At 37.4% G+C, this 72,089-nt stretch overlaps 4 protein-coding genes across 4 annotated transcripts; 3 read left to right on the forward strand and 1 right to left on the reverse strand.

Moving 5' to 3' along the window:
* The first annotated feature begins 15,203 nt into the window (after nt 1-15,203).
* Nucleotides 15,204-17,645, forward strand: LOC143559032 (strigolactones hydrolase CXE15-like). Its single transcript, XM_077047737.1, has 2 exons — nt 15,204-15,884; nt 17,151-17,645. The coding sequence occupies exons 1-2, from the start codon at nt 15,217-15,219 to the stop codon at nt 17,455-17,457; spliced, it is 975 nt and encodes a 324-aa protein (XP_076903852.1). The 5' UTR covers nt 15,204-15,216; the 3' UTR covers nt 17,458-17,645.
* Nucleotides 17,646-23,089: 5,444 nt separating this feature from the next.
* LOC143559005 (myosin-binding protein 7-like) lies at nt 23,090-26,779 on the forward strand. The gene is made up of 4 exons (XM_077047719.1): nt 23,090-23,212; nt 23,326-24,237; nt 25,008-25,579; nt 26,407-26,779. Exons 2-4 carry the CDS (start codon nt 23,461-23,463, stop codon nt 26,537-26,539), a joined length of 1,482 nt encoding a protein of 493 aa, XP_076903834.1. The 5' UTR covers nt 23,090-23,212; nt 23,326-23,460; the 3' UTR covers nt 26,540-26,779.
* A 570-nt stretch (nt 26,780-27,349) lies between these two features.
* Nucleotides 27,350-30,703, reverse strand: LOC143559006 (uncharacterized). Its single transcript, XM_077047720.1, has 13 exons — nt 30,467-30,703; nt 29,808-29,881; nt 29,585-29,723; nt 29,323-29,517; nt 29,065-29,231; nt 28,826-28,971; nt 28,654-28,752; nt 28,447-28,568; nt 28,256-28,357; nt 28,075-28,181; nt 27,895-27,982; nt 27,639-27,823; nt 27,350-27,561 (listed from the first exon to the last, which is right to left on the reverse strand). The coding sequence occupies exons 1-13, from the start codon at nt 30,614-30,616 to the stop codon at nt 27,366-27,368; spliced, it is 1,770 nt and encodes a 589-aa protein (XP_076903835.1). The 5' UTR covers nt 30,617-30,703; the 3' UTR covers nt 27,350-27,365.
* A 27,793-nt stretch (nt 30,704-58,496) lies between these two features.
* On the forward strand, nt 58,497-58,898 carry LOC143559016 (uncharacterized). The gene has a single exon (XM_077047727.1). It carries the CDS (start codon nt 58,497-58,499, stop codon nt 58,896-58,898), a length of 402 nt encoding a protein of 133 aa, XP_076903842.1.
* Nucleotides 58,899-72,089: the final 13,191 nt, after the last annotated feature.

The raw sequence follows: 72,089 nt of genomic DNA on the forward strand, positions 1-72,089 counted from the left end.
TAAAATTAGTTTGTATTAAATTAAACCTGGCATGAAACAAAATTGCATATCCCTAATAAAAATATATCTTTTTTTCACTTGTCACTTTTACATTAATCATATAAATTGTTTGACTATTAATATATATTTAATTAATTTATTTTTAAAACGACGACTTTCTTGTATCTAAGCTATAATAATTCATTAGTAGTATTTATTTGTCAGTTTTTAAATATTTTATACTTTTTGATTCCCTTCTTCTAATAGTCTTTAATAATTGTAAATTACTCAATTCATTATGGGAATATCTTATAGAATAGCAACCAACTTTCAAAAGTGTTTCAATTAGGTCACCCATGCATATTTTTCTCAAATCGGGTCAATAAATCTTCAAATCGAGTCTCTCCGATTTTAAGAAAGAAATGGAGGATAAGATGTGGGGGTCGGAATTTGCAATACATGTAGTTATATTTTAAAAAATTAAAAAACGTTAATTATATTAAAACTCAAAAATAAAAATTAAAATTCACGTCGCCACTTAACACAACATAAAAAAAAAGATAAAAAGATTTTCTATGTGAAACAAAAAAGAAAAACGCTAAAAAACATGTTAAAACTTTAATTTAATAAAATATGAAAGTTGAGTGACTTAATTAAAACATTTTTTAAAGTTAAGTGACCTAATTAAAACACTCTTGAAACCTGATTACTATCATATGAAATTGCCCCAATTCATTATTTCATAAACTAACTAAATTATGTTATTCCATAAACTAACTAATTTATGTTATTATTTATATTAGACGGTAAATTATTTAAAACCATGCATTTAATTTTGCTAAATTTAACATCGCACAACCACTTATTTTTCATTATATTGACTTCTATGATGGTTTTGTATTATCATTGTATTATAAATATACTAGTTTGATCCTCCTGTGTTACGGGAGTTTATTTAAAGTTTTTTTAATCGTTTTGGTATTTTATAATGATATATTTTATTTTTGTAACATAATTTTGTTTTAATTTAATACATATATATATATTAGTTTGTGATTATATATTTTAACGTTTGGGTTTTATCAGTTGAGATGTTTAGGTTTTTTAGATTTTTAACGAACAAACATAAACGAACACGCGCATGTTGATTTTTTTAAGTGTATAAACATGAACACAAATATTTGTCTAATGAAAAAAGAGGCGTTGATGTAGTTGCCGATGGTGGGTAGTATCGGAAGTTAACCGACGATGGAGATGACAGACCAGCAATTAAGAACATGTAAAACAAATAAATTAAATTAGGGTTTGATAATGAAAGTGTTTATCAATAAATGAGATCTTATAACCCATTTGAGAGCTATTAGAGTTTAGTAAAACAAATAACCCGTGAAAATTATTACAGTGATAATTAAGAGGTTAAATCACAAATAAATGAGATGTTATAACCCGTTTAAGGGTTATCCGGGTTTGGTGAGACCCATGACCCGTGAAAATTATTGTTTGCTTATGAAATAGTTTTACAAATATGAGATGTTATAACCCATTTAAAGACTATCCGGGTTTGGTGAGACCCATCCCCATGAATTTGGGTCAAATGCATGAGAAGCCTCCATTTATAAATCAAGCAATCTGGTGGCTCTAGAAAATGGGGGGAACAACCTAAGAGCGACACATTGGATTTTATGGTAGACAATTATATAGATAGTTAGATTGTTAAATTGTAACTAAATTATTTATTAAATATTTTATTTTAACTAGTTACTCGTGTAGTACGCTGTCTCAAGCTATTATATATATATATATATATATATATATATATATATATATATATATATATATATATAGGGTAGGGTTAATGTAAAAATCTATAGTTTTGTGAGAAACATAAGAATAGATGTACACCATTGGATCTAGGATCTAGTGGTTGAGATTGGTAGTTTTTAAAAGTTGTATAGTTTTCTATTTACATGTTATAGTGTTTTATTTAGGTGGTTACCTTTATTTTAAACCCTTCTCACACTTCTCGCAAAACAATTGTTTTTTATTTGAACCTTTTCTATATATATATATATATATATATAAATAATAAATGCGTCATCATTTTTATTCAAATACCTAACATATAATATGAATCAGGATCAAATACATTTTATTCTTAACATGAAAACGGTGAGAACCAATTTGTTGTTATGATTAGGTTTATTTTTATAGGTGTTTGCTGCTATTTTTTGTTCGTATTTGCTAATTTTTTATTATGAGACGTTATAAGTATTTGCTAATTTATATTTTGTTATTATTATTAGATGTTTTCTTTTGCCGTTATAAGTATTTACTGGTATATGCTGTTATTATTTTGTTATTGATTTTGATTCTTTTGTTGTAATTTTTAGGTTCTTTTCTTTGTTATTATAACTCATTGTTAATGTAGATTGGTATTGTAGTTAGTATTGTTTCTTACGTTCTCATTTTTAACTAAATTGGCATTATTTCCTACATTCTCATTGTTGCTACAACAAAGATAAGACCAATGATAGTGAATGGACTAGTTAGGCTAACAAGCTTCAAGGGTTCAGGTTAACCTAACGCAGGTCGTGGTGTCCCTCTACATTTGCAAAACGTAGAAGGAGGTTCACTAGTTAGTTGTTTGCTGTTATAGTTCATCGAAGATCAAGAACCGTAATGTTTGGAATCGATTTTAGGATGATGTTCTTGGTGAAGCTATATAGTTATTGAAGTAAGAAAGAAATAAGCTAAGAGCATATTTCTCAAGGAAGAAGAGAAGATTAGGGAGATGGTGTTATCTGCACAGATCTGTTGTGTTCTTGTTTGTGACTAAGCATCTCTTATATAAGTGAAGAGATGTAAGCCTTTTAGTCCAGTTAACTAAACTAGTTAGCCTCTAGTTTGCATAGAGAGTTGACCTTTATGGGCGGGAAGGTTTGGACCGCTGGTCCATAACTAAAATAATAATACTTTATCTGAGCATGTCCTTTGGTCAGAGGGGACAAGGATGTGAACAGTGATTTGACATCATACTGTAGCACGTGGGTACTTGTTTACATAAGTTTAGGCGAGAAACGAAGCTTTTAACCTTTTAACCATTTTAGCGTTAATGTGTTTCAGTCATTTTATTATTTCCTTGGGCTACCCCCGTCATCAGCCCCCCAAGTCAGAGGTGTTTGAGGAGTATGCTCAAGGGCTTCTGACTTTTGCACACATTTTGTTTATTGCTTAAAGGCTTCAAGGCTTGTAGGCTTCGAAGCTTTGTTCAGTTTAGGTTGTTTTTTGAATTATTGATGTGACAGTTTATGTCATTGTAACTGTCAGATTACGGTTTCCAATAACTGCTTTTCATTAATAGTTATCAGTGGGATAACTATTCACTTTCTTCCAAATTTGTTTAACAATTTCCACCATAATCACTTTCAAGTTTCATTCAATCCACTACCAGAGTTTCGATCCTTCCTTCTTCTTCAAAATTATGGTTGCCAAAAAGGATATTTCGATCAGTTTTTCCCGATTAACCCAGGAAGAGGTTGAATCGTTTTGTATTGAGTGGGGAATAGGGTTAAAGTATAAACCGATTGCTCCATCGGTCGATTCTTCCATCGATCGTTGTCCGGCGGGTTTTATCGCTCTATATTGCCGTCATTTCGAATTTTCTAACCTCCGACACCCTTTTTCGGTTTTTGTTCTTAATGTTTTGGAGTATTATCGTATATCATTCGGCCAAATCCATCCGTTAGGGCTTGCTAGGGTTTTGCATTTTGAAGTTTTGTGTAGAGCCCTAGGTTATGATCCTTCGCTATTGAATTTTCTCCGTTTCTTTCGCATAGCGAAAAATGGTGATTGGTACACGTTCGAACATACCAAGGTTGATATATGTTTGGTTTTGTCGGGGGTTACAACCCTCGGTTCTTGGAAGGACCGGTTTTTATTTGTTTCTTATTCTATCCTTTCGTTTAAACCTGTTTGGAGACAACCCGAAGCCGTTCTAAATGAACCAGAATCGGGCGAATCTGAGTTAAACGAAGCCTTTTTGAAATCAATTAGAACATAACCTTCGCGTCTTCGCCCTCTCCCCGAACATCTTCTTGTTTTGTTAGGAATTAGCAAACTTTGGGATAAGCCTAATCGAGATCCCGTGCTTATGAGGGATAATAAGGGTATGCATTTGTTTTTTCTGCTTTCGCTTTATTTTGTTGATATGTTTGCTAATGGGTTCCTTTTTCTGTTTGCAGTCATGTCAGCTTTGGACTTTTTAAAGAGCGATGATACTTCTGACGTTGGTTTTACTGATGCTGCTGCCGTTGTTGGGGAGGATTCGGTTATTCGAGGGAAAGAGGGTCGATTTGAGGATGCTGAGTATGCTGGGGTTGCAAATGTTAAAGGGTTCACCAAGACCACTGTTCCAAAATCTTCCACTCGTCGTTCCACACGTCGTTTGTTAAAGTCTGTTGCCGCCTCATCCTCTCATGAGCCAGTTGAGGTTAGTGATGATATTCAGGTTTCTGAAGACCAAGGCCCAACTATGGAGGTTGAGAAGGAGTAGGGGTTGGTGGTTTATAAGAAGAAGAAGTCGACTGGCAAGAAGGTTGAGATGCCAGTCGTTCAAGGGTTGGACGGGAATGCAGTTTATGTGCCAAGATGGAGTGTCAAGGTTGGGGACAGTTTCAAGGATCCCGAGGTTTGTGCCGATGCATTGGCTCATTTTGCTCCTCTGGGGGTTCGTGATACTATCTCCAAGATGGAAGGTGAATCCCTGTTGTCTAGGTTGATTTTGAACTCTTGTAACTTTTCTGCCCTTTTGGTAGAAGGTGTTACTCGGTTTCGCACGGGGATGGAGGAGTATGAGGAGTTCATGAATTCGAAGGAGAAGATGAAGGCGTCTATGGCGGTTATGAAGAAAGAAGTTGAAGGTTATTCAGAGAAGGAGAAAGTGCATGTGAAAAAGATTGAAGAGTTGGATCGTGGCAATGAGATTGAGATGGCAGGGTTGAAGAAAGCTATGGAAGCTGACAGGGCTAGGTTGGATGCTGATCGTGAAGCCTTTGAGGTGCAGAGGAGAGCCTTCGAGATGGAGAAGGAAGGCTTGAAGGCTTCGGTTACCCAGACTTCTGATGACAACAAGTGGTTGATTGAGCATGGTTTTCAGCAGGCTGTTTCTTACTTGCTTCATTCTAAAGAGTTTAACTCGGTGCTGGGCGATGTTTACACGAAGCTGTTAGGCCATGGGAAGCATTTGGGTTTCATTGCAGGCTTCCATCATCACGAAACCGGTCAGCCTATGGAGCAGTCCCTCTTGTTCAACCCTGAAGCTTACAAGCTTTTTACCGGTTCAGTTCATACGATGGAAAGGCTCATTTACCCTTATGTGGGTGAAGTGTCATCATGCTATGGTAAGCCTCTTTCAGTTTTGCAGGGCTTGAAGCCAGCCGGCCTTGATGAGAAGGTTGCTAAAGAAGTGCTTGAGTCCTGGTCGAAAAAACGTTCCCGTTCCGGTGATAGTGAGGAGACTTTATCTGGGGGAAGCGACGGATCTCATGTGGCAAGCCTCGAAGGCTCGGTTGTTGCTGATGTTGTCCCACAAGTCAAGAAGTCCAAGAAGGCTAAGGGTGGTAAGGCTAGTACCTCGAAGCATGTTCCTGATGTTTAAACACTTTATTCGTAGCTCTCTTAGCACTTTAAAACAATGTTATGTAATGTTTAAACAATGTATGTTTGGCATGGAACTATTAAAGTTCCTGCCTTATGGTTGTGTTTGGCCTTTATGGCCATTTGAACATTTTCTTGGGAATCCTTGTGATTTCCTTGTTTAGCCTTAATTGGCTTATTATGTATGAATGCTATTTAGCTATGGCCTTGTAATGGCCTTGTTTATGAACTGTGATGTTCTATGTATTTGTGTTTTGATTGCTTGTCTTGTTAGTTTGATGTGATTTTAGCTAACTTTCCATAAGAAGTTTTGGTGCTGCAGTCACTTTAGCTTCAAGGCTTCATTAGGTAAAAAGCACATGTTGGCTATCCTTTATATCACTACTTAGTGTATGTTTTTTGTTTTCGTAAACTTTTGTAAGCTTAAGGAACGAATTGGTGTAGGCTGTTCAGACCTGTCTATGAGACAAGTTTTAGTTGAAAAAATTTTCTAAGTCTCATGGAGTAGGATTGACATAGGAACTCACCCCTTATATAGGTCCATTCAACCCTTGAACCTATTGAGCGACGTGGCCTGGGAACTCATCCCCTTACATGGCTCTTTCTATGGAGTTTCTTGCTAGGTTCTCAACCTGATTATAGGATAGTAAAGACAAGTTATGACAAAAAGTTTATTATTCATTCAAGAGGTTGTTGTTTCACAAAAAGGAGAATTGTACATCTCTTGAAATACATTTTTACATTTTGACTAGGCGTGGAACCTTTTAAGGGTTTTGCCGTTCCAGTGTCTTGGAAGCTTTTTTGTCTTCTGCGTCGGCCAGCTTGTAGGATCCACCCTTGTGGGCTTCGAGGATTGTGTATGGTCCTTCCCACTTTGGACCAAGCTTTCCTTGATTTTCTTTCTTGCTGGCTTCGTTGTTTCGGAGTACAAAGTCTCCAGGCTTGAAGCGTTCATGCTTCACTCTTGCATTGTAATAAGCTTCCATTTTTTGCTTGTATTTAGCTTCTTGAATTGCGGCTTGATCACGAATTTCTTCAAGGAGTTGCAAATTCAACATGGTCTCTTTGTTGTTTGATTCGAGGTCCATGTTGAGTGTTCTTTGAGTCACAACTTCGACTTCGGCTGGGATTACAGCTTCCGATCCGAACACTAGGTTGTAAGGCGTTCGTTTGTGGCTTGTATTCTTGGTTGTTCTTATTGCCCATAGAACGTTTGGGAGTTCTTCAAGCCAATTTTTGTTGTGCCTTCCCAACCTTGTTTTGATTCCTTCAACAATGGTTCTGTTTGTTCTTTAAACTTGGCCGTTGGATTGTGGGTATGCGACTGAGCTGAACACTTGAGTGATCCTGAATTCTTTGCACCATGTGCTAAAAGGCTTCTCAGCAAATTGTTTCCCATTATCCGTGACCAACACTCCTGGCAGCCCATAACGGCAAATGATGGTTTCCCATACGAAGTCGATGACTTGTTTGCCCGTTATTTTTGCAAGTGGTTTGACTTCAGGCCACTTGGTAAAGTAGTCAACAGCTACTAGCAAGAATTTTACCCCACCCTTGGCTGGTGGGAATGGACCAATAATATCCATCCCCCACTTGTGGAAGGGCCAAGCCGAGGAGATGGGGACTAGATCGTGTTTAGGGCTTTTGGGAACCGATGCATGAATTTGACAAGCTTCACACTTTTTGAGTTGTTCCGTTGCATCTCGGTGCATGGTAGGCCAGAAGTATCCGAGGTTCATCAATTTTGCAACCACCGTTCTCGGCCCAAAATGAGCTCCACATATCCCCTCGTGAACCTCTTTGATCAGGTATTGACTTTGTTCAGGGCCTATACATCTCAGTAGTGGTGCAAGGTAGGCCTTTTTATAAAGGATTTCTCCCTGCAACACATACTGTCTGGATTTGATTCGAACCCTTTCAGCCTCTGTCTGATCCAAAGGCAACTCACCACTTTTGAGGAACTTTTCTATGGGAGTCATCCAATTGGGACCTTCTTCAGTGATTACATCTTGAACCTCCAATTATTGAATTGAAGGAGTTTTCAGCACTTCCACCAGTACTTTCTTTGTGAGGTGTGCAAAGGTGAGGGATGCTAGTTTGCTTAGGGCATCGGCTCTCTTGTTTTGTGATCTTGGGACTTGTTTGATGGTGCATTCTTGAAACGTGGTAATCAACCCTTTTGCCTTTTCACGATACTTCTTCATGTTGGGCTCTTTGGCTACATAGCTGTCGTTGACTTGACTTGAAACAAGCAACGAGTCTGTGAAGACTTTTTGGATCTTCATTTCTTTGGAAATCTTCAGACCAGCGATCAATGCTTCATATTCAGCTTCGTTGTTTGTGGTCTGAAATTCAAGTCGAAGAGCATATGTGAATTCTAACCCTTCAGGGTTGATTAAAACGAGCCCAGCTCCTGACCCTTCGATGTTGGAAACTCCATCGGTAAAAAGCTTCCAGGCTTCAGGGTCAGAAGGTTCAGTGGCAGTTGTGTGTATTTCAGGAATGACTTGTTTCGGGATTTCTACAATGAAGTCCGCCAAGACTTGGGCTTTGATAGCTTTTCTTGGGACATAGGTGATGTTATGTTCACCTAGTTCCACAGCCCATTTGGCCAATCGGCCTGAATTTTCTAGTTTTCAAGCACACTCTTGATGGGTTGGTCAGTGACCACTTGTATAGGGTGTGCTTGAAAGTACATTCGAAGCCTTCTGGACGTTTGAATTAAGGCCAGGGCAAGTTTTTCCAAAGGAGGATATTTGACCTCTGCCAGTTTTAGTGTTTTGTTAAAGAAATAAACGAGTACCTGAACTTTGTCTCGTTCGATGGTTAGAACCGCGCTTAATGCTTCTTCAGCAACTGAGAGATAGACAGAGATCAATTCTCCCGTTTCAGGGGCTGCAATGGCTGGAAGTGAAGCCAAGTGTTGCTTCATTTGGTTGAAGGCTTCTTCCGCTTCTTCCGTCCATCTGAAATCTTTCTTGTTGGTTCAACCCTTTAGTGTTTTGAAAAAGGGTAGGGACTTCTCAGCAAGCTTGGAGGTAAAACGCTTCAAGGCTGCAAGCCTTCCATTCAGGCTCTCCACTTCTTTTTTGCTTTGTGGGGATATGGTTTCAAGAACAGCCCTGACTTTGTTGGGATAAGCTTTTATGCTTTGTTTTCCCACAATGTGTCCCAGAAACCTGCCTTCTTCGAACCCGAATGAGCATTTTCCCGGGTTAAGCTTCATGTTGATCTTTCTCAAGTTTTGGAAGGTTTCTTGTATGTCTTCAAGCATTTGATGCTCGGTTTTGCCCTTGATTACTAGATCATCGACATAAGCTTCCAAGTTTCTGCTAATTTGGCTAGTAAATGCTTTGTCGATCAAACGTTGGTAGGTTGCACCGGCGTTTCGTAGGCCAAAGGGCATCTTTTGGTAACAGAAAATACCCTTGTCCGTGTGGAAAGCGGTTTTTTCTTCATCTTCCACTTTCATGAGAATCTGATGGTAACCCTTGTAAGCGTCGAGAAAAAACTTAAAGGGATGGCCGGTTAAAGAGTCAACCTTGAGGTCCATCTCGGGTAAGGGATAGCAATCCTTTGGACATGCTTTGTTCAAGTCTTTGAAGTCGATGCACATCCTCCAAGATTTGTCAAGTTTTCAAACCATGATTGGATTAGCCACCCAAGATTGATACTTGACCTCACGTAGGATCCCGGCTTGTACAAGCTTTTCAACCTCTTAGCATGCCGCCAAACTTCTTTCAGGAGCCAGGCTTTGTTTCTTTTGGACAACAGGCTTAACATCGGGGGGTATTTTTAGCTCATGTTCTGCAATGCTTCGAGGGATGCCTATCATGTATTCCGGGCACCAAGCAAAAACATCGCTGTAGTTCATTAACATCTTTTCAAGGTGTGAAAGTGTTTCTTTGGAGAGGCTTGTGTTTACCCGTACCTTTTGTTCAGGGTACTTGGGGTTTATGAGTAAGCCTTGTTCTTCGTCTTTGCTTTTTGAGTTTTCCCCTTCAACCGTGTAAACCTCTTGAGTAGGTTGAAGGGTTGCAATTCCCATGTCGGTGGGAAACTTCACAGCACCTTGACTAACCGAGACAGCCATGTTGAACACACATTGCCCTGGCCTTCCTATGATCACATCATAGTTGGAAGGTGTGTTGATAACCACAAAAGTGAGTGGTTTGATTTTCTTCATTCTGCCTTCACTAAAACAGACATCAAGGGTTAGTTGGCCTAAAGGCTTCAAGGGTACATCGGCGATACCTTTTATAGATGACTCGGAGGGTTGAAGCCTTGAATGTTCTTCCTTGCTCAGCTGATTGAAAAATCTTTCATACATGATCTCTGTTGCTGCCCCTGTGTCAATGTAGGCTTTGTTTGTTTGGAGTGTTCCCACGTTCGCTTCCACCGTTAGGGGGTTTGAGAGTAAGTTACCTTGAGGCGGTGGGAAGCAGATGCATTGAATCTCCCAAGCCTCCAAGCGTTGTCGTTTGTGGGGAACACCTTGGTCTATATTCACCATTTCACTTCTTTGCTTTTTCTTTCAGCCATTTTGTCTTTGACCCCTTTCACCAAATGAGCCAATTCTCCAGACTTGACGGCTTCCTCAATTCTTCTCTTGAGTTGAAAGCAATCGTTTGTGTGGTGTCCTTTTTCTTCGTGGAACTCACAGAACTGGGTGGAACTTTCGTTTTACTTGCTCTTGGGCAAGGGTCGAGGAGGTCGGAAGTTGCGCTTCACTTCTTCTGTGGCAAGGATTTCCTGAGGGGTTTTGGTTAAGGCTGTGAAGTTTACAGTCTTCTCCCTGCTTGGAGGGTTCCGGCCTTCAGGCCTTCGTTGATCTGAACTCCAGGGATACTTGTCATAAGGATTGTAGTTCCCTCTCTTTCGGTTGGGGCTGTTTCCTCGCCAACTGGGAGCTCTTTTTCGTTGCTCTTTGAAATCAACGGCCTCCTCGCCTCGAATATGTGCCTCAGCTCGTTCAAGAGCTTCTTCAAGGGTTTTAGGCAGGCACTTGTTAAAGTCCCTTGTGAGGTGCTTGGAGGTGATGGCGTTCATGAAGCCTGCCACCCTTATTTTTTCGTCAGCCCCCACATATTGTAACCCTTCTTTCTTGTACCTTTCGATGAAGTCTCGAAGGCTCTCATCATCTTTTTGTTTTATCTGAAAAATGACAGTGGCGTCCTTGACATACCTTCTTTGTTGTGAGAAGTGGGCCAAGAAGCCTTTGCTCAAATCATCGAAGCTTCGAACGCTTTGAGCAGGAAGGTCGTTGAACCATATTCTTGCCGATCCGACTAACGTTTGCATGAACATCAAGCAACATTCAGCATGGGACCATTTTTCAATTCTGGCTTCCCCAGTGAAGACTTGGAGGTGGTCTTCGGGATCTTCAGTCCCATCATACGTTCTTATATGGGGTGGCATCTTGATTTTTGTTTGAAAGTCATAATCAGCGATTTGTTGAGAGAAACATGATAAGTTACCGGGCTTGTAAGGCTTTGCCAGATCTTCATCTAGCCTCACAGCAGGATTATGACTTGTTGTTCCTTGGTGAGTACCCAGCGCTTGGTTGATGAGTTGGGTCCAAGGGAAATGTGCCATCATTTGAGCCATCATCTGAGGCATGAGGTTAAAGCCTTGAAGGCTTTCAGGTGTTGCTGCTGTTTGACTTGTTCCTATGGGAGTGCTCATTGCAGCACTTCGAGCCAAGGGCAAGACCGACATGGCCTGCTCCCATGTAGTGGCTGTAGGAGGAACACTTGAAGCTGGTGACTGCCATATTTGGTCGAGAGTGGTCTCGTGTCCAAGGGGTTGTGAAGTGAACAAAGGGAAAGCCGCTGGGCTTGGCCTCCCATAGGTGTAAGGAGGCGGGTTAAAAGGTTGGCATGTTACACTTGGACCAGCTTCAAAAAGAGAAGCAGCCGGCCGTGAGCTGGCTGAAGGGGAAGGCGGACTTCCGAGCGACAACGAGGGCTCCGATTCGTCATAATTTAGCCTTATTCTTATCCCCTTTTCTCTTTCTAGGCTCACGTGTTGGTTAAGAAGATGTCTTAGTTGCAAGAAATTTCGTGATACCCCTTGTAACGTCAAGTCGACGCGTTCCGGGGTGTTCGTGACTCCTGCATGGGGAGAAGGAACTCCAGATCGTGAAAGGGTTGGAGTTCGGAAAGGTGAAAAATCAAGGAACAAGGGTTCTGTTCGAGTTCCTCCCGGAGTGGAAAAAATCGAAGTTGTCGCCGGAGTTTCTTGGCTGGCACTTGGTTTCGGTGTTCTTGACACTTGGTTGACTTCTCCGGGAGATCCACCTTCTGACATGGTGATGGAGCTACACTACTGGTCTTTATGATAAAGTAAGCGGCGTAGCCCCACGGTGGGCGCCAACTTGTTGCTACAACAAAGAAAAGACCAATGATAGTGAATGGACTGGTTAGGCTAACAAGCTTCAAGGGTTCAGGTTAACCTAACGCAGGTCGTGGTGTCCCTCTACGTTTGCAAAACGTAGAAGGATGTTCACTAGTTAGTTGTTTGCTGTTATAGTTCACCGAAGATCAAAAATCGTAATGTTTGGAATCGATTTTAGGATGATGTTCTTGGTGAAGCTATGAAGTTATTGAAGTAAGAAAGAAATAAGCTAAGAGCATATTTTTCAAGGAAGAAGAGAAGATTAGGGAGATGGTGTTATCTGCCAGATCTGTTATGTTCTTGTTTGTGACTAAGCATCTCTTATATAGGTGAAGAGATGTAAGCCTTTTAGTCCAGTTAACTAAACTAGTTAGCCTATAGTTCCGGGGTGTTCGTGACTCCTGCATGGGGAGAAGGAACTCCTGATCGTGAAAGAGTCGGAGTTCGGAAAGGTGAAAAATCAAGGAACAAGGGTTCCGTTCGAGTTCCTCCCGGAGTGGAAAAATCGAAGTTGTCGCCGGAGTTTCTTGGCCGGCACTTGGTTTCGGTGTTCTTGACACTTGGTTGACTTCTCCGTGAGATCCACCTTCTGACATGGTGATGGAGCTACACTACTGGTCTTTATGATAAAGTAAGCTGCGTAGCCCCACGGTGGGCGCCAACTTGTTGCTACAACAAAGATAAGACCAATGATAGTGAATGGACTGGTTAGGCTAACAAGCTTCAAGGGTTCAGGTTAACCTAACGCAGGTCGTGGTGTCCCTCTACGTTTGCAAAACGTAGAAGGAGGTTCACTAGTTAGTTGTTTGCTGTTATAGTTCACCGAAGATCAAGAACCGTAATGTTTGGAATCGATTTTAGGATGATATTCTTGGTGAAGCTATGAAGTTGTTGAAGTAAGAAAGAAATAAGCTAAGAGCATATTTTTCAAGGAAGAAGAGAAGATTAGGGAGATGGTGTTATCTGCCCAGATCTGCTGTGTTCTTGTTTGTGACTAAGCATCTCTTATATAAGTGAAGAGATGTAGCATTTTAGTCCAGTTAACTAAACTAGTTAGCCTCTAGTTTGCATAGAGAGTTGACCTTTATGGGCGGGAAAGTTTGGACCGCTGGTCCATAACTAAAATAATAATACTTTATCTGAGCATGTTCTTTGGTCAGAGGGGACAAGGATGTGAACAGTGATTTGACATCGTACTGTAGCACGTGGGTACTTGTTTACATAAGTTTGGGCGGGAAACGAAGCTTTTAACTTTTTAACCATTTTAGCGTTAATGTGTTTCAGTCATTTTATTATTTCTTTGGGCTACCCCCGTCATCACTCATGTTAAGATCAAAATATACATGAACATTCCCCTAATATCATATAACATTCAAAATTTTAAAAAGGATGAAAAAATGGCTACCCTCGTCACATATAATGTTTTGAGTATTTAAGAAATATATTATAAATTATAATAATGTGATCAACCAATGAGACGAAAAGTTGACGGGCCAATTATATTTTAATGATTATTTTGTTGACAGGTGTAAAAGGATTTGCATTCCATTTTGGCCTCATATCCTTTTTTATTTCTAGATTCAAGATATGGTGGCTACTCCACAAATGTCTCTATCCATCATAATTTATTTCAACCAAAAGGTTATGAAACGGTCATAGGAAATATTGGTCATATACACTTAATTACTGTAATTCGATTCAATTTTTCATACCAGTAATTATCATTCACTTTGCACTAACAATTTATGGATGAAAGACGAATCATCCATCCTGAATCGCTCTTATCTAATTCATGCAGTGAAGCTTTGTTTCAATATTCACAACCAATGTACCCAAAGTGTTTTGATGGTATTTAAGACTTTTTTCACTTTTTTTATATACACCAATATTTCTTAAATACACAACTGATGTATAATTTGCCTACGTTGTTACACACTTTCCCACTCATTATGGACTTGTCACCCTTGATGAGTTTTGCTCCACCGTTCAAAACGAGAGATGAGTGGTTTTGGCATCTTGTGTAACATTCAACCTCTAACGCACCATAAAGATTGTTCGTTGCAAACGAAAAACATATAATTGATTTTGGTTCCAAAGTAGAGAATTTCCAAGAGGTTAGTTATTCAGTGATTGCTCGAACCTAACTGCACTTAATAATATATTAAATCATAACCAATGAGCATAAAACACGTTAATGGTATTTGATATCAAATTTTCTTAGGGTTAAGAAATACTTGATGTAAATCAAAATTCACCTAAAGTATTGGGTGGTTAACATATCGTTGTCGCAAAATAATAGAACTTAATTGCCTATCAATATATAACATAAAATAACCCGATTTGAAATCCAACAACCGGTTCCTATTACTTCATTGAGTGTGGAAGGATGTTATATAACTCTTTTAAAAGCTATATTAGTAACGGCATTGGCGAAGCTCAATGGGGACCGGGGGTGGCCCCGGCCACTGCCGTTTTCTCTGTTGGTATAATAAATTTTGCGATTTTTCTTAAAATTTTTATAGGTATTAATCACGGTCACCCCGATGTATTTTTCCAAAATGCTACCGGTCACCACTGATTTTTTTTATAAATATAATACCCCATCGTTTGTTTTTTTTTTTCTAAAATCTCATAGTGTTTATAAACAAAAGTTACAAAATAGTAGTCGAATAGTACAGATTTGTTTTTATAAATATTTTAGGTCTTTGCAATTCTTCTAGCTTCACCCATAGGGATGAGATTGGTACCATACCGGTACCGATACCCAAAATATTCGGTTTGGTACCGGTATTGAAGGTAAAATTTGAGATATACCGGAGCCGAAACTCAAAATTTTGGTACATATTCAGTGTAGACGGTTCCAAATCTGTACAGATATCGGTACCGGTACCAATATTGAATTTGCTTATCCCTACTCACCCTTCCTCTCACAATATCATAAATATTTTAAGTTACATTTGTCACCGATGTTTTCATGCTATATTTTATCACCAACACCTTTGTTCGATGTACATTTTTTACTTTTTTATTTTGGAAAACGACATGCAATTTCAAAATATTTGAATTTAGTGAATTTACAATATTGATACCCTTTTAAAATCTCTATTACTACACTTTCCAACTTCTATAAATACCCTCGTTTAATCCACTAATTAATCACACTTCCAATAACTAAAATAGCCACAAATGGGTTCTCTTCCTCATGTTGTGGAAGATTGTCATGGCATTGTCCAAATCCTTAGCGACGGTTCCATTCACCGTCACGAAAACATCGACTTGTCCGCCTATCCGGTCAAAGACGACGGTTCCGTCGTATATCAAGATTATTGCTACAACAAACTCCATAACCTCCACCTCCGCCTCTACAAACCCACCACCACCGTCCCTAAAACCAAACTACCGGTCATATACTTCTTCCACGGTGGCGGCTTCTGTTTCGGTTCATTCGCATGGCCAAACTACCACAACTGCTGCCTCCGCCTCTCGTCCGCCTTAAACGCCATTGTGGTGGCTCCAGACTACTGTCTTGCACCGGAACATAGGCTTCCGGCAGCTCTTGACGACTCATTTAACGCTGTAAAGTGGCTTCAAACGGTGGCGGGTAACACTAACGGTGATATGAAGGGTTTTGTTGACTTGTTTGACTTTGATAGGGTTTTTATCATTGGAGACTCGTCCGGTGGGAACATAGCTCACTACTTGGCGGTCCGGCTGGGACCCGGCTCGCCCGAGCTTTTGCCGGTGAAGATAAGAGGGTATGTGATGATGGCACCGTTTTTTGGCGGGAAGGAGAGGACGAAATCGGAGGCGGAAGGGTTGCCGGAGAAGATGTTGACCGTGGACATTCTTGACATGTAAGTATTATGTTAGATTCACCCTAGATTCTAAGGTCAAGTGTGTATATTATATATATATTTTGGATTAAATACAAATAAAATTAACGTGCTAAACATAAGAATCAAGTAGAGTAATTATTTGTATATAAAATTACTCTACTTGATTCTCACGTTTAGCACGTTAATTTTATTTGTATGTTAACATTCCCAATATATATATATATATATTTGTCAAAAATATATATATTTTTTAAATTATATATGAGAATTATAACAACCGAGGCCTATAATATCATGCACTACTATAAATTTTAACGTATTATTGGTTATGAAATAAACATGTTCATGACTGTTCATATCAGTAGAATGTTACGTAACTATCATATATACTTTTTCCTTTCTTTCAATACTTTAATCATCTTCTATGCATTATGTAAAAGTCTCAACATGTTACACGAAAACTTTTAAATTCGTTCGTGTTAGAAAGTTAGTATATTTGGTTCATGTTAAAACAACTCGTAATCTTATGATCCACCATGGCACGATTCGATTATTTAACCGAGTTAATGAGTTTAATTACAATAAGCATGATTTAAAGAACAAACAATCTACAAAAGCAATGGATGTTTGAAATAAATGAATTGGTTTCTTTGGTTTTCCTTTAGGTTTTAAATTAAACGTGAGTATAGGAAGGAAAATGATTTATTAAGTTAACTAAATCTAACTTTCTTTTTACAAATATGGTTCAAATATAAAATTCGTAAGGATTCGTATCCTGACTTTTATATATAACAAAATTGTTAAATATTTGTTGTATATGTATATGCATAGTATGTTTTTCTATACCAAAAATTGATAAATAATTGAATAACATAAATATTTGCATTCTGTTTGATTTGTATGCATAAACTGCATATAAAACTTTTTATTAAGTATAAATAAATATGTATCATAATATCATTATTTGTGAAAACGAAATATCCGGGTTATTCATGAATTTGGATCATTATGAATTTTAGTCATTTTACTACTAAAAGCGAAATGAAATTCATCCTCATACACAGGTTTCTTAACCAGATATGGTGGGTCCCACAACATGTCTTTGTCAATAAAAAGAGGTGTTGTGTTGACTAATAATTATTTTTCATTTTAATATGTTTTCTTAATTATAATTTAGTGGATAATTATGCATTATATCATGATTAACCTTATCAAATCACTTTTTTTATTTTTCTCTAGTTGGTTTGTGAATGGTACTTAACTTTTGACTAACTTCAATGGCAGGTTCTGGAGAATGTCATTACCGATAGGCGCAAAGGCGGATCACCCATTCGCTAACCCAATTGGGCGTGAAAGTCCAAGTCTTGAGCTCGTTAAGCTTGACCCGATACTCATAATGGCAGGAGGGAATGAGATTATGAAAGATAGAGTGAACCTATATGCAGATAGGCTAAAAGAGCTTGGAAAGATAGCACGTTACGTTGAATTCGATGGCAAACAACATGGGTTCTTCGTTAACGAGCCTTATTCAGATGTATCGGATTCGGTTTTGAGTTTAGTAAAAAGTTTCATGTCAGAACATTCAACTTGACTAATTAAGCTGGTCATGTGTGTTTTTGTTTTTTGAGATGTTAGATGTTGGTAATGTTTAAAGCCTTTGTATCATGTAAAAAATAGCCTCTTTGTATGATGAGTCCATGTAATAATATTTTAGGCTTTTAATAAGGCCCGTTTGCTATACAAGTGATCAAAATCTACTAGTAAGTAGTTTTGTTTTAATCTTTTTAACGTAAAAGCTCGTTATCAGAAAAATCAACGAATCCTGCTAATACCATGATGAAATCGGTAAAGCAGGACTCACACTAGACAAGTACGCTAACCAAACAGAAAATCTTGTTGGTGTTTGTTCGTTTCACGAACGCATACGAACATGTAGTACTTCAGAAAAAAAAAAGCAACATTCTTAATAAAAAAACATTGAACATAGTTACCTTAATAAGCAATTGAGATAATAATAATCACAAACACAATTGTCCCCAAATGACGGGTTTATTAACGAAGCACGGAAATGAACTGAACATAAAAAACAAGTTTATACAATTTAAATGTTAGGTTAGTTTTTTACAAATGATGCTATTAAAAAATAAAACAAACCTAACTAACGAACATAAAGAAATAAACATAAATGAACAAATAATCTTACGTTCACGAACGAAACCTATGTTCATGTTCATTCATTTAACTAAACGATAAAATCTTTTATTCGTGTTCATTCATTTATTAAATAAACTTTCCGCCAAACGGTTCATATGAACGATTCACTAAACATTCGGTTCGTTTACAGCAGTAGACATGTGTCTTTCTCAAGGTTAAAGGCGAGAAATTGATGCAAAGTAGATTCAAACGTCATCCAAGATTGTTGAATGGAAAACAAGATTTGATTGAGGATCGGCACATGGGGTTAAGAAAAGAAGGTAATTGGAGATTTTGATTTGATTGAAAGATATGCCTTTTATTGACTAGGATGAAAGAACGTTGGAATAGAATTTTGGCACCATTCATGTTTTGTCTCTCTCTCTCTCCCTACTCACAAAGTTACAATCCATTTTCTTGAAAATCAACCATTTTGGTCTTAAAACATTACCCGATTCAAACAAATAAATATAAAGTAAACTACTTATTTGTCTTCAGCCAAAAGATATTGTCCTAAACTAAAACTAGAAAAAATATTGCTTCAACTCCAACAAAAAACAAAGGTAGTTGACAAACAAATTGATGAAATTGGGATTTGATTATACTAATTTTTTAGCCGCGAACATTAGGGGTTTGATGTCGTGAGGCCTAATCTGACCAATGATCTTTCACCCAGGCTTAAACCCGGGAATATGGCACATGATGGGATTCAAAAATGTGACGTCAAACAGAAGAAACCTCAATCTAAGGTAAAGCTCATGACCATCCCACAAAAGTCGTGATGGTTTTGACTATAATAAATAATCTGTACGTCAATAGCATATTACAAAAATAAAACAAACCCTAGATCAAAGAATAACTATATGAAAAAAAATAATAATAACAACTTGCTAATAACAAAACATTCAACCAATTATACTGGTTAATAAGAACGTGATAGCATTAACTTGTTGTCTTGTTTGACAAAAAACTTCATAAATGAACCAGAAAGAGCTTCTAGGATTTGTGCAAGACTTTTATAAAGAAAAATATCTTAATCATGTTAAAAGAAAGAAAAAAAAGACGATTTTATGTCCCAACGAGCCGCTCTCATGATTAACCTTGTTTAAAACACAATTTGCTTCGAGCTTTTAAGTAGGGTGTTCCGTAACCAACCGATGATAAGGTATTTGTTCCAGTTCTTTGTGTATACGAGAATGGTAACTATAACCCTAAAGGTTGATTCGCCATGGCAATCGCTCATTTACTCGCAAGCCCTAGAGCAATCATTAATATGTTTTGACATATATTCTCGAAGACTTCCATTTAAGTAACTCTGAAAAGCTTCACAAGCAATGAAATCCTAACATTATCGATTGTTGTAAGGTTGTGTGACAATTGACAGCACCCGATAAGGTTTTGACCAATCTTTGCCTTTAGACGCGATATGACTATTGTGCTATAGTCATCTTATTTAGATAAAAAAGTTTGGTTGTTTACTGTTTTCATAATGCTATACATGTTCTTCATAGTAGTTTTGTCATGTCATTCCCATTTGATGAAACTATACAATTAGTCGTGTGGGTGACTTAAAGTTACAAAGAGAAATCATAAAATAATAAAACAAAATAGTGTATAAAAGTTACTAGTAGCACATTTAATGATGATGCGGGAGACTCCTTTTAACGGATTTACACGCGTAATAGAATATTATTTTATGTCCCTTTCCTTCTAAAGCAGTTTGATTTTTCTGTATAAATATTATTTAGATAGACCTAAATTTTCATTTGGTCTTTAAGAATGATTTTCTTAAATTAATTATAGTAATTATATCTGATGAATAGAAACTTTTATATAATTTAACTGTGTTTTTTAACACTTATTAGACTAAGTGTATTAGGGCGGCGACCTATACCACCTATCCATAAAAGTACGTTAAACATGATCCTTTTATATATAACACAAACCGAACTACATCTGGATGATGGGTAAGCGAGCAACAAGTTGCGCCGCTATCCCCTTTTAAATCGCAAGCCTATTCTACTAAATATAAATCCTTGGTTCCTCAGGCTCTGCGAGTCACTGTGGACCACCTTCTGCACCCGCTCAAAGAAGCGAACCGCCTCGGGAGCTAGGGATCCAAAAGTGTCGAAGGCAAATGGAATGAACACGTGCTGATTCTCCAAACACAATGTCTCATGCTTAGCAACCTTCCTAGACTCCGCTCTCAAAACATCGTTACATTAAAGTGGGTGAGGAGACGACAGTCAACGGTTCTAAGACATTAAATAATTATTGTATTTTTTATAAACCATTACGTGTCTAAAAAAACGTTAGAAAGAGCCTCATATATACGTACGTAGCAGGATGTTATTCAATTTATAGATAAACCACTCTGAGTCATTTACGTCCCTTTCCATCAAAAGTAATTTGATTTATTTGGATTTTCTTGATAAAATATTATTTGGATAGACCTAAACTTTTTATTTGATCTTCAATTAAATTAATGATTGTATTAGTTAAATATGATGAACATTAACTTTTTTAAAATTCAACTGTAACTTTTTATATACTAATCCCATATATGTCTCTTGACCCTTTCCAACAAAAGTAGTTTTGATTGATTTGGATTTTCTTAATAAAATATTATTCCGATAGACCTAAATTTTTATTTGGTCTTAACATGGTGTTAAAGCTTAATAGTATTGGGTTGATTATTGTGATAGTGGTAAAAAGACTTACATTCTTTAACAGAGACTTAAGTTTGATTCTTAGTTATGATACTTTTGGTGATTATGTTAATAAATGATTTGAACTAAACCTTGCGATCAGGTTGTTAGTTCAAATCATGAGTCCGGCCGAGTTTTCATGTCACCGTGTGTTATACCAAAGAGTTTTGCTTTTGTTGCGGCACAATGACTGTCAAGTGAAAGCCGGCGGTATGGTTTCCCAAGGAAACGCTCATGTCAAACTTTGAATTTAGCCTGTGTCCGGTTAAAACAATATATATACTCTGACTAAAATAGGACAAATGGACAATGGAGAACTTAACCTAAAACAAATTTTCAAAAGATGAAAACTTACAAGGAACAGTTATGAATGTGTTTTTATATCATTTTTAATAACAATATATTTATAAGTAAAATGCTTATTAACTTGATTTTCATGATTTACCATGTTACTGGCTTTGATTAATCTGTAAATAAAATCAACAAACATACAAAATTAAAAATATATTAACAGTGATAAAATAAGGATGATCGAGGCATAAACCTGTGAATAATTCGGATTCCATTTGGTTGTTTAGGGTTGGGCGGAGTGGATCAGGTGCGGCCATAGGGTTGATCAAGAACGGGTTCATGAAGTCGAGGATGAAGCCAGGGAAAATAATTGTTGTTGAATAGCAGCACGGGTAGTTTTGGTTCAAATGACGTGACATATATAATATCAATGGTTGGTGGCTAGGGTGGTAGAGAGTAAGGAAAGGTCGTGCCACCTCCACCGTAAACTATTATTCCACTATTGCGGTTTTTCAAGAATATGAAGAAGATCCGAGGACGTTAGGCCACCCGTAGTGGGGCGACTAAAAGGGAGACAGAGGGCGCGAACACCGCCCCCGGGGCGTCAAAATAGGCGATTGGGGGGGGGGGGACGATGAGAACTTGTCGTATGTTCTTGTTTATGTTATATTATTATTATAATAGTGTGTGTGATATATATACATATATATATTTATATGGTAATATGGGGCTACAACACCGTTACACCCATAAAACAAAAACCAATATTTTACCTACTGGGCGTCACATCACCCCATTTTATAACCCCTCCACTATATATAGAAATTAAAAATACATATGAAATTCAAAGTATTAGTTAAACAGTTTAGTAAGTAGTGTTGTTAATTTCTTTATACAAGAAATGAAGTGAATTTTCTTATGTAATATATCTTAAGTTTGGTATCCTATATTTAATATATTATATAACTATTAATTTAAAATTTAGGGTATACTCACATTTGAGTACTGTTTTACTGTTATTATTATTGTTGTATAAATTACAAGTCTTATTATGCAAGAATATGTTGACACGTATTATGGTAGGTGTCATATGATATGTATCTCTCACCTTTCTTCTTTTGTTATGTTCACGCTTCTCTATCTAACATGTTTCTGTCTTCACTCATTTTCCAGCGAGTTTTAATGATAAGTATTTCTTAAAATTGTATTGTCATTTTATCATTTCGTTGTTCATTTGTTTGGAATCGATCAGTTATAACTTGTCAAAACTCGATAAATACTTGACGGTTATTTTTAATAAAGTAAATGGTATACGCAAACCTGACTAGTCTGGGACGAGCTTTACTAAGCTAGTATGGGTTCAGGAATGCATAAAATCGTCCTAAACCCAACTCGTTGTCATCCATAAAACCCATTACGGTGAGAAAACCCCTTTAAGTCAGGTTTTAAACAAGAATTAAGGTCAACGGCACATGCATCTCTTCCAACAAATATTGTTTGAATTAAATGAATGTTAAAAAATGAGATCATGAATTTTATTTTTTATCAATGAGAATGCAAGAGCGTGCCTTGGAGAAACTAGTAAGGTTGCTGCTTTGTGATCTTGAAGTTATAGGTTCAAGGTGTGAAACAATATCCTGTAAAGTTGCATACACCATATCACGAACTCACTGGACCCTTCTCAAATGCGGGAGCTGAGTTCATGTCCTTTAATGTAATAATAATTTGTAATATGTGCTACATTGTGTTTTGATTTCAGTGTGAATTATGCATACAAAATATACGGAAACCAAATATTTGTGTTTATGAATATAAGCAAAGTTGTATTGTTAGCATGTGCTTATATGAATATTTGCTTAGACAATTATTTGAACCGAAAACCGAATTTATATTAATATACCGTATGATTCAAAAATTCAAAAAACCGAAGTTAAAAGTTATAATTCGGATTTCGTCCAATCAATTAATCGAAAAATGTTGCTGTTTTCCCTCTCTTTCTTCGTAAAACATGATCCACCATTCACATATCTTAATGTTGTACATATTTGGTCTCATAGTATTCCCCATATTGTTGGGGAAATTCCACCTCCAATCTTCAACAATCATGACCTAAGCTCCCTTCAGGCCCCTGTTTTATTAGACAAATCATTCAAGGTAACCCATTATTATTAATAATAATAATAATAATAATAATAATAATAATAATAATAATAATAATAATCCCTAACTCTTAACATTATTCATTTTCTTAATTATTCCAATTTCAGGGTCCTGTAGTCGCTTTCTTGATATTGAAGGATTGATGATTTGCCGGATAATTAGTAAAAGGAAAAAAATATATCACATAACAATTCAATCTATACTTATATTTATAAACTCATCATAATATATCACTATCATATATGGAATCAAAATGTGAATATGGTTGCAACTATTGTTTCCCAACAACTAACCGATCATGTACCAAAACATGGTTCCGCTCGGTTAAGCGAAAGCTCGACGAGCTAGAGCTCGAGACCCAAAGTTTCTTGATCCCGGGCCTACCTGTACCAGTACCACAGGTGGCCCGGGTCGATATAGAAAATGAGTGCTCCGCACTCTGTGAAATGGTTTCAACCCAACAAAACTCTATTAACCTACTCGCGGTTGAGCTAGAGGAAGAGCGCAACGCGTCTTCCTCTGCCGCAAACGAGGCAATGTCGATGATTTTACGATTGCAACGTGAGAAGGCGAGTATCGAGATGGAGGCACGGCAGTTTAAGCGGTTTGCGGAGCAGAAATCGAGCCATGACCAGCAGGAGATTGCGGCGTTGGAAGAGTTGTTGTATAAACGAGAACAAACGATTCAATCGTTAACGTGTGAAGTGCAAGCGTATAAATACCGAATGATAAGTTATGGGTTAACCGAAGCCGAAGCCGAAGGTGTAAAAGGTGTGATTACACATAGTAATAGTATTGTTACGAATTCGGATACTCAATCTATCCAGTTTGATGATTACCCGCCTCTAAAATGCCATACAAATGAGCAACAAATGTACCCGGACGAGGCTGAAACCGAAATAATCGACATTGATAAATACGCGTTTAGCGAAACACAAACACCGTGTTCTATAAAAGACCTAGAGCACCGAATCAACCAGTTAGAACGAAGCCCGTGCCATCAGCCGGTCCTTGAGAAGGTAATATAGAATAATGAAAACCTAGTAAGATATTCCATGTTATTAAATATTTTGTAAAATATAAATAAAAACAAAAGGTCAAATTAGTTATTTTTAATGAGATAAATAAAAAACTAAATCAGCAAATTATTCATTTTAAAAAATTATCCACTTTGACCAAGATAATAGATGTAATAACAATGATATTTTTAAGATTAGCAATGGAATTTTTAAATAGAGTGAATTGTAGTTTTCGTCTATGTAAATTGTCTAAATCTACGGTTTTAGTCAAATATTCAAATTTGCAATTTTCGTCTCTGTAGTTTCATTTCACTTGCAATTAAACCCGGATTCATTAATCCCGTTAAGTCTGGTCGTTACAATCATCAGTGTGCTCCTCACGTGAGGGGCGGTTTTGTCCTTTTTTCCCCAAATACACCCCAACCCCTCACATGAGGGGCTTGCGAATTAGGACTGAGGTTTATTTGGGGAGAAAAGGACAAAAGCGCCCTCACGTGAGAGGCACGCTGATGAGTTTAACGACCAGAATTAACGAGGTTAATGAATTCGGGTTTAATTGCAAGTGAAATGAAACCACTAAGACAAAAATCGCAATCTGAAGCTATTGAACTAAAACCGCATATTTGAACAAATCACAGAGACGAAAACTGCAGTTTACTCTTTAAAATAACAAATAAATCAATACGCGACATGCATGATCTACCACAACATATTTTAGACTTTTAGTCTGGCACAACAAATTGTACATTTTATATCATTCTATCTCATAGGTAATCGTTGGTCACTCCCCACGAAAGCAGAAGCCCTCGACTCGTTTCTCGTCAGATAGCATGGGTTCGTTCTTCGCAACGATTAAAGAAGAGGATTCCAACCTTAAAAAGGTCGAAAATGGCTCGGAATTTGGAAGTGAAATGAGTGGGGACAGAATATACACAGTTGACTCGATACATTATAATGCACCTGCACCAGTACCAGTACCCGCACCAGCAACATATTATAATGACCAAAAAGCTAACATTAACATTAACAACACGTACGATGATTGTATTAGCGCCACAAAGGATTCAGTGTTTCATAATGAGATTAATGATCCAGAAGTTATGAAACTCTATGCAAGACTTCATGCGCTTGAAGCTGATCGTGAATCGATGAGACAAGCCATTATTAATATGCGAACAGATAAGGCGCAACTGGTGTTATTGAAGGAGATAGCTCAGAATTTGTGTAAAGATCATATGTCAGCAACAAGCAGGATGCCTGCTAAGAAGACATCTTATTTCAAGACTTTTGGCCAAACTGTTGTATCATTTGTCTTGTGGAGAAGAAATGCTAATCAAACCAAGTAAGTACATTTATGAGTTTTTTTCTTTTAGTTTTTTAAAGATTTTTGGAAATGTGATATTTGTCTCCAAATCTCACAAAAAATTTAATTTTATTTCTTTTTATCTTCATTTTATATAACAATTTATGTTTCCTCAATATGAAGTTCTGTTTCCTAAATATTTTTTTAAAAAACTGAATTTATTAAATATAAAGTTTTTTATACACAATACTATAACTAGGGGTTTTTACTGGTTCGGTTTTTGTTTTACTTTGTTTTATTTTTTCGGTTGCTGAGCCAACCTTATAAAGTTAAAAACCCAATCAAAAATCGAATTCGTATTTAGTTCAATTTTTGGTTTTCAACTAAATAAATGCTTTCTTAAATTTATTATCAAATTGGATTATGTTAGGCTAAATAAGATTGTCCAAAGTTGTAATTAAATTTAGAAAAAACAACAAAACTTTAATAAAAACCTAATTCGGATTTCTAAAACCGAAAACGAAAACTTTTTGGTTTGTAACAATAATGAACATTGAACACCCGTACAAAAATGGGTGTTCAATAAAATTTATATTGAAGTGCAGGAAAAAAAATACTATATATTTATATTTTAATTGAATGTTATGTATTATTATATAAAACTAATTATATGTTAAATAAAAGTTGAAAAAAAAATCAAATAATTTAAATTAAATTACCCCTAAAAGCCTAAAAACTTTACCATGTCATTTGTGCACATCAAACATCAATGTATACATGTAATGCCAACAATGTATTACCCGGAAACCGGTAATTCATAGTTCTATCAAGTATAAACTAAGGTGGTCCATTTTCGTGTTGTTTAGGTATATGTTCGGTATGACCCCAAGTAATCCAGGATTGATGGTGGTTTTGGACAAGGGATCTCTGGTGGGGCAATGGAGGTGTGTTACCAGAACACAAAACACACCTTTCACCAAATTGATGGTGAAACTGTAATATCCTAAACTACACGTTGTTTGTTGATTTTGTGGTTATTTAATTTGTGGGATTGTTGTTGGATTAATGAGTTGTGTGAATGGTTTTTCCTTTCAACTGGTTTTCTGGTGGATTAGGAAACTAAGGATGTTGGAATTTAGCTCAAACCAACAAAATGTAATTGCTCACTGTATATTATATTTTACATATTTTGGTGTCATACCATTGTATTTGGCTCACAACTATCATGTGTTATAGCTTCAAAAAGTTCTGTTGATGTTGTCATACATCTCTTTTATTAATTCTACAAGCGATGACGTCTGAGTTTAATACCACCTACAGATACGTTTGTAACGCAATCCCTTTTAATAATCAAACCACCAAACACCTCATAAGAAGATTACAAAAGCATACAGTCAATACCACATATCAACTGCAGATCAACAGCCCAGTGGTGGCCAGAGGTCATAGACTTTCAAACAGAAGAACCACAATCAATGTCGCAAATAAAACATAACTTAAACAAGGCATGATTAACTGGAAGATTATAGTAGAAGAAAGTAATCACTCACATGCTAATTTATTACAATTTTTATAGATAACCAAATTATTATAGAACCACATTTATATGAAAAGAATTAAGGATAAAATAACTATTTGATCTATTTGGGAAATTTATTCTTGGAGGAAAAGATAACTTGGTTTTGCACTTAACTATACTCTTTTAACAATCATGATTTAACATGAACATTTTTTTGCAACAAAAGCAGGATACATTTGATCCAACTGCAATGTTAGTTAGGTTTAAGAAAAGAAAACATTAACAGCATTTTGCAACAAAATAACCTCAAACTGGTGAGAGAGAAACAGCATAAGAATCATTACAGTATTTTAAGCCTTTTAGAAAACCACAGCTCAAGTGATGAGAAACAACAGTATCTTTAACACCAAATGGGCAACTCGGTTCTTGCGACCCTTCAAACTTGTAGCTAACCACATCAAGACCAACGTTCAAACCAACTGAAATCGGTTCCGTCACAAAACTGCAAAAGGCTTACCAACTTTAGGAACCATTTAAGGAACCAAAAAACAAATCATAAAGAAAAAGAAACCATCATACCTTGCTTCAAAGCTACTATCACCATTGGACCTTATTGCATCACACACACTGCTGGTTATCCATGGAGGAAGATAAGTATCCTTGATTTCAATAGTGTAATGGGAAGTGGAAGATGAATCATGGTTAGGTTGTATTGTGGTTAGACCAGACATATGGTCAATTTTCCTCACCTCCTTACATTTGACCTATCCAAGACAGAAAAAGTTAACAAGTTGTTTGACAACATTAAACACTACAAAGTTATAAATAAACAAACCTCTGGTGCAGAAACAGCAGCATTTTCAAACGGTACTGGTGAATAAAGTAAAGGAACGTCTAAAGTATTCAAAGATGGTAAGAGAAACCTGAAACAGAAAGTATATTACAAAGATTTAAGCGGTAAGAATAGAATAACTACACAAGTTTTTATCTTTTTTGACTGGGAACTTATGCTAACCTGTAATTAAGCAAAAACTCATATAACCCGTGTACGTTATTGTCACTAAACACCAATAAAGATTCCGGACTATTATCCACATCAGATAGAGATACTGTACGCCTAGTCTGCATAAACATGGAAATGAGTCATGGTACATGGATCATGGTTATGCCGTTATGGGTCATGGATTGGATCATACCTTTCCAAGATTATGCTTTTCAATCTCTGAGAGCTCAAAGAGGTCTTCTGTAGTTACTTGTTCCACTTTAGAATGGCACAGAGGCATAGTAAAAGATATATCCTTAAATTCATAAAATCAACTTAGCACCAGATAAGAACAAAAAAGTTATAAAAAAACAAAAATACCCTTGATGGAACAATGAAACATACTTGTTCTTTTAACAGTGACCTTAAGTTTCTTGTTGACTGGGACACATACGCACTGCACACAGGTTTACTTCCTGTAGAGCCATTGATGTTGGTGAACATTGCCACAAACTGTCCTGTGCAGACTGTAAACTTGCAAGAATATATTTATGTCAGAAAAATGTAACAAATAACTAATAACTAATACTTATTCTATCATATAATACCTACCATAAAATAAGCTGCAAATGTTCTTCCGCAACATGATATAAAGGCTGCGAAATGAGGTTTCCCATGCCAGTTGACGTTTGATCAAGAAATCCATTTGACCTATATGTTTATATTTATAAAACAATTGTGGTTAAAAAAATTGAAAACAAGATAGCCTACACAATATTAATACCTTCCCCTTTCGAAGATGAAGTTAATGCAGATATGACTGAAGGAGGTAAAGAACTCTGTGGATACACCCAAGAATACAAAGCTTTTGCATTAGAAATTTGACCAGTTGACCCATTAAATGTGCCACAGCTCATCATCCGGTGAAACCTAAACAAATATAAAAAGTAACGATCATACGCATGCTAGTTTACAAACTTAAACATAGATCCTTTTACTTTGTAAGAATTCAAAAACACTTACCAATTAACCGAGGATGAAGCAACCACACGCATGCTAGTTTTCAATGTGAAATCAAGTGGTACTTTATGCCCGGAAATATCAAACTCTGAGCAAAAATTTGCTGATGTGGAATTTGTTACTGAGGCATTGAGAGGTGGACGAGCTGCAAGCCCTTTGAAGGCTTCATCCTATAAAAAAGGTAATATTGACTTTTATATGTCCACGGCATCGATTAAAACATATACATATAGACAAAAAAAGAAAGAAAGAGAAAAGTACCATATTGATAGAAGAGTCAGAGGATTTATCACCACCTGTTGATAACTCCACAACACTACGAAATGTGCTTGCCTTACATTTTTTTAAAGTGATGTGCGATTGTGTCGAAGCATGTGCGTCATTGTTTCGCCTATCAGAAGCAATCTTTACAGGAGAATTATTTAAGCTATCAGTATGATCAACATCAATCTTTTCCTGAAATAACAAGAGAAAATTAGAAACTACAATGTCATTACCAAACAAAATTTTAGCAAACATGTACCTTCACATGTTCTTTCACAGGTAGCATTTTAAGCCTCATACTGTTTTTCCTACTGGGAAACAGTTCATCCACACGAGTGTCAACATATCTGGGATTTTTAGGTTTTATAAAAGGCTCAGATGTTACTCCATTAGCATATCTATAAAATAAAGTGATTGTTACTTAAGTCCATAAAAAATACAACTTTAAAAAAAACAAAGGTTATGAGTGGTTGACTAGATACCTTATGGAACCAGGCTCTGATGCTGGAGATTCATCAGATCGCTCAACAAACTTCTTAACCTTTAACTGCTCAGCCTGTCATTAAATCATGAGTCTGATTACTTATTGGATTATTGTGATCTTTAGTTCCAATACCTACTAAGCAATCATATATAAGTGACAAAATGTATGCATCCATAAAATGATAAAACGAAAAAGATATTTACATTTCTCATAGTAAAATGGGAAATAGAGTTTCTAACTTTCTATGTATAGTAATTTTAACAAATTCATCACGGTACCAGCAGACGTCCATAGTGAAGCACAAATTTGGTTAATATTAATTATTAAACATTAAAGTACAATATAATTAGCTAACATCACATGTTACTCCACTGACTAAACAAAACATGAATCACGCTATCTGTCAATGCCTGCATTATCCTCTAACTGTCAGGTTAACATCTAGTTACTTAATTTATTCAGCTATAGCTCACAACGCATCAATCCACTTGCCAATTAAGCTATTTGCCCTAATTCATTCATCGTTAATTAGCATCTAATTGCTTGATCTCACATATGCACAAACCCTAATAGTATTGCTTGAATCGATACGAAGTATTTAAACCCTAATTGCATAATAATAATAATAATAATAATAATAATAATACTAATACTTACTCTTAACTCAGAAGGCGTCTTTCTTTTGGTTTTGGTTTTGGTTTTGGTTGCGCCGGTGCTTATAAAAGAACCGCCGGTGGATGCACCATCGGAAAAGAGATGAGAGTTTGACGGCGGTATAATCGTTCCTCGGGTTGCTACTTTGGCCATTTCTACTGAGTCGTTTTAAGAGTGGTGGTCAACGGTAAGTCAACGATCGATTATTGGCCTGAGAGTGAAACAGTGCTAGTAGTAATAATAAGACAACATAACATTTGAAGGTCGAAAGAATGAGAGTGGGAAATTATTATAATTTATAAAAAGCGGGATTTGGGCTTTCATTTTGATTTTCAACTGTTTTGGTTTGTCTTCCCTCGGCCTGGTTTTACTCACGGCGTTACTTGTTTCCGTTGCCTGGCTTCTTTTATAGTAAAGTTTCATGTAATAAACTGATTTTATATTTTTCTAAATTAAATCTAAAATGTATAAGCTTATTAAATAGTGTATATTTCGTGTTTAATAATCAGGGGTGTTTGGGATTTCTTATATTTGTTTTCTTATAAAATATGAAAATAGTGTTTGTATTTGCTATATAAAAAGAAAAGTTTCATAAGTTATGACTTATGACTTTTCTGTAAATCCTAAGGAGATGAAAATAAGGAATCTCAAATACACTTTGAAACAATTTTGAAGTAAAGAATTGAAAAACTTGCATATGCTATATGAAAGATGATTAGACTAGTTCGAGTTTGAAATATCTCATGTATAATATTTAAAGTAACAGGTATAAGTTTCTTTATGTTTATCGTTGTTTTAGTATTTATAATTGATTGCATATTAACAACCTTTTGCGTATATGGTTCTTTTACACTTGATTTGTATATTGTTTAAAGAATAAATAATAAATTATATGTTCAAATCTTTATGCGTGTACCAACACACTAATGACTATGATATTGTTGAACTATACAGTTTGTACGTTCAATCAACTTTGAATATCGTGGAAACCCAACAACGATTTAAAAAAAAATTGTTGTTCTGCCACTGTGAGTACCATCACGGTATAATGAAACAACAACCGGTACTAAAAACTCAAAAGCATAAAAATAGTGATAATTTGTTGGCATTGGTGTTAATTACAATCACGATTGATTACTATTGCTATTAAATCATCTATAGGCACCCACATTGCTGCGTCAAAGCCAAGGGATCCTCGACCACGCTTGATAAATAATCTTTATGCTAGAATTAGTTGGCAATTAATACTCAAGAATTTTCAAAATAAGACAATGCATGATACTTGCAACTTGCAAGCCATGTTTACTAAAATTGAATATTGAGTCACTCAATTCATTATTGTGTTATATAAACTATATATATGTTGAGTTTTATTATAGAATATTAAATTACTACATGAGAACAATAACAAACAAAAATCGTTTCAAGATTTTTATGTTTAATTGTTTATATATATACTGCAAGAAAGTTAATCATTGAGGGTGTTCATGAGATTGTAATTGCGGTATACGTTATTCGGCTATTTGCTATCAAACTTAAATGGATCACATTTAATTTAGTTGGACTTCGGTATTTGAACAAGACCGACTTCTACTTCATATTCTATAAATACCTTTATGGATATTATCATCATCATTGTAATCAGTATATCCCATCAATAGCAAAGCTATGGTAGGGTCTGAGGAGGGAAAGATGTAGACAGTCTTACCCCTACCCCGTATGATAGAGAGGTTGCTTCCAGTGAGACCCCCGACTCGAAAATACCTTTTTGGATATGATTAGATCATATTAGGGTTGTCTAAACTGTTCGTCGCTCGTTCGAAAAATACGCGTTCGATTTCGGCTCGGTTTTAAAGTGAGCCTTTCGGTTTAAAAACAATCCAAGCACGAGTAAAGCCTCTCTCAGTTTGTTTCTGTTCGTTTTGCTCGAATAATTTTTAATTTATTAGTTTTATTACATATAAATCTTTAATTGTTAATACTCTTCATATTATTTTATAACATGATAAAGATTTATATGTAATACCTTTTACGTTCGATATTTTCTTCCATACTCTTCATATTATTTTATAACACTATCTTTATAATAATCTAATTTTCAAACATCAACATAAACATAAAACATCCTATGTTACTTAATTGATAGCGATATGTCTCAAAGAGTCAATAATCAATATATCTATATCTATATATGCATCTTACTTCCAGAAATATAAACTTTTATGCGTTTATCCCTTTGAAATAACAGTTTTTTGAGCACTTGATTGTTATTGTTATTTTTTCTGTTATATCTCCCAAGTTTTCTGATAAATATTATAACAAAATTCTGATGCTAATTACAAATGAAAAAATACACTAATTAAACTGCAATGACAAAATGTTAAAGTTTCAAACACAATGAACCAATTCTATGCCTATTTCCTTGATTTCCATCACATACTCATGTCAATGTTATACTCCATAGTATCATTCGGACCATGCGAAGATGAAGCAGTCTGTTTTCCAGTTAGTCGTTGAACCGTGGCCATGAACTCATGGGGATGCACATGAACAACCTTCGGTGACTTCAGATAAATAATCACCGGAGGTTTAGGGCCTTCACGTCTACTTACTTGCTTATTGTTTCGATTATTGATGTTACTTTTCTTGATAACCTTTGAGGAGTTCTTGTTTATCATCAAAGGTGAGGGCTTTGGACCTTGCACTCCTTGCAAATTTGTGGCAGTGACAACGGTGGTGGTAGTGGTGGTGCTGGTGGTGTTGTTGATCATGTCCGACATCATTTATCGATCTTTGATTCTCTTGTTATTTAAAATTTAGTGAGCATGTGTTTATATATGATAGCTTGTGGGAGTAAAGGTGTTGAAGAAGCCACTCAGTCAGACCAAGTGTAACCTGGTCAACTTGAAAAAGTCTTATATGAGAGTTATTATTAAATAATAGCTTGCATGATAAAATTCTTGCTCGGTGATTTGGTTTGTTCACCATGTCGTGTTATGTCCTTCTCGAAAATGACTGGATCAACAAATTCAACCTTGCAGTAAAAATGTGATTATTTTTTCAATGATACATGCATCTCCTAGAGATATCTTTATATTTGATGTTCTAGACCCCTTTGTTTAAAATTACATATCACAATAGATAAGTTCACACATACTAGCCGGTTACATAGGATTTGTACATATTCTTTAATTCATACGGATATGAAAATGTTCACTTGTATATGCAATTATTCTGTGATTATAAATTATTGCATGTACATTCGAGCTTAAACCAATCCTAGCTCGATACACGTTCACACTACTACAACTGTAATATTCAAATTTGTTTATTTTAAGCGACACTGCGGTGATCATAGAAACCCACTAATATTCACTTGTCCATTTTTTCACACCCATTATAATTATAATTATAACTATAGATAAATATCAAAGTTTGATGTCACAAAGTTTTTTTTTAAATTTTCTTTTTAAATATATCATTTTTTTCAATTTTCAATCTACTTGTTGGCTCAAATGGTTAAGTCTGATTCTTTTAAAGCTGTGGTGTATCGTATGTCCAAGAGTTTGATTCTTCTTGCAACTATTTTTGCTTATTTTTTTTTTCCAATCAATTGTGAAGTGGATTTGAGTTCTATTTCTATGTTTGACTATATGATTGTTTAACTTTTAGATTAATTAGTTTTTTGTTTTCTATTTTTATTTTCTTTTTGTCTTTTAAATTTTTTTTTATATGTGTGTGGCTTAAATATGTTTTTTTGTTTTAATTTCGTTGCCGTGACTCGATACCGACCGAATTTGCGTCAATTCACAGCCACGCCATGTGGGTTTTACTAACTGACTACAAGTGGTTTTAAATATGTTTTTTTCTCGTAAGTTATATGAGTGTCAATAGTATTTGTGTGTTTACTTTTTTGGGTTCATTATTGTTACCATTACGAACCTAACTGATCCATACCGAATTCGCGTTGTTGCATCGTCGCAACGCGGCGGGTTAATACCCGGTATAAGATAAACATTGCATGTTGGTGTCACAAATTCTTGAAAGCTATAATGAGTTAGGGTATTTAAATAATTCAACTGATGTCCATGCTATAGATTTGTATTTGGCTTGATGGCTGATGTTGAATTCCTTTAATTTAGTTTTGACTTTCGTGTGCATGTTCGAATCCCACCCAACGATATACCTTTTCTTATTTGTTTTTGTTTTCCTTGGATGGGTCTAGTATTAGGCCATTCACAAGAATTTTTTTTGAATATTGCAATGAGTTTTATTTTTCTTTTCTTGCTTTTAATATGTATTTTTTTAAGTACGTGTTGGTACCGTAACGAATGTAACCAAAACCGATTGAATTCGCGATGTCAGTGTTTTATCGACCGAATAAACGTAGTTTGAAACATGTTGTAACTGAGACCGACCAAATTCATGTTGAGTTGCCATCACGCCGCAACGCTCAAATTTTACCGACCGAAACATCGTCTGAAATGTGTCTTAACCAAGACCGACTGAATTCGTGTCGAGTCGCCACCACAACGTCTGGGTATTGACCGTATAAACCTCATTTTCAACATGCTATTTTTTGTATTGTAAGCTATACAAGTTTTTTAGTTATGGTCAATGGCGGACCCAAAAATATTTTTCTTGGGGGGCGGAATTTTTTAGGAGTCAGCTATATATCGTTTAATGGTAAACAAATCTCGGGTCGGGTTGGATCACATAATAAAAATAATAATACTAAATTAATTTCAAGTAGATAATAAAACGAGTCGTCATTAGATATCATTAACAGAAATATAAATATTCGTATATTACAACTCTCTACGACTTCTAATATTTTAAAACCTATTATATATAATATAACAAACGCAAATATACAATTATTCCATAAATTATTAATTAATAAATACACACCAACACACATAGGTTAAATACTTAGTAAGCTTAATTTATAAAACAATTAAAGTGTTTGTATTAATCATGATTATTTTTAGTTCTTTTTATTTAAGAAATACTTTTATGTTTGACATAATGAAAATGAATCAAAATTTTATAACATCTAACTAACTATATACACTATTGTTGGTACATGTATGTCAGTAGTTCATAGTCTAGCATTTGTAATCGAGTCTGTAATGTAATTATGTTTTGTTTATGTTTGTTTTTGTAATGCGCGAAGTTGTCAACAAGTTCGCTATGGCGAACTTGTTGAATCAGCGAAGTTATTGACAACTTCGCCTGTGGCGAAGTTGTCGTGTTTAAATACTGTTCAGCAGAACAGATTACGAGTTGTTCGTTTAGGGTTTTCGTTACAGTTTTCAGTAACCGAGTTACGTGTCATAGTCTGTAACGGTGACCTCGGGTCACGTGTTTGTTATCAATATAACGTGGTTGGTTTATTGCTTGTGTGTTCGATCTCTATATACTCTACACTCGTATCTACCTACGCAGGGATTCCGCACCTGCGTTGTTAGAGACATCCCGTGTACGATCCGTCCAGGAACCTACAATTGGTATCAGAGCCAATCGGCTCGATTGTGAGGTTCGGGATTTCACGCGGGTGTAGAAAACGTCTTGTTTGACCTATTCGCGGGACGTGTTTTTGTTGGGATTGAGTTTTGCTAGTGCTTGACAGTCATTTTCAAGCCTTTGCATTGATCGGGAGCTGCTGGATTGACGAAAACAGATCTGAACAAACTTCCCTGTTCATCGGGCGAAGTTACCGTTCATCGGGCGAAGTTACCATTCTTCAGGCGAAGTTGCCGTCGCTGGAATTAGGGTTTTTGGCGAAGATATAAGGATTAGCGAAGTTAACTACAACTTCGCTCACTTCATAAGTTCGCCTTAGCGAAGTTATCCGCAACTTCGCTTCAAACCCAAGTTCGCTCAACTCATAAGTTCGCCAGAGATAAGCGAAGTTATTCTTAACTTCGCCCAATTCAAGCGAATTTAAGATCTCAGCGAAGTTCTCTTTCAGCGAAGTTAACCTTCAAGCGAAGTTATTCTTAACTTCGCCAACTGAGCTGTTTTAATATTTTTTTTGTTTTTCCAGGTTTTTCAGGTTTTTGCAAGGATGTCGTCGATCAATATCTCCGACTTGGTCAAGATGGAAGTAGAAGCGGGGTCTGCCACTAAGGCCCCGAGGCTGATGAAGGGAACTGACTTCGTGGCATGGAAGGACAGATTCATCCAATACATCAAATATCAGGATGCCAAAATGTGGGTGTGCATCCAGGATGGATATATCCCTCCAACTGCGCAATACGAAGGTCGCGATGTGGTTAAGAAGTACAGCAAAATGGAGGACGAAGAGAAGAAAATGTACGAGGCCGAAAGCAAGGCCCATGCTGCGATAACAATGGCACTTCCTCAAGAGGTTCTCCATACGTTCCGAAAGTACACTTCTGCGAGAGAGCTTTGGGATGCTCTTGAAAATAGATTCGAGGGGAATGTGGGTATACGTGCATCAAAGATCAAACTCTTAAAAACCCAGTTCTCCGTCTTCAAATTTTTGAAGAACGAATCACTGGATGATATTATCACCAGATACTATCATCTAATGACAGAGCTTAGCAATTATTCGATTGCTTACCGAGAAGAAGAGATCGTTGAAAAACTTCTCGATGCTCTCCCACCGAAGTGGGAAATGTACACCGTTCTTATGAGGGAAGACAGAGACTTTCCTAATTATGATCTTGAAACGGCAGTGAACAAGCTCAGAACTTATGAGCTTAATATGGTTCGAAAAGAAACACCTACAGATCAGATACAAGACCCTGGTATGTATGGTGCAAAGGTTAACTCAGGCTCAAGTTCAAGGCCTGAATCTGCTGCTTATTACTCTAAAGGGGAGTCAGGCTCTGACTCGTCTCATGAAGGAAACGTTTCTGTAAACACGAATGGTGATGTATGTTTCGTTGCTGGAGGATCTAGTACTTCAAAGCCTCAAGCATCCACAAGTAGTTTTTCTGTAAATGCATCAAGCAATAATTATACCAAGATGCCTATGAGTGTAAAATCTGCTGAAGAGCAGTTTGCAGTCTATGCTTCATTTATTGCTTCCTACGAAAACTACATCCAGGGGAAGATTGTGGACCCTGCTGTTCTGGACGAGGATTATGACCAGATCGATGCTGATGATCTGGAGGAGATGGACTTGCAATGGCAAATGGCCATGATAGTGAGGCGAGTCAAGCGTTTCATGAATAAAACGGGGAGAAAGTTTGTTGGTGGTCGGCCCGGGTTCGACAAGTCCAAGGTAAGGTGCTATAATTGTCAACAGTACGGGCACTTTGCCAAGGAATGCAGAAATGAGAGGGTTGAACGTGGACAAGGTCGACCTACACAACACTCAGGAGTTAACAGAGAGATAAATGCCATGTTAACCAGAGAGGCAGGAGAGTACAACTGGAATCAACGCTCAAGTGGTTCTGGTGAGCAAGCAAACATGGCTGAGTCTGAAGCTGAAAAATGTGAGAAGGTTGAAGAAATTGAGAAAGCAAATGAAGAAGAAACCGCTTTCATGGCAAATGACAAAGATAATCGCTCCGAGGTAAGTCCTAAAACTATTTGTACTAGTTGTGAGAATTTGTCTGAGCAACTTAAAACAATAACTGATCAGTATGTCCATTTAGATGCTGACTTTAAAACTATCAAAGAAGATCACCATTTTACAAAAGCAAGAGAAACAAGTTATAAAATTAAAATAAAAGCATGTGAAAAAGACATTCAAAGCTTAAAGCTTAAACTTGCTGAGAAAATTGAAATAATTGATCTTAGTTATGAAGTTTTGGAAGAAAAAACTAAAGTGATTGCTGATCGGGATAAACAGATTGCTGACCACCAGGTAAAGGTGGTGGAACTGAACCGCAAACTTGAGCAGTTCAGGAATTCCTCGGCCATCCTTGATCACCTCGTGAGTGATCCAGGTACCTCTGCAAAGAGGGGAGGAATCGGATATAATGAAGTTCCACCACCCTTTAACCACAACTATACTTATAATCCGAGTGTTCAGAAATCTGTCGATTTCGAAGTTCCTCAGACAACTCCAATCAAGATTACAAGTGTAAAACCAAGTGTTAGCTGTGAAGAAACAAGTTCGAAAGTTTCTAATGTGAATATTTCTGTTTTGAGTCCAGTCTCATCGGATTCGGATAAGTTGTCCGAATCTGATCAGACAAAAGAGAAGGTAGGGTTACACACCGATGGAGATAAAAATAAAGTTTCTAAAAAGAGTTCTCCACTCAATCCGTACGTCCCACCTTATGTGAGACGAACGGCTGGTAACACTGCCTCTACATCCAAACCAACATTTGACAAGAAATTGGAGAGTCGGTGTTGCTTTAGATGTAACAAATTAGGGCATTTAGTTGCAGATTGCCCTCTGGAGCCGAGATTCAGAGGTGAGAAGCCAAATAAAAATGAGAATAAGCGTCATTTTGTTCCTGCTAAAAATGAAAACTTTAAAAAATGCCAAAATGTAACGAATTCAAGTTTTCATAAAAACCAACCTCATTTTTACAACCAAACCTCAAGATATAACACTTTCAATTCTCAAAGGTTTGGAAGGCATTACACCCAATCTGCAGGGAGATTCCCTAACAGGACTTACAGAAATTATCCTGATGCTAACTTAAGAAAGCCAGGGTACGGGACGTATCGATCCAAGACCAATTGGTCTTGGGTCCCAAGATTCTAACTCTTTGTTTTATTGTGCAGGAACAGTTGAACAGGGCTGCAAACAATCTTTGGATTGTAGATAGCGGCTGTTCCAGGCACATGACAGGCAACAAACACTTGTTGCAAGACTTAAAACCTGTTCAGGGAGCTAGAGTTAGTTTTGCTGGTGAAAGCGGAGGAAGGATTACCGGTAGAGGAACTGTGTCGAATGGGAGAATGACACTTGAAAACGTAAATTTTGTGGAGGAATTAAAGCACAATCTGCTGAGTGTGTCGCAGATCTGTGATAAAGAATACACTGTCCATTTCACTAAGAATGAAGCGATTGTATTGAAGCCTGGTTTTCATATACCAGAAGAATGGATAGTAATGAAAGCTCCACGTGAAACGAATACATACGTGATGGATATGAGGTCTACTGAAATGGCCACCAGAGAATCCTGTTTAATGACAAAGGCAAGCGAATCAGAATCAGAGTTATGGCACAGGAGAATGGGACATATTCATCTTCGTAAGATGAACTTCATTGTCAAAAATGGGCTTGTGATGGGCGTTCCCTTAAAGAGTTTTAACTTTGAAGATAAATGCATAGCGTGCAAGAAGGGAAAACAACACAAGAAAAGCCATCTCACCAAGACGATCAACTCAATTACTGGTACTCTAGAACTACTTCATATGGATCTCTTTGGTCCGGTGAATGTTCAAAGTCTAGGTGGTACTTCTTACTGCTTGGTGATAACTGATGACTACTCACGATACTCGTGGGTATATTTTCTGAAAACGAAAGACGAGACGACTCAGATGGTGAAGAATCTAATTACAAAAGTCGAGAACGTCATGAGTAAATCAGTTAAATTCATCAGAAGCGACAATGGGACAGAGTTCAAGAACTTTGAGATGGAAATCTTTTGTCTTCAGAAGGGTATTGAGCATCAATACAGCGCTCCGTATACTCCACAACAGAACGGAGTAGCTGAAAGGAAGAACCGAACGTTGATTGAAGGAGCCAGAACTATGCTGGCAGACTCAAAGCTTCCTGTGATGTTCTGGGCTGAAGCAGTTGCTACAGCCTGCTATGTTCTGAATCGGGTGTTAACCGTTAAGAGACTTGGAAAAACTTGTTACGAGCTTATGCACGGAAGGAAGCCCAACTTGTGCGGTCTTGAACCTTTTGGGTCTCCTTGTTCGATTTTGAAGTCTAACTCGAAATTTGGTGAAGTAGCCGATGAGGGAATCCTAGTCGGTTATGTTGTTGGGACTCCCAACAGACGGGTCTTCAATACGACAACTTGCAAGGTGGAGGTGGTTTGTAACACCGACATTACTAGTTACCAACCGCCAAAACCAAGCAATGGACCTGCTGAGCTGTTTGACTATGTTAAACTTTTTAAGTCGTTTAACGTACCTACTTTGGAAATTTCTGAAGAAGACGAAAGAGCAGTGACGAAGATGATTTTTGATGAGGAAGAGGAGGTAGTGCGACATCAGATGACAGAAAAATCTCAACCTTCCACATCAAACCCTATCGATACCCCTGCGGCCTCAACTGAAGATGAGTTTATTAATCCTTTTCACTCTCAGCCAGAAACAACCATAGATGAGATCTCTTCGAACTTGGAAGACAATTTACATGTCAGTGCTGTTCCGACCACGAGAATTCACAAAGATCACCCTTTGGAGAATGTTATAGGTGATGTGTCCTCGGGTGTACAAACCAGAAGTAGCCTGAATGAGCACACCTGTGTTTATTCAAGCATAAAAGAAACGGGTATAATAAATGAATGTTTGTACTCCTGCTTTATAAGTCAAATTGAACCAAAGAATTATCAAATGGCTTTAAAGGACAGCTCGTGGGTCGAAGCTATGCAAGAAGAGTTGGCTCAGTTCGAAAAAATGGAAGTTTGGACTTTGGTTGAAAAACCAAAGAATGTGCATGCTATAGGCACGAAATGGGTGTTCAAGTGCAAGAGAGATGATAAGGGAATTATCGTGAGAAATAAGGCGAGGCTGGTTGTTAAAGGTTTTAATCAGCAAGAGGGTATTGATTACAATGAGGTGTTTGCTCCTGTTGCCCGGTTAGAAGCGATTCGATTGTTTTTGGCGTTTGCTGCATCTAAAAAGATGAAGGTGTTTCAATTGGATGTGAAGAGCGCGTTTCTTAACGGGAAAGTTGATGAGGTTGTGTTTGTTGAGCAACCTCCGGGTTTTCCTGACCCAGACTTTCCGGATCACGTATACAGGTTGAGCAAGGCGTTATATGGGTTACATCAGGCACCTCGTGCCTGGTATTCAACGTTATCAGACTACTTGCTGGAAAATGGTTTTGAGAGGGGATTGATCGACAGTACGTTGTTTGTGAAGAGAGAGGGATGTGACTTCCTGCTGGTTCAAGTCTACGTGGATGATATCATTTTTGCTGCATCAAGAGTATCCATGTGTCAGGATTTTGAGGCTGTCATGAAGAAACGATTCGAGATGAGTGCTATGGGTGAACTAACTTTCTTTCTAGGATTACAGGTTGATCAGAAGAAGGATGGGATGTTCATTCATCAAACAAAGTATGTTCATGATGTGCTGAAAAGATTCAAGATGGAGGACAGTTCTCCATACGACACCCCAATCTGCGTCAATCACAAATTGGGCGCTGAATCAGATGGTGACGCAGATGTGGACCCTACTCTGTATCGGGCGATAATAGGTTCATTAATGTATTTAACTGCTTCTAGGCCCGATATAATGTTTTCTGTTTGTCTGTGTGCTCGTTTTCAGGCAAACCCAAAGGAATCTCACATGAAAGGTGTGAAGAGGATTTTGCGGTATCTTAAGGGCAAGCCGAAACTAGGGTTGTGGTACCCAAAGGGAGGAGACGTTGAACTGGTGGCGTATACAGATTCTGATTATGGTGGCTGTAATCAGAGTCGGAAGTCAACAACAGGAGGCTGTCAATTTCTTGGAGGAAGATTAGTTTCCTGGCAGTGCAAGAAACAGACATCAGTTGCGATTTCAACATGCGAAGCTGAATACATGGCAGCATCCAACTGCTGCTCTCAGGTTTTGTGGATTCAGCAACAATTGCGCGACTATGGTCTGAATTTCTTACTTACTCCTATTTTAATTGATAACACTGCCGCCATCTCAGTAATTAACAATCCCGTGAAGCACAGTAAAACTAAGCATATTGACATTCGTCATCACTTCATACGGGATTGTGCTGAGAAGAAACTAATAAAGATCGAAAAAGTTGATACACTTGAAAATTTTGCTGACTTGTTTACAAAAGCGTTTGATAAATCCAGATTTCAAAACCTAATTGAGCTAAACGGGATGATCAATCCCGAGTAACCATGTCTTTGATTAAAAAAAAAAAAAAAAAAAAAAAAAAAAAAAGGTTTGTCATTATTGCTTAAAATTAGTCGGTTACCTCAGTTTAATGGACATATCCTCGGATATGTTTTGGTCCTCGTTTCGACTTAGCGAATGAGGATAGCCATTAACCGGAAGACTGAAAGTGACCGGGGCAGTTATGACGTGTATTCTTTCAGTTGCTGAAAATTCTTTCAGTTGCTGAAAATTAGTCGGTCATACTTAGTAAGACGGACACATACTTGTATGTGGTCGGTCCAGTTGATCCATTGGATCTTCAGGATAGCCGTTTACCTGACGACTTTGACGTGATTGGGGCGATTGAATTTAAAGTTTTTTTTTAAGGGAAATGAAATTAATTTTCAAGTCTGTTACTTCGTATGAAGTTCTATGCTGTGTTTAACAGAAAATTGATCTAACCTTGGAAAATGATATATATACTGATTGTGTGTGCTTAACTAGTGACGTTATTAGGCTTAAAAGGCTTTAGAACAGTCATTGTATGTCATGGTAATTTTTATGGTGCGTAAAAGTGTATGTGATACTAACTTAAATTACTCGAATTTACGTGGAAACTCCTTAAGAGTTTTGAATGTCTTCACACATATCTTTCCGAATGATAGGCAGAAAAGCAACTACCCAGTCATACACGAGCCCCTGAGTGATCTGATTCCCGTGAAGAAAGCATTTCAAGACACTGCAGTGATCCAGATTCGGGACTTGCAGTAGTTTAATACTCCGAAGTCAATAAGAACGTTTGGTTTAAAAAAAAAAAAAAAAAAAAAAAAAAAAAAAAAAAAAAAAAAAACATGTATATTTTTAGTACTTATGAGACATAGTAACAATCAAGACTTCTCATGTCTGGAGTAAGAAGAGAACGGGAAGCAGTCAACGAGTATATACAAGTTAATCAGACACTAAGGGTCGAAGTCAATTCGGGGTGACTTGGGTATAGCCAAATACGCTTTGAGAATAGATAGAAGACATCATTATCTCTGAGATGTTGCCAACTTAAATTTTTGAGCTTAACTGAACCTTAATCCGTATCACAGAAACGATGAAAACCATTTACGTTATTTACATGCTTACAACCTGTGTCTCTATGTCATAATACAGCCAAACACGGATCTAAGTGACAGTCACATCGTTAGTATGATTCCTGTTAGGATCTTTTCTAAAACGTAGTGGTCCCTGACTAGACTGAAATTTGACAGCCAAACTTCGCTTGAAGCTTAATTTCGCCTATGGCGAAGTTATCCATAACTTCGCCTTGAACACAACTTCGCCTATTTCAAATTTTTAATAAGTTTATAGACGAACTTACAGATGAAGCGAAGTTGTTCCCAACTTCGCCTCACCTTTAAATTCGCCTGTACATCACAACTTCGCATATGGTACACAGCGAACTTGTGAGATGGTTATATGGTCTCTAACTTGATTTGTTTTGTGCAGATATGGCTGATGTTGGAGGTGCTGGAGGTGATGATGGTGATGAGCAACGACAATTCTTCCCAGCTCATAACCAATACATCACTTTGGATCCAGACGCACGAGGCGTTGAAGACTATAGGGAGATTATCACATTTCTCCAACGATCAAGAGTGTTTCACGCGATCACTAATACACTACCCATATCTCTGCCTAACATACAAGATTTCTGGCAGACGGTGTATTATGATTGCAGACCTGAGCCTCCAGTGATGCGAGCTACTGTCAATGGTCACGACATACAGTTTTCCTCGGAAGACATACGGTTGGCTCTGCAGTTCGGTGATGAAACGAGGGACGACCCAACGGAATTCGTAGCTCCTTTCCGTGACGGAGCTTACTTAAGGATGGGTTATTCGGGTCCGCTGGGGGACTCGCAGAGGAGGAAAGGCTTTCTGCTGGATCAATGGCGCTTTTTGATGCATGTGTTGATCGTATGCATGTCCGGCAGAAAGGCAGGAACAGACGGGATGGGTGCGACGATGCAATCGGCTATGATTGCGCTGGCTTACAACCGCAGATATTCGTTTAGTCAGCTAATCTTTTACGAGATTGATCGTCAAAGACGGGCGACGGCGCGCGAGCGTTTTATTATGTATCCTCGGTTTCTACAAATGATTATCAATCATGTCGCTCCGTCTGTACCGCAAAGGCGCCCTATCAGATACGTTGAGTGCGTAACAAAACGTATCTTTGCTCAGTGCAGAACGTCGAGCACTCGAAGCAACCCTGAGCGGCGTCCCAGGCATACTCCACTTTTCGGGTATCTCATTAACCCGGAGTATGTTCCTGCAGGAGGGGACGAGTTCAGGGATCCGCAACCACATCAGGCGGCAGCACCTCATGCTGTATCAGCTGCGCCTGTTGTATCTTCTGCTGCTGTGCCAGCTACTATATCTCAGGCTGTGTCCACTGCTGAAAACGTTGATCTAGATGCTGCTTTTAGTGGACATGGTTTGTTTGATATGGATGTCTCGGGTCCTCAGTTTATGGATGTTACCAGAGCAGCTACTTCGGTAGCTGACTCTGATCTAGACGAGACGTTTGCTGAGGCAAGAAGACTTATGGTGTCTCGTGAACGGACTACGGGAAAGAGGCCGAGAACTGTGGGGGAGGATGAGGATGAAGTAGATGAAGAGGAGGCAGTACAGATTGTGCTAAGACGCTCAAGAAGAGAACAGAGAGGGATAGGTTCGGGAGCTGGAGAATCTTCAAGACTAGTACGTTTTGCTCCACCTGCCTTATCTGGTATGTCTCTTATCCCTACTACTGCACAGGTTTCAGCGATCGAGACGTCGGCACCAACAATTGTGTCCCTACCACCTCAACCGCTTAATCCACCGGTGGTAGTTGCACGGTTTGTGGAGTCGACAATCACTTCTACTGCAGGGTTACCAAGTGTACCACCTGCGGTCACTTCTGCTGATGTTCCACCAACTCCATTGCCTACTTCAGATACCGAGAGGATTCTTTCGCTAGAGCGGATTGTTGCTGAACAGTCAAAGACTATTGACCGCCTAGTGGAATCCAATCGACTACAAGCTGCCCTCCTGGTAGAACATGGACGAATAATTGATGCCTTCAAGGATTACTTGGCATCTCAGGGGGAGAAGACGTGTAGGGGCGATGAGTTGAGAACGAAAAGTCGAGAAGATCATGACGATGATCCCAATGCACCTTCGGGTACAGGTGGTGAGTTGCCAAGAACCTCTCAGGCTCTTGGAGCTTCCACAACTGAGGGGGAGTCTACAAATGCAGCTGGTGATGATGTTGTAGTGGTGGATGACGACGCTGATGTTGAAGACGTTATTGATGCGTTGAAGGAGTTGGATGAGGAGGAGGACGATGAGTTGATGGATGATGATGACGTGTTGCCTATGGATGAGATTGAGAGGATTGGAGAACAGATTAATGTGGAAGATGTGTTAGAAGAAGGTGAGATTGTAGATGAGTCAGTGGAACATGAGATTCCAGCTGTTGAGAGATCAGAATTGGGGGATGAGAGTGTGATAGAAGATACAGTATGGGAGGAGCAGCCGAACTGGAAAGAAGGCTGTGCTCAGTGGTTTGTTAAAACCAAGAAGCCTGCAGTGCCAACGATGTTCAGAAAGACTTATAATATAAAGGGCTATGCAGAGTCAAAGAAAGGAATCATATGCTGGTTGTACGACAAAGAGCTGAAATTATTTGTGATCAAACGGTACGACGGCATTCAGTACTTTAAGAGATTGTTGAGATCTCTGAATTCCTTACCAGAATGTGAGGTGAGAGATTTAGCGAGATTGGGGCTGATCAATAGAAGTAATGATGATATGGCAAGAATCATTGGGAAGATCGTCTGGAAAGAAGCCATTAAAGACAAAAAGTTTGAACTCCTAAAGCCTCAAAAAGGAAAGTTGATAGAAGACAAAGATCGTGGAATGAGGGCTGACGGCAAACCTTGGATGGTAATGAAGTATAAACCAGTCCGTCATTTGAAAGAAGTACCGATGAAAGTTATGCCCAAGAACGTCCTAAAAGATTTAAAATGGTGGTACGTGGATTGTGAGACAGCTGAGGCGGTAATGGAAGATGAGGATGAACAAGAAGTACTTCGGGTGTACGACCCGATGCATCTTGTTAATCTATCGAAGGCTGATCTGAAAGTGCTAAATGAGAAGAAGATCTTCTACATTCCTGCTTGGAAGGATCAAGCTAGGAAATATCAAAGGGTAGTGTCGGTATGTGTGAGAGAAGGGGCGCACGCGTAGAGGTGAAGATTACAAGACTCAAAGATCAAGATATGAAGCTACTGCCAAGGGGGAGTCTGTTGGTACATGTATGTCAGTAGTTCATAGTCTAGCATTTGTAATCGAGTCTGTAATGTAATTATGTTTTGTTTATGTTTGTTTTTGTAATGCGCGAAGTTGTCAACAAGTTCGCTATGGCGAACTTGTTGAATCAGCGAAGTTATTGACAACTTCGCCTGTGGCGAAGTTGTCGTGTTTAAATACTGTTCAGCAGAACAGATTACGAGTTGTTCGTTTAGGGTTTTCGTTACAGTTTTCAGTAACCGAGTTACGTGTCATAGTCTGTAACGGTGACCTCGGGTCACGTGTTTGTTATCAATATAACGTGGTTGGTTTATTGCTTGTGTGTTCGATCTCTATATACTCTACACTCGTATCTACCTAGACAGGGATTCCGCACCTGCGTTGTTAGAGACATCCCGTGTACGATCCGTCCAGGAACCTACAACTATAACTATAGTAAACAAACTAATAAATATAAATATGTTAAGTAAGCTAAAACTCAAACCAAAATCAAACTATAGTTATTACATTAAATTAATATATGATAAATAAATAAAAACCAAAAGTTAAAGAGAATTACAAGTTTTAAATGTTATAATTCTACTGAGTGTAAATTGTAATATACAAAAACTAGAGAAACATTTTTTAACATTTAGGTAAGGTTTGGTATGCATAAATGTCAGGGGAATGAAATAATTCATTATGTGAGAATGAAAAAGTGGTGTTTGATTGTTCAATGAAATGAAATCATCCATTACACATGAAATCTCATTCCATCAAAATCATTTCTTTTACCCCCTTCTTTTTTTTCATTCCATTCCTCCGTCACCTTAATTTTTCAACAACACCACCACCTTACAAAAGCAACCACCACCACTACCATAGCCACCACTACCACCATCGTCATCTCACCGCCGCCACCGCCACCACCTTACCATTGTCACCGTAACCACCACAACTGTTGTCCCGTGACCACCACAACCATTGTCACCGTCGCCGTCTTACCATCATCACCACTACCAATGTCGCTGCCTGACCACCACCACCTGACCTCCACCACTGTCGCCACCACCCTACCATCGCCATCACTACCAATGCTACCATCTCTTGACCACCACTACCACAAAAACCACCGCCCTTGACGCCTGACCACCACCACCACCACCACATAATTCATTTCATCCCCATAGGTTAACATAACAACACAAATGAATTGTAATGGTCCATTTCATTCTCTTATTCATTCCATTCCTTCTACCATTTAATCTCTCATTCATTCCATTACCTCCAACCAAGCATACCCTTAGTGATATGATTAAAAGAAAAGTAATTGAACTACAAATTTCTCTCTCTCCTTTATCTTCATCTTCCACCTCTTTCTTCTTCATCTTTCACCACCAAAGAAGTTGCAAGCTTTGTTGTAAACATTAGAAAAAACTCTAAAATTTATAAACTTGTCTTCTCTTTTCACTTAGATCCCTAGTAGTTTCGTTGATGAGGGGTGGTATCAAAATTTCATGGGGTGCGATTGAAATAACTCGCATGTATACTCAAAGAAGATAAAATTTAAGGTGGCGGTTGTCCCCCTTCGCTACATAGTGGGTCTGCCCCTGGTTATGGTACTGTAGTGAACATAACCGAAACCAACCGAATTCGGGATGGGTAAATAACCACACCAGGAAAAAAAACTAGTTTTAATTAAAACGAGTTTGTATTTGAATGTCGTTCAAATTAATTTCTAGATAATTCGTATTAGGATAAGTTGCTTACATGCAAAGCATTTATTTATTATAAATAGGTGGTTTACTTATCTTTCTTTGTTAAACTATTGTAATCTTGTGTTCGTGATATCCTGGTGTTAACAACATGGAGTACCAAAACTTAAGCCTCAGTCTCGTCTCGGCAAACGGCCTCAAGAAATCAAAATTCACAGGCAACATGCACGTCTACACGATCGTTTTCATCTCCGGAGGAAAAGATCAAAAGCAAAGAACCAGCACGGTGATTCCAACCCCACATAGAAATTTCCCATGAAGTTTGTTATCGATGAAGAAGTCTCTTTTGCGATGTTGGTTGTTAAGATAAAGACAGAAGGGATGTTCAGTGGGAAGAATTTAGGAGAGGTTCATGTTCCGGCTAAGGAGCTTCTTGAAGGTTTTATGGGTAATGGGAATGCGGCTCAGACTGCTAGTTAAGAAGTTAGAAGGCTGTCCGATAAACCGAATGGGGTTTTAAGTTTCAATAAAGAGTCTGGGAGAAGTTTACGACGACTCCTCGTGGGATGGGGGAGCAACCGACTGGATATGGTTATCATAGCCAACACTGGGAGTACGTTTATTATCCACGACGGCCGAGGCCGGTTGTTCCACCTCGCAGATCCTTTAGCACGGGGTTTGGGTTTGGAACTTCTATTATGGGGTTTGACTTCGGAACTGGTTTAGTTAGAGGAGCACTTGTTGATCGGTGATTTGATGTCTGGAAGTGGCGGTTGCTGAGGTTTTTGAGTTTGATTTTTAGGATTTTGTAGAGTACTAACAATTGTTTTTGAATTTGTTGTTATTATCTCCATCTTCATCTGTTTGATAACATTAACAGATAACATTATGTTCTTAAGTAGTGTTTTGAGTACTAGCAATTGTTTTCGATTAGCAGTTATGATGTTATTATCCTGATCTTCATTTGTTTTAATAAACCTCTATTTATTAACAGCGTGCAGTATGCATGTTATATATATTAAATGTTGATGATTTCAATGTGTCATTATGCCATTTAAGCTAGTTGAGGTTCACTTAAATATCAAATGGATAACCCAAGTAAACAATGGCAAAAATTAGGAGGTGTGGAGTGCAAGTTTGTTGTTTATGACTTCTGATTTTAACACCAAAGAACTCAGGATTCAAGGGGTGGGGCCCAGGGTAGGTTAAGCCAATTACGCCACCGGAAAGCCGAAATTCAATTACCATGTTGAAAGTCGTAAAATTTTTCGTCTTATCTAATAGCTTTGCTAGTTTGTTTTAATGGTCATTATTCCAACAAGCATTGCTACATAGGTTCTACCATAAAACAAACCATTAGATTATTAGGTGTATGTAACACCACCTAAATTACCCTATTAAGATTTAGCCAAATGTCAACTCCTTAAAGTCTAGGAACTAAAACTGAAAATTCTGAAAACTTCATCCATCAAGATACGCGGCAGGGTAAGCATAAGCCCATCGCGTAGCGCGATGTCCTTGCACACAAACCAATATCCGGGCTGCGTAGCAATACGCGATGGCTCAGATCCATAGGACCATCGCGTAGCGCGATGACCACGTTAAGCAACCGGGGCACGTGTCAACACGTGGCACGATATGACAGGCCACGTGTCACAAACGTGGCATGGCGACATATATTGCGGCGTCGCGATACGCGACGGGGCAAAGGGAATCCCATCACGTATCGCGATGGGTTACTAAAATCGCCTATAAAAGGGGGTGACGGGTATGAGGCGTTCTCATCCCAATTTCACCCACTTAACTTATAAAGGCGTGCCCAATTGCCGTGACGAGCCGATATTCAGTTTTCTCGTAATTTGTGCAAGTAACGAAGTTATAATCAAGCTAACAATCGTATAAGCGAGTTAGAGATCAAGATCCTACTGACAAGTCATCACTCTTTTCTTAGTATTATCAATTCGAGTATCCGTGATAAGGTAGGGTTATGTTTAAGATATTCAATTATAGCTTAGACATCAATCAAGGCTATGACCTTTAACCTTGAAAGTATTTTATAAACATTCATAAACAAGTTTTCATAAACGTTACTTTATGATGAAGTAATGTTAACAAAAGATATATTTTGACGGACATGTAGTAACTGTAAGGGGGATATCATGTAAGGCTCCATTACCGGTGCCTCACATTTGGTGTTGGATTTACTCATAAACACAGTTCTAAATATCATAGTTAATTAAAACTTTCACGGAATAATATAAAACATCAACCATTCATTACAATTATCCATAACTTGTATTATAAAACATAACATAAATTATAACATTCAAAACATCATGGAAATCTTCAGATGCCAGCTTCTTCAATCCTGCCATGTGTCCATCTCAAACCAGCTGTCTCAATCTGTTAACCTGCGTGCATACTAAAAGTCAGCTACGTTGAGTGAGTTCTAGTTAATCACACATTATACCATACATACACTTACCTTCAATTATGCATCCGAAGACACATAATCATTACTTTACTAATTTACTTTCATTACATAAGTTCATACATACGCTCATACTTTATTACTTTCATACTATATAAATTACTGTCCTTTTCTATCTCGGATATTATTAGGGTCCGATCCCTTCCTTTTCTATCTCATATATTATTAGGGTTTGATCCCTCTTTCCTTTGTCTATCTCAAATATTATTAGGGTCTGATCCCTTTCTTGTCTATCTCATATATTATTAGGGTCTGATCCCTTTTTGCTTCTCTATCTCAGATATTATTAGAGTTTGATCCCTTTCTTCTCTATCTCAGATATTATTAGGGTCTGGTCCCTCTTTCTTCATCTTCGTGCATGCTGTCTTTACATACCCATAACATACATATACTTTCTTTGGTCATTCATACACACCCATACATTATACATATATCAATCATTCACTTTCAACTATCATATATGTACCTCCCTTGTCAACACGTGCAATATCCAAAGATCGTTCACGTATCGACAAGCTTTCATTCATATTTAAGATATACATACATAACATATAAATCATACATGGCATACACTTACCATTTAAGGTAAGTGTATTAACTATCACATCGAGTATGCACACAGCCCCGAAAACGTAACAAGGAAATGGGGCTAGAAACTCACCTGAATGCAGTTATGTTCACCGTTTATAGTTATTCCTTTCTTGAGCTGTGCACGACTAACTGTATAACATTTACACGTATTAATTAACTATCACTACTCGTATTGTATTTCTGTCTTTATAATACCCACTACGATTGGGGGTCCGGGGGCAGCGCCCCTGGCAGCGGGGTTCTAGGGGCGGCAGCCCCTAGCAGGGTCCAAGGGGCAGAGCCCCTGGCTGGGGTTAAGCTGTCTTAACACATTTTCCTTTAGGATTTTTAATCATTATTAAATTTGCTAACTTAAAACGTTCGATGACTTCTTTGTAATTAATCCATTTTTTTCTAAGTCCAGGGACCATTCTGTCATGTTATTAAACTTTAGTTCGTTATCTAGTTATCTGATTCGTTATTCAGTCCTTTAACGAATTAGAATTCTATAACAAATGGAGTTATGATTCGTTATATCATAACGAATCACCACTTATGGACCCTCTTAACGAATTGAACTTTATAGCGAAGTGGTCTTTCATAGCGAACTGGAATTCATAAGGAATTGCTCAACTAGTTCGTTATTCTTCCTTAACGAACTAGCCTAACGAACGAGGGTTCTTCCGTAACGAACCACATAACGAATTGGAGCTCATTCGTTATTCTCCGGTAACGAATTAGGGTTAGGTTTTGTCAGAGAAGGTCAGAAACATTCTCTGACATTCTTAAATACCCGCGCCGCCTTTCCGGCGCCGCCGTGCCGGAAAACCGGGCGGTGGTCGGAAAAACGTGGTTTACCTCATTTTATATCATTTTCACCGTTTTTCGTCCCGTTCGATCCAGATCTGAGCTAGGGTGATCCCTAAGCTCATCTTAGGTTCGGTTTACACCCGATTCCATCCGAATCTCGTGACTTAAACGGTTTAACGGTGTCGGATCGTCGTTTCGTGACCATATCTATCGGGTTTAAGCTCATACAATATCCTACTATCATTAGCTCGGGTCGGTGCTCGGTTTCCTTCTTGGTTTCGGTTTAGATAAGGAGAGAACTAGAGAGAGAGCTTAAGTGTGTGTTTTGGTGGTGTATGAATATGTGTGAAATGAATTAAATGGGTGATTTAAGGTTTATATAATTATGGATCATGGGCTTAACCCCATGGTCTTTCCTTCTTTCTTTTATAACCCAAGTCCATAACTCATATCCATTTAACCCAACACTAGCCCGACTCATAATAACTCATATTTTCATTTATTAACCGAAACTAGAAAACGGGATGTTACATATCACTAGTAGTGAGTTTTTTGCCTAAGGAAAAGTAATTTCTATAAATCCCAATCAATCGAGGGACCCGTTTACTTACCTAGAGAAACTCACCAACATGTTAGAACCTATTAATCCAAAGCATGCTATATCAAACGTCTCATAAAACAAGTGTTTTCAATCAAAGATAAAGTTAATAACTTTTATCAAGGTTAAGCTTAAGAGTCATGGTTTAATCAATAAACACCATTCAAATATTTATACGAACTTATTTATATATATAGGTTAAATATCATTCATACAATCAAAGAAAGATTTCAAACGTACCTACGGTACATGTGAATACATTAACCTTTTAAAATTAGCCAAAACATATTTATACTCGATAAGATGAACAGGTGTTTGTCTTAAAGAGTCAACCAAACATTTACATGAGATTACGTGATCTCTAAAACGTTATAATACAAACTAGAAAATAAAAACAACTCAGACCAATTACACATGTGTCTGGATCCAAACATAACTGTTCAGCCTAACAGTCATAACTAGTTCTCTATTAGGGGCTACGTGGCTTGGGAAACACTTTTGTGTGTGTAGTGTAGTGCTAAAGATCCCAAGAATGAAATAATTTTTGCTGAGTGTACATAAAACTATATTTGTATTGTAATTGTTATTTAAATATTTTTGAAGTCATACGTGGTCACCAGCACATAGGTGGCATATTTTTCCGACCCAATGCACGTAATTAAGCACACATAAGAAGTAGCAAGGTTGGAGTCGTCGTGGAGTTAGAAGCGCGTTACATGATGGCTTAACTTTTGATATTAAAATCCTTGTAATATGAACATATATTTTAAACCAAATACTTGGGAATTTAATTCCCAAGTAAATTTTCAATGTAAATTAATATCATATTTAACCGAAAGTCTTCCGTTAAAATTAACCCATAAACTCTAATATATTTATAAAACAGGTACCAACTATTGGTCACACTTCTAGGCCCTAAGTCGGGGTGTGACAGTGTATGTTTTTAATATTGTGTAGAATATATTCGTCTACTTTAGGCAAACTTTGCATGTGATCGCTTTCTTGTATCTATGCTTATATATATTGTTTTCTGATGTTATACAATAAGGCTTTTATCATGTTACTCTTTCACCACTTCATTGTTGCTGGAAGTTTTTCTTCTTGTATATCTTTATTATGTTTATAGTTTGTCTATTGTGTGTCTTGGAGCTGAGGATCGCTAGATGTAGCTTATCAATCCTCAAGAATAGAAGGAAATTTTGTTTACATCTCACTCTTCTCATACCGCACAAATAGCTAATTATTCGTGTCATTATTTGCTATGGTAGTTGTTGTATGATTTTTACTTCCCGATGTTGATTCAAGTAATGAGACAACCATGACCAAAATTGTCATGAAACAACTCCAGTGCAGCCAACCAGCCAGCCATCATGTACAACTACTTGTTCACCACCATCATAGCCACTGCCACTAAAAGCCTCCATTACCTACCACCGCAGGTTATCAGTCGCCACAGCCTTAACTGTGTGAAACCTAAGGTGCGATTGGCGATTTTTGGTGATCATCGGCGATCACCTGGCGATCGTTACCTTTCTTTGATCTTCTTCCTTCCTAGTGTATTCCATCGTTCTTTCCTTGATCTAGTTCATATAATCAATGACCTAATCCATTTTTTAATCATTAATTAATGGGTAAGGCGAACACAAGTGAGACGGCAAGCATAAGGAGGTCTGAACCTTCTGATCCAGGAGCAACGGGAAAGATGTGGAGAAACAACAAGGGTGAAGATCAATCATCCGATGATGAGTACTATAAATCAGGATCAAGAACCACAAGAAACAAGGGACGGGGAAGCGGTTCAAGGGAGAGACGGGTCAGGGAAAGAAGTGGAGGCCCGACCCGATACCTAGAGGACTCATCGGTTAAAGAGAATAAACCTACAAATACTAGGGCTAACAAGAAAGAGACGTTCAAAGAAACAAAACCCTAGAGACGATTCTAAGTCTGCTGAGGAGATGAACAAGGCAGGTCAAAAAAATATGGCGGGAATTCATGTGATCGAGGTTGAAGATGATGTTGACTCTAGGGGTGAGAGCGTACACATGGAGACTGGCGACTTTCATCATCAGGTAAATTTCATGCCTAACCCTATTACGGTTGTGTACTCACCGATTGTCAGCGACGAGCATGGGGATGCATTGAATGCCATGGAGGGCATTAATGATGAAGTTGATACTCATGCAAACCCTAATGTGTGTGGTATGAATCGGAACCCTATGGAAAATCTAAGCTCTGGTGATTCAATTTTCTCCCATAACGATAAACTTAATGATCTTGCTCTCAAGTATGATCCAAACTTCAAACCCCTATCTCATGGCGATGAGCTTCTTGATACTGGAGACAGCATTGGTGACAACCTAACTACCAACAACCAACACCCATACCCCTCAGACTAAAACACCGAACCTAACTCCCCTAACCAAGCCTTCTCTACGACCTCAAACCCCCTGCTAACGACAAACAAACCAACCACATCCCAACACCCAGACAACCTATATCCCCGACCAGATTCTATGGCAATAACTTGGACCCAAACCATACTAACAACTCTGCTACGAAGATTGACCAGACACCAAACACCCTCCCCCACAACACTGCTGCCAACCAATCCCCCCAAACAGTGCCCCCTAATGAAAGTGTAGCCAACCCCAAGCCAAAAACCCCTAACCCGTATCACCGGAAGTAAGAGAAACATTGATGTCATTGAGAAGGAGGACTCTGAACGTAACCCATTTATGACTCAGTTGGATAAAGAGGTTAAGAAAAGTATGCCAAACCAGAAGAAGATGTACACTCCTAGGGTCATGGATGCTGAGAAAGAGAAAGAAGGGGAAGGTAGTAAGAGGAAGAAAAGAGTGGTTAACTCTAGAAAGCATGGGAAGAATACGGGGGTGGAACAAGGAGGGAAAAAGACTGCAGCCACCACGGGTATTTTTTCAAACAACATAGAACTGTATACGAAGTATGATCGGGGGTTGGAGAGCCAACAAAGAAGAACAAATCGAAACCAAGAATTAACCATGAGTTCTTGACTATAAGGTAGAAGGCATTTGAAAAAGAACAAGTTCCGGAAGAAAAGAGATTGGCTACCCAGGATTTGTTAGATAAACTGAATGAAAAGCCGATGTTTAATACTCTAATGGCTCCAGTGGTTGAATTTGCTTCGAAAGGGGATAAGGAAATTTAGAATGGTGATGATGAGAGTATGTGTTTAGGGGAGGATGTGGGTATGAATGACAACGAAGGGAGCGATCATCAAGGAGAGAATCACGAGTCTTATGCTGACAAGTTAACAAATAAAAAGACATTGAGTTCCAAAGACAAGATTAAGTTCTATCCTCTTGTTACGTTGCCCAATGGTCAAAAAGGCATCATGGTTTCGCCAAAGGTTGTTAGTAAGGCAAAAGAGGTGTTCAAAAACCACTTGTACAGGTACTTCGTGGGAGCCGACCCCACTCTGGCGTTCACAAAGTTTCATCTATTCAAAATGTGAAAAGCATATGGGATCCAGGACATCACTCATAATGGGTCAGGTAATTTTTATTTGCTAATGAGAAGGGTATGAAAGAGGTGTTGGAATTGGGACCGTGGATTGTGGGGAACCTGCTTCTTTGCTTACAACAATGGGATGCGGGGGGTAAATATGACAAGAGTTTCACCAAAAACAATGCCCGTCAGGATAATCATAAAGAACATACCCCTTGAGTTGTGGGATACAGAAAATGTTTGTAGGGCTGCTAGTTGCATTGGGGTCCCATTAACATTTGACAAGGTCACAAAGGAAAAATGTGAGAATCAAAACTAGATGGGTGGATTTGCTAGGGTTCTGGTAGAGGTGGGAACGGGATGCTCGTTTCAAGAGAAGATAACCACTTGCTACCCTAATGAAGGGATAATACTGGGGAAACTGGTTGACTTACAGGTGGAGTATCAACATAAACCAGTTATTTGTGACTTTTGTAATGTGTTTGGCCATTCTGTTGATAAATGCACCAAAAGACCAAGAAGTGAAGAGGAGATAAAGCGTGAACAGATAGCACGGGCAAGAAGGGAAAGTAAAAGAGGCAACCACAATAACCAATCCAACTGGAACAACCACCAGGGGGTTGGGGAAGATGACGGGTATACTAGGGTAACAAATCGGAAGGCCAAGTATAATGGGTCTAAAGGAGGAGTGGGTACTAGCCAAGGAGGTCAAACAAATAACATAAATGGATTCGCAGGGGATCAAAGGCCTACTGGAACAAGAGTTAATGGGAATGGAAATAATGGAAACAACCAAGCTAAGCGAGACCCAAGACCAGTGTTTGGCAACAACAGATACAAGAAGGTGCATCAAACAACCAACGACAAGACAAACCCAAGTATGTATGAAAAAGATGGTCAAGGTAGCAAAGAGAATGAAAAAGGGGGCAAGCAAGGTTAACAAAGATAATGATGGGATGAACGGCAGCAAGGCTATTAACCAACAACAGCCGAAAGGATTCACCAAGAGCAAGCCGATGAAAAGTAGGGTTATTGAAACGGGGAATAGATTTAACGTGTTGGATGGGGATAACATGGAGATAGGGGAGGAACCAGTCATTGACCTCACAAAGGAGAACAACATGGGGGATAACAAATGGGAAAATCAACAACAAAGTCGTTGGGGTAATCATTTCTCGGATCATCTTACATCCGAACAGAAGGGTTGGGCGTTGGACTTCATTACCAAAAATACCGTCCCATCTAAAAGGGTCTACCTTGATTGGCCACTATTCCTAAGAGATTACTTCAAGTTCATGTGTGAGGGTGGAAAATTTAAAGAGGGACTCCGGGTTTCTGAGTATGATTTAGTTTCTCCAGTGATGGATGAGTTACCTAAGGGAGTTACGGGCCCCATAGAGAGAGTGGTAGAGGAAGAAGATTTGGGCTATGTGGAGCTGGGTATGGATGGAAACAAGGGTTTTGTTAGGGATGTGGAATCTGAAGATGATGGAACGGCGTGTTTTATGACAAGTGATACTGTCCAAACCAAGCCACAAGACGATGATGTAGATATGGAGGCTGATGATACTTCAAACCGGGTACATTGTTAACCCCTTTATCATTATTTTGGTTAGTTTCCTAATGGAGTTCAAAGTAGCTACTTGTAACGTTCGTGGACTTATGAATAAGAACAAACAGGATTTGGTTAAAGAGCTGATTGCTTTACAGACTTTAAGTGTTTGCTGTGTCCTTGAGTCCCACACAACAAGCAAGAATGTAGATGAGGTTTGTAGGAAGGTGTTCCGGAATTGGGAGGGAATCCAATATGAGTGATTGCCCCAACTGGGTTAGAATAATTATTGGTTGGGACCCGGGGTCAGTTGAGCTGATGATTATCCACCAAACTGACCAGGTCATCCACTGTTCGATCAAGCCTCTAAATGGTCAGCAAAGCTTCTTTTGTTCCTTTGTGTATGATTATGTCAAAGCTCCAAGAAGAAGGCCCCTCTGGAATGAGTTGAAAAGGTTCCAAAGTACAATCTCCAACGAACCTTGGATTGTGATGGGAGACTACAATGTTATCATACACCCTTCGGAGAGGTCACATGGTGCCTCTAATATCACGGGAGGTATGGATGACCTGATTGAATGCTGTAATGAGACAGACTTGAGTGATATCAAAAGCCATGGTCACCACTTGACATGGAACAAGTCGCCGGGAAAGGAGAATGGATTGAGGAAAAAACTGGATAGAGCTATGGTTAATAGTGCTTTTCTTGACAAATTACCACACTCTACGTCCACTTTCATGCCCCCTTTAACCTCAAACCACACCCCTATCTTGATCTCTATCCCGAGTATTAAAAAGAAATGGAAACCACATAGCTGCAAGTTCATGAACTTCCTTACCAGAAAGGAAGGGTTTAGAGATATTGTTAAAGAGGAATGGCAAAAGGAGGTTTAAGGCTACAACATGTTCCAGGTGGTTAGCAAACTCAAGAACCTGAAAGGACCAATCCGGAAACTCAGTAGAGAGAAGGGTAATCTTGGAAAGAAAATTGAGACTATCAAAACTGAACTGGGTAGGGTGCAAACTGAGGCAGAGAAAGATGTGGGTAATAGGGAGTTGCAAGAGGAAGAACAGGCGTATCTCGAAGCTCTTAAACAGACTATGATTGATGAGGAACTTCTCTTGAAACAACGAGCTAAGGTTAAATGGCTCAGAGAGGGGGACCAAAACTCAAGATATTTTCATGCTTCGGTCAAGTCCATGTATCACAAGGGTAGGATAACCTCACTGTTTGGGAGTGATGGAACTTATTACCGAGGGGACGAGATAAATGACCAATTTGTGAATTATTATAAGGGCCTGCTGGGAACAAATGTCATCACCAATCCTATCGGTGACCCGGATTCCTTATTTATTAACAAATTGGATGCTGATATGGCAACAATATATGGTGAGAGAGGTAACCAACGATGAAATCAAGAGGGCCATGTTTGATATCGAGAATGATAAGGCCCCGGGACCAGATGGGTATACGTCCAAATTTTTTAAGTCTGCGTGGGATGTAGTTGGGCATGACGTTTGTAGAGCCATTAAAGATTTTTTTGATAACGGGAAACTCCTAACACAACTTAACGCGGCTGTTGTTTCCTTGGTCCCCAAGAAGGTTGATCCTCATATGGTTGGAGACTTTAGACCGATTGCTTGTTGCAATTTGATATACAAGTGCATTACCAAAATTATTTGTGAAAGATTGAAGGTGGGTTTGGGATATATTGTTGATGAGTGCCAGAGTGCGTTCATACCCGGTATAATGATTTGTGACAACATCCTTTTGACACAAGAGCTTGTTAGAAACTACCAAAGGAAACGTGGTGAGAGAAAGGTAGCCCTAAAGATCGATCTCCAAAAAGCTTATGACTCGGTTGACCATGACTTCATAAAACAGTGTCTCGTCAAGTTTGGGTTTCATGGGAAGATGATCCAATGGATCATGACATGCATCACGGCGGCCTTTTATTCTATCAAGATAAATGGGGAAACACATGGATATTTCAAGGGATGAGAGGGCTACGACAAGGAGTGTCACACCCTCAAATCCACTAACGGAGTTTTACCGTCAGAGGGTGTGAACTAACAGGATCGGAATCATTAGTTATAATCAAACCATAAATAAAGTTTTCAAAACACGAAAACATTTAAGTGTAAATAAGTGCGGAAGCGTAAAACCATAAACCAAGTGTTGCGTCACGCAGGACGACTTAAAACCCAATTAATAATAACAGTTTAAAAATGAGTTTGCATAAACATAAGCGTTCAAAGTAATGCATGATCCTATACCGCGCGCCCGCCTCGGCTACCTGATAATGACATACTAAAAGTGTCAACACGGGGTTGGTGAGTTCACAAGTGTATATAAAATAAAGCGTTTGCGTTTACGTTTGCGTTTAGCGTTTTGCGTTTAGCGTTTTGCATTACCAGATAGTGTTAAAACAATTATATATCTATAGGTAGCTAGCCTATAAAGCAAGTATTACTAAGTGTTCGACACCGAAGCTGACTGTTTATCATGTGCCTTGCCACCAGGTCTATCCCGACCATGGTAATGTGTTAGCCAAAATTACACCCACTCGACCTCCAGTCGAGCTTAGCGTTGGGTGGGGTTTGTCAAACCCAGTAGTACTACTCAACAGTGACTCGCTATTATCCAATACTAAACGGTTCGATGTGAAGGACTTCAGTTGTTTCGTTTGCCACTTAGCCTTTACAAGTGATATATAATCTAATAACAAAATCTAAAAGCGTTTCGGAGTATGTATTCTCCCCCAAGTGAAAAAGCGTTTAAAAGAGTTAAAAGGGGAACGTGAAACTCACTGTTTGCGAAGAATTCCAAAAACAAGTCACCCAAGTGATGCTTGTCACAGAAAACCCTCACTAGCATTCTAAAACAACAAGGAGATTTTCTAAGTGTCGGAACTATTATCGAGTCTCTAGACTCGGCACATAATACCTATGCACAAGATACGTTTCGTGTTTCGTTTGTGAATCGTGTGTGTCTCAACAAGCACATTAGTGATACGTTACGTGTGTGAACAACTATTTACGTGTCAAGTGTTAATGGTGTACATTACTAGCAATTATTCCCCGCAAGGGCAATTTGGTCAAAACATAACAATTATCTAGCAATTAGCACGTTTCATGTATTTTCACAAAGTTCAGCAGCTAGTTTCATCAAGACAGAATTCTACTTGAAAGATTACTCTATTCAACAGATCATAGCATCTCAATTAATTCACCAAAAATCGTCACAAAAGAATACATGAGTTAGGTTTCCAGAACATATTTTATTGTATTTTTATTCCACATAGATTTCTCACAATGATCAAAACATTACAGCAAACTCACAGCAGTCAAAATCATGCGCAACAGAATGTTATTTATTATTCCCGTTAAATGAAAAATCCAATTAATGCAAGACCAATTGGGTTAGGTTCTTAACTCAACAAGTTAACTTCCAGAAGTGGAACCAACCCATTTGGTCTTATAGTTCATGAGATATGATAATTACAAAACAACCTAACAGCAGGTCTCACAATTCAGATTTGCACTTCAGTTTTGTAAAATAATAAAAGTTAACTTTTACTCGTCCAAAAGTTACAATTTTGGACTTCATAGAAACTAGACTCAACATAGTACCCTTTAGTGTTAACAACCTCGACCAATTTCCAAATTAACATTAAGTTACAGTTGTCTAAGCATAACTTACAATCTGTCCAGTACCAGTTTAGACCTTTAATCACATTTAAATCGTTTGAACAACCAAAACACCTCCAATTTAGGCGTGGTTGGGTTTTCTGGTAACTAGACTCAGAGTACTACCTTTTAGACTCATAAATAGCTCAGTTTGCTTTTATATTTAACAAGTTACATGTCGTTCAAGTCTAACAATCTCGGCTGTCAAAACTCAGCAAGCACAAACAATCGTCTAACATGCATCTTAAGCATACGACATAACTCCAACATGCAATAAACATAATTAATCACAAAAATCAGTAGTAACCCTCTAGGGTTTACAAACAATCAATGATTCAACAATCTTTCACCGTTCAAAATCACATATGATCATCAATATCAATAACCAACACATAATCAATCATCATCTAGCATAAATCAACCCTAGTTCATCTTATTCATCAATTTTCGTGACCTAGGGTTTTAGATTTACCCATTCAAAATCAAAATTAAACATGTAAAATACATAGGATTGTTGTTTATACCTTCCTAGCACCTTAATCTTCAACCAAACTTGAAAAATCTTGTGTGTGTGTGTGTGTGTTTGTTTTCGGCAGCCAAGAGAGCCAAGGGGGAGGGGGGCCGATCGGTGTGAGGGAGGGAGAAAGAGAGTTAGGGTTTTGTTTATTATTAATAATAATATGTTACATATAGGTCCTTCAACTTTTAAGTATTACTTTTCTAGCCTAAAGTAACTTGTTTGCATCTTGAGTTAGTGTTTTAAACAATATTATCAAATAACACATAAGCCTAACACATAATTATCACATAATTATTGTTTGGTTGTTTTTCGTTTATTCACCAATGGTTTGCGTCAACTCGTTTGTGTTTCGGTGCAATCCCGAAAGACTACACATGTAGTAATTGTCAAGCTTCATTTAAACCCTAGTTTAAATGTAATGAGATGTGCGTTATAGATCAAGTGATCTTAAGTTTGAATTGACGGAGTTTGAGTTAACGGAGTTAACCTGAAATTGACGAGTGTCACAAGGAGACCCTATGTCCCCGTATTTGCTCACCCTTGTGATGGAGGTACTGAATCTTATGATCAAGCATCCTGCAAGAACCAAGGTTCAAATACCATTGGAGATGTGTCGAGTTGGGTATTACCCATCTGTGCTTCACAGATGACCTACTCGTTTTCTCCCATGAAAACCCACATTCTGTTATGGTCATACAACGTGCCCTGGAGGAATTTAAACTGTGCTCAGGACTAATACCAAATCTGAGTAAAAGCACAATGTATTTTGGTAATGTGCCAATTAGGGTCCAGGAAGAAATAAAGACCATTTTACCCTTCAGTGTTGGACAACTTCCTGTCCGATATCTAGGAGTCCTTCTACTATCCAAGAGATTATATTCGAAAGATTTCAACCAACTCATTGATAAGGTTAAAGCTAGGGTTGGAGATTGGAAAAACAAGTTCTTGTCATTTGTTGGGCGTCTACAATTAATCAACTCTGTTCATTCTACTGGACAACATAACCAATGAGATAGAGGGAATGATGAGAAGCTTCTTATGGAACCAATCGGAGAATGCAAGAGGTAAAGCTAGGGTCAGCTGGAATGAAGTCTGTAAACCAAAGTGCCAGGGGGGTCTGGGAATAAAGTCTCTTAAAGATAGGAACACGGACCTAATGACCAAGCATATATGGAATATCGTAACCCAAAAGGATTCCATATGGGTTAGGTGGATCAACCGATATAAGCTACAAGGGTGCAACTTTTGGGACATCCGGGCCATGGAAGGGTCATGTTGGAGTTGGAGGAATATCTTTAAAAATAGGGCTGCCATACACCAACACTACTGGAGCACCTTAGGGGATGGTATGAAAACGTCATTTTGGTTTGATATGTGGCACCCCTTGAGCCCACTTGGTGAAATTGTAACCAAGAGAGAGATACATAGAGCCGGGCTGTCCCTGGACACCAAAGTGGGAGAAATTGTGCACGGGGGAACGTGGAATTGGCCGGAGGAATGGAGGGAAACATTTGCGTGTCTTTATGACTTTGAACCACCAACATTGGAGGGTGGGAAGCAAGACAAAATTGAATGGAGATCGAGGGATAGAAGGAATGTGGACTTCTCTACTAGCCAAGTGTACCTGGATATTTGTGGAGTGCCACCAGACGTGGGTTGGCATAAAATGATTTGGTTTTCACAGAATATTCCTAGGCATGCCTTCATTCTTTGGCTAGCTGTGAGGGAAAGACTATTAACTCGAGATAGGTTATGGAGATGAGAAAGGACCAAAGAGAACCTTAAGTGTGCTTTTGGTAACAATCAGCAAGATAGTCATGACCATCTATTTTTCAATTGTGAATTCCCTAACAAGATTTGGATGGAAATCAGGAAGTTGGCGGATATAGGGAACCCTCCAGCTGAATGGTCTGCATGTGTTCATCCTATAAGCATGTTACCGGCCAACCCCTCCATCAATAGCATTATCTGGAGGTTGGTTCTTGGGCTACAGTCTATTTTATTTGGCAAGAAAGAAATATGAGGCTGTTTCAGAATGGAAAGAGAAAGTGGGAAGATGTTCTTGAACTGATTAAAGTGGAGGTCAGGTTGAGGCTTTGGGGGCTGAAAATCTATGACTCTAAGAACGCCATCGAGGCAAGCAAGGTTTGGGGTTTCAAGGTGAGAAAGAAGCCTACAACAAAAACCCAGACTCAATGTTAAGACACCTAAAAAGTTGGAAGGGGACGGGACCAGGAGAACACAGATGTATAGTTTGTATCCTTTTTATTTACAATTTTTGTATAGTTGTTTTTTATAATTTTCCTAGGGGAACTAAGGGGGACGGGTTGGTTAAAGAGGAGTTGGGAGTTATGTGGATACCTTGCACTAAAAGGGTGGGAGGGGGGCAGTTTGGGAAGAACGATTGTTTTTATGCAGGGTAAACACAAAGGGACACACCTTGGCATGAGAGGAAAGCACCTTAAAACTTGGGTGATCAAGGTATGTAATTGGACTGGGGGTCATAGGGAACATGCGGGAATAAGGAAACCTCAAACAAATTTCAGGATAGTAATCTTCCCTTCGGGGGTTCCTTCCCAAGTACACTAAAACGTGTCAAAGTCTTTTATTTTTTATAAATGATCGGTTGAGGCTCACTAACACTCATGAGGTTGGCCTCAACTCTGCCCGTATGATTGGTGGTGTAGGTATAAACGAGCCTGGAGTTAGGCTGAGAACCAAGGTGTTAAGGTTGGAACCCAATGTTGTGCATAGGACTCTCAAACACTCTCACATTATATATTTTTATTTTCTAGCTCACGCCAACATTGGAAACCCGGTTATGAAAAGGGTCTTGAGTCTTGTATGGCCAGTTTTTTGTGTCTATGTATTGAGTCTTCTAGCTCACTTGAGCTGAAGGGATCCACTTGGATCCGGGGGGTCGGGTCATCATGGGAACCAGGAGAAATAAGGAGAGTGTAAAGCCTATGGGTAGTGATCTTACTAAATATCCCTCACCTTAGAACTCATATATTTTTTGGTTATTTTTTTACTCCTTTTTTAGGAAATTTGAACCCCATTTTATTTTTTGTAATCACCTGTTACGGTACATCAACCCGGGTGGTTGCTTCCGCGTTATATGATTGGTGGATAGGTTGGAAAGGGTTCAAGGGGAGCCAAGCCAAGCCGTTATGGAAGGATCACATCATGGTGGCTAGGACATTATTCTCCACCCCAAATATTTTTTACATGTTTATAGAACTTGACCATGATGTGAAAACCCATTCTAGGACTAGAGACCTTTTTTATTTTTACATCTTTGAGTCTTATGTGTCAACCTCGCTTGAGGTGGGTGGGTTCACTTATGGGCTGGGGGCCGTTTGGGATCATGTCTATGGGTTAGGGTCCGAGGGGGTTGGAAAAGTAAGGATTTTGGCCACTACTAAAGATCAAGAGGGAGCCAATGGCTGCACGTCAAGAATCATGCCTAATGCTAAAACCAAAGGTACTATAAATCAATTTATTCATTGGCATAGAGGCATGATATTTTACAAATTTTCTAAGGGGCATACGAATGTGCACATGGAGGGGTGTTGGGCTGATCGGTTGGGTGCTAAGAAAATCAGCAGGGTCAACCAGTGGGCTGGGAAGCAGGTTGGAAGAAATGGGCTGGTGGTGATGGTTTGATCTGGACTGGGGATGGAAGATTTGGTATTTGGACCTGGGCTGGGGAGCGACGGACCAAAGATAGGGTGGAAAGGGCAACCCGGGGCCGAGGAAAGTTAACGTGGGTTGATGGAATTGGGCCCCACCTGGGCCTTAACGAAGATAGTGGTGGACTGGAAAATATAATTGGGGCGAAGTGGGCCGAAGCGACCCAACAACAGGATACACCTAGAGACTCAAGTGGGCTGGAAAGTATGAAGGGGAGCTACATAGATGCTGAAACAAGACATCGTGGGCTGAAACGAGGCCCATCTAAAGATCCAAGTACCCCAAAGCATAAACGACAATGGGCTGCTGCTAATCTACGAAGTGGGCTTAAGCGGATCCGGTTTTACCCAAAAAGAAGAAATCAAGCCAAGCCGGGTTCAAGTTTTTATGGTACTAAGTGGTTATCATACTTGTATCGTATGTCATTTATTTGGTTATGTTATGTTATGACTATGGATATTACGTAAGTAGTTGTAGTCTTTGTTTTACGAGACTTAGAGTTTTCTAGTTGGGGGCCTGTCCCTACCTAGCTCTTTGCTCTCTTATCTTTTATAACTTTGTTTTTTTTTGTTTTATGTTAATTTTGCCAAGGGCACTGCCCTTTTACCAAAAAAAACAAATTAGTTACACGGACAAGAAGTTACTGATGATATAATTTCATCAATATCATGTGGGAGATCACTAAGTGAACAAAATAAAACTAAAAAAGACCGCCAACAACTTGGTTATTGTTGATTTTCGTGAGGTTCTCCTGCCACCGATAGATCCGTAGGTAATTCGTCACTAAATTTGGATTGAATTTCCGATAAGATTTTCACCCAAGATTTTTAGTCCACTGTTGGTGTGGGTCATATTACCATGGATTAACGTTGAATCGTAATTTTCTTGGTAGCACGTCGGTTATATAATCTCATCAAGATCCCTACACATGCTTTTTATAGGTGATTGTGGGGGTGTGCCCATTACTGAGAAACCGCCCGTTGTAAATCCCTCAATCTTATTGTCCATAAATAGCGAAATAACCCTCCCCGCGATGGCAACCTAATATTTATTAAACCATAACTAGAAATTAATGTTTGTTCGTTTTCATTATCGTATCTGTCCCCAGCCAAACCTTATTATTTTATGCATGCGTGTAATCATTACATACTTATTACTTGTATTTGACTCGTTGATTACATATATTAGTGCTGATATAACAAACACCACATGATAAGATAGTAAGTAGTGATCTGTACGTAAAAGACAATGAAGAATTTTGGATTGAAGAATCATCTTAGTATACTATTAAAATATTACAATGTATACACATGACATCATTCTAGGGTGTCAAGCTCAATGTCATGTCATTGCCAAGTCAAATGTTTTCTTTCCTATTAATGGCAAATCATTTCATTCACATTATATAAACCTTAAGATTAGAAACCCTATTAATCATTTTAATTTCTCTCTCTCTCTCTCTCTTATTGTTTCGGTAAGGGAGACTATTCCGGTTAGTGAGATTAATCATTTTCATGTAAGGTTTTATTTGATACTCTAATGGCTTATTATCATATTATTCATTAGTTTATTGACAATTCTTGTTTTTTTTCATTTGTGTTTGTATTGATTTTAATTATTTTATGATTTTCTTATAATTTCTTTAGATTCTAAATCAAAATCCAAGATTCAATGGAGATGTTGAACTATTGTGTTTTTTCCGGTAAGGTTTTATTTGATACTCTAATGGTTGATTCTCATATTAATTATTATTTTATTGTCAATTTATTTTCTTTGTCATTATTTCATATTATTCATTATTTCCGGCTATTAGTAATTATTCTGGTTATATAATATAACATTAATTTTACGTTTGTTCACATTATTAGTAATAATTCCGGTTACTAACCAAAATTCCGTTTACTTCAAATAATATATTGATTATGTTATAAAATAAATTGATTTGACTATATTAATGATTTTCATGACAGTTATAAAATTAATTGATTTGATATTAGTGTTTTCCAAAACACTTATAAATATAATTGATTTGACTATGTTAATGCTTTCCAAAATACTTATAAATTTAACAGAGTTGACTACGTTAATGATTTCCAAAACACCCAAGTTATTTTTTTTATAATTATAGAGTAATAGAAGGCGGATTAAATCACCCATTACTAATTATGGTTAATATTATTTCTTTAATGTTCAATATGATTTTGTTAATAGTATTCCGTGACTTTAGTTTACTTTTGAGGCGTTGCGATTCATGATATGTTGTGTTTGTATACTATTAATTTGCTTTGATGAACTTAAGACCACTTTAACAGACAAACAACGTCAAAAATACCATTTTAGTTAAAGGAACCGGTCAAGTTCATCATTTTTTACTTAACCGGTCATAATTAAAATTTTTAGTAAACATGTCAGGATTACCATTTTTATATAGAAATTTGACTTTAGTTTCGGATATTTGAATATATTTTTTGAATTGTATATTTATGTTAACAATGCAATTTTATAATAAAATGTACATTTATTTATTTCAGTTTTTATATATTTTTATGCTTGAATTTCAAATGACAAATAGTTATTATAAACAATCTTCTATTTGAAATTCATATTAACTAATATTCAAATTAATTAACATAATCATTTTAATTACTTTAAATCTTAGCTAACATTATTTGATCAATCTCAGATTTAAAACTTTTCATATTTTTCAATGTCAACCAACTTTCTATTGTTTATATTTGACCAGTTTTAATTACACTAAAATGTTAAAATTAATGTCTAAAAATAAATCCCGCGGTTAATAACTTCAATCTTCAGTTCGAAATTCAAATTAACATACTCATTTAATGTTATTAAAAATAGAATAAGTTGTTTCTTAAATACGAAATTTGAAATTAATAATTTCAAATTTATATTTAAATTTCAAATCTTAAATAGTCACTATAGTTGCTTAATTTATGGTTATACTCATAACATATTTAATCTCGATTAAATACAGAATTTTACAAATTAAATACATACTTTTAAAGTTTTCCATAGTATTCAATCTCAACAAACTTTCTATTTTCTTATATTTGAACATTTTTTAATTATACCTAAATGTCAAAATTAATGTCTAAAATAATCACCAATTATAATATTTCAAGAATACAACAAATCAACTTTTTTTTTATATTTTGTAATTATCTCAAAATTATTTAGTACAATTGGTACGATGCAACTGTATTTTTGTGATTTTTGTATTCATAAAATCGAATCATAACCTTAGATTTTATATATCTAACTACAAATTTAATGTCAATAAACAAAAGTTAAATTATAAATCATATATAATAACTTGTACATTTAATTATTACGATTTTTGTATAATTATATGTTTTTTTTCATATACAAATCAAGTATGTATGTGTGAATTTCATTGCAAATTATATTAAGAAATACTATAATTCTAATTTGTCAATTAATAATCATATAATCTAATTGTAGTCGTATCACAATCTCAACAAACATTATTTGACCAACTCTTTACAAAAATTAAAAGATTTTTATACTTTCCAATCTCAGGAAACTTTCCTTTTTTAAGTTTCAAGATGAATGCGTAAAATAAACCCACATATTTTTTATAACCGATTGTAGATCATTTTTTGATATTCCAAATAAGTTCCATATTATAAAATATTTTATCCTGGTTTATTTTGTTTTTCAGGCTATGAAGTAAAATGACTTTCTTTTGGTGGAATGTTGAGAAGTTGATGATGGGCTAATATGATTACAACATGTTTATGTCTTCGTTTTTTTTAAGTATATTAAGTTTGTGCAAGTATTAAGTCTTTATGTACACAATCTAAATGTTTAGTATTTTGGTACAAACTTATGTTAAATATTTGTCTTGGTTTAAAATGTGAGTTATCAAATTTTATGATTGTCTATATTTATATCTTGTTTATATGTTTTCTACCCGTGTGTAAGACGGACAATATCCAAGGATGTATATAGATATTTATGATTTGTTTATAAGTTTGTGAATTTTATTTGTACCTTTATTTCTCTTATTAACAATACATTGAATCTGATTTTGTGGTGATTTTAGTTTTCTTCTTTGCAAGTATAAAAAATTACAACACATTTCTTTCAATTTCGATAATTGTTTAATAAACAATACTTTATGACTTCATATATCATGATGTAGTTTTTATTGATATATCTTTTTGGCTTCATGGTTTGAGTTAGAAAGATGTTTTAAGTTAACATTTTACTTTTTTTGTTGTATGCTATTTTGTTTTAATAAAAACAATAATGTAACACCTTCTAATGAATGTAAAATTATTTGTTATCATAAATATTACACTATCAATTCATTATTATTATTATTATTATTATTATTATTATTATTATCATTGTTGCTATATATATTTATATATAACTTTCACGCGTATGATACACATGTTACTAGTCATTGAAAGATATTAAAATTTTACATTATCGTTTGAGTCTTCGTCTCTAATTATTCCAACGTTATAGAAAGACATTTTTTATACGTGACAACATTTTGTTCTAAAAATCATTTTATTACACATGAAATGTATATTTATATCGGTATGAATGTTTTGTTTTTAAATAAATAAAACACCAAGGTTTGGTTTGCAAATTAAAATTTATAATTAATCTATACTATATATAATACACCTAACAAGGACAAATTAAGACACCTTGATTTTAAGGGATTCACAAATCAATTAACATATGATATAACCTTTCATGCATCTATGATAAGGGCAAACTTGTCAACAAGTAAAAGAGGTTATTAAATAGTTACAACATTGACCCCTTCACTTTGCTTAACTTTTGTAAATTTCAAAAATAGTTACAACTATGATCCTTGATCTTTCACTCTTATATGATTTTTATTTTCATTTTTAACTCAACCCCCTTCATTATGTTTAACTATTAATAACTTTTTTATGTGCTAATATTTTTTTAAAAAAATTATACCATAAAAACGAGCATATTTTTATCTTTAATTTGAGTATTATATTTTTATAGTTTTTTCATTTAAATAATATCATTTTACGTAGGGCCGTTTGCTGTCTGGTTTTAATGGATTTTAAATTAAACCATGGGTCAAACCGTTAGTAGCCCGTTTTTGTCGTTGAAAACCGAAACGAACCTTTGAAAATTGAAAACGACCGGCCAAAAGTTAATGAAAAAAATCAATGGTGAAATCAAACCAATGACCGGTTTGAACGTTTTTCGGTTTCAAATAGAACAACAAACATCTATAAACTTGTTACATGATTACGAATGTATTTGTTTCCCGCTGCATCACGCGGGCACCCGTTTAGTAGTGTATAAATATATCAAAAACTTATTATAAAAGTCATAAATAAAAGCCATTATATAATATAACTCAATTTACGTATTACATGTAATCGTTTTTTACTTTTAGTATAACTTTTATCCGTGTGTAACACTGGCTTCATGTTATTATTTTAATGGTATATTTAATTTGGATGATATTGTTTTTTTATATTTTTAGATGGTGAAGCAAAATGAGTTTATTTTGTTATAATATTTGAAGAAGTTGATTGTGGTTTAATATGAAAGAAAATGTTTGTTGATGTTTTTTGTTGGTTTGGTGTACACTAACTTATGTAACTTTAAACTTTTAATATCTAGACATTATAAATGGTTAATGAAGAAACGTGGATCGACTCACTGGTAGACGATCTACTTTCCTCGAGTGTGATTATGCTATTTCACCGATGGTTCTCTGGGATCTGGGTTCTTCCACCTACAAAATGAACAGCACCGTAAACTTACCCCTCAGAAAGGGACAGAGGGGTCCTCTTTGGGGTAACCCTCCGGTGTGAGAATAAGTGTTTGTAGGAGAAGATAATAATATGAGAGTAAGGAAAATGGATTGTATTGCTTAATAGCTGAATACTCTGTAATTGTGTGTAATTGGATGTGTCCTCTCCTTGTGGAGTTGATGTGGTATTTATAGTGCTAGGGTTTCCACTGATTAGGCTTAGACCCAGTTAGGGCTTTGTTGGCCTCTTCCAGTTGCTTTGCGCCACGTGTCCTTTGGGACACCTGGTGCTTTTTCATTGGTTATAATCACGTGGTAGCACATGGGTTTTGCTGAGTTGTCCACCTCTCATTGGCAGCTGTCAACATCAGCATAT

The sequence above is a fragment of the Bidens hawaiensis genome, unplaced genomic scaffold (assembly GCF_021521415.1).
Source record: "Bidens hawaiensis isolate Kalapana, Puna unplaced genomic scaffold, B.hawaiensis_p1.1 tig00019689_1, whole genome shotgun sequence".
Taxonomy (NCBI): domain Eukaryota; kingdom Viridiplantae; phylum Streptophyta; class Magnoliopsida; order Asterales; family Asteraceae; genus Bidens; species Bidens hawaiensis.

Excerpts from the sequence above, each read along its gene's own strand:
- LOC143559032 (XM_077047737.1), top strand. The coding sequence starts at position 15,217 with ATGGGTTCTCTTCCTCATGTTGTGGAAGATTGTCATGGCATTGTCCAA. Across the intron at positions 15,885-17,150 it reads ACCGTGGACATTCTTGACAT|GTTCTGGAGAATGTCATTAC; the intron begins GTAAGTATTATG and ends CTTCAATGGCAG.
- LOC143559005 (XM_077047719.1), top strand. The coding sequence starts at position 23,461 with ATGGAATCAAAATGTGAATATGGTTGCAACTATTGTTTCCCAACAACT. Across the intron at positions 24,238-25,007 it reads ATCAGCCGGTCCTTGAGAAG|GTAATCGTTGGTCACTCCCC; the intron begins GTAATATAGAAT and ends TCTATCTCATAG. Across the intron at positions 25,580-26,406 it reads AGAAATGCTAATCAAACCAA|GTATATGTTCGGTATGACCC; the intron begins GTAAGTACATTT and ends CGTGTTGTTTAG.
- LOC143559006 (XM_077047720.1), bottom strand. The coding sequence starts at position 30,616 with ATGGCCAAAGTAGCAACCCGAGGAACGATTATACCGCCGTCAAACTCT. Across the intron at positions 29,882-30,466 it reads AGACGCCTTCTGAGTTAAGA|GCTGAGCAGTTAAAGGTTAA; the intron begins GTAAGTATTAGT and ends ATTTAATGACAG. Across the intron at positions 28,358-28,446 it reads GGTCACTGTTAAAAGAACAA|GATATATCTTTTACTATGCC; the intron begins GTATGTTTCATT and ends TATGAATTTAAG.
- LOC143559016 (XM_077047727.1), top strand. The coding sequence starts at position 58,497 with ATGGGAGACTACAATGTTATCATACACCCTTCGGAGAGGTCACATGGT.